The 60948-nt window shown below is 42.0% G+C and overlaps 1 protein-coding gene across 3 annotated transcripts; it reads left to right on the plus strand.

The window, feature by feature from the left end:
* Positions 1-6519: 6519 nt before the first annotated feature.
* znf438 (zinc finger protein 438) lies at positions 6520-50975 on the plus strand. Of its 3 annotated transcripts, XM_053412988.1 has the most exons (5): positions 6520-6639; positions 33973-34069; positions 36778-36879; positions 46096-47886; positions 48043-50975. In XM_053412988.1, the coding sequence occupies exons 4-5, from the start codon at positions 46124-46126 to the stop codon at positions 48629-48631; spliced, it is 2352 nt and encodes a 783-aa protein (XP_053268963.1). In that variant the 5' UTR covers positions 6520-6639; positions 33973-34069; positions 36778-36879; positions 46096-46123; the 3' UTR covers positions 48632-50975. The 3 variants fall into 3 exon arrangements, with proteins under 3 accessions (XP_053268963.1, XP_053268962.1, XP_053268964.1); XM_053412987.1 differs by lacking the exon at positions 36778-36879; XM_053412989.1 differs by lacking the exon at positions 36778-36879 and having other exon boundaries at positions 33973-34065.
* The last annotated feature ends 9973 nt before the right edge of the window (positions 50976-60948 follow it).

Here is a 60948-nt window from a genome sequence, read left to right on the forward strand (position 1 = left end):
GTGTGGTTACATAGGCCCAATGGTGAGGCTTTGTGAGTGAATGGCATGTGGGTGGTATATGTTTGTGTGTGTGCTTGTGTTTCACTCTGTGATTGGCCACTGCTGTTTTCACTGGATGAATATGAATACCACACACCTACTCTTTTCCCACACACACATACACTTTCAGAACATCATAAAATCTTTCTCCGCACATGAATAGCAGCGGAGCACTAGAAATGAACATCGAAAATGCCAGCCAATTACGACGGTGCCCCTTTGCTCAACCTCTCCATATTGAGCCCCGGTTGTCAAACAGATTGTCTCCGGTGCTCCGAGCAGCCAGTGCTGTGAAACAGTTTTCATTAAGGAAGGATTGCCATGGGCCTTAGGCTGGCGGCTTAATGTAATTTCACAGCTCAGTGTCCATGTGGCCACTGCGGGGTCCAACCACGGCCACCCACACCTTTACAAGAGCCAATGAGAGGTGTTGAAAGGGTGACGGGCCACTAGTAAGTTTTAGGAGTGGAAAGGGAGCCCCAAAATGAAATTCCAGCATGGGAAATGACTGCAATAATAACATAACAGCCAGTAAGGCTTTGGAAATAAACATGTGTAGAGATGGTGCTTATTTAGTGTTTGTAATGAAGTGTTCAGGAAGAGGAGGACTCACTCTGTAGTGGGCACATTCAGTTAAAAATGAAGTGGGATTGCCGTATTTATATTATGGAAATTATCAGTGATGCATCTAAAGATTTGGTTAAACAATGAATTCTTCTAAAGCCTTTCCTGGCAGTGTTTAAAACGTCTGTATTATGTAAATGATTCGGCATAAATCTCACACCCTGTATCTAAGAACTCTGAGAGAACGTCTTTGTTGAGTAAAATTATACGTGATTAGAGGATTGGAAAGATGTTTATCTAGCACAAAACTAAGTTTACATGACCAAATCACTTGGTAGGATCTAACTCGGCCAACCAATGTATGCTTATGTGTGGGCACATACGTTTTGTACACGTGTATCGTAGCCTAACTGTTTGACCCTGACCATCTCTTGAGTATTCGCCCCCAAAATTAGGAGCTAAGTGTGCACTAGAAGCCCCTATTAGAAACATGTGGCGAGCATCGCACATCAAAACCCAATGTGACATCTGGTCAAAAGTGAAAGTGAGATAGCTTAGTGTTTCATTTTCATGTTTTACAACTTGTAGAGTGCGAGAGGTCCTTGACCTCATGGCTCGGACAGGAGAGGAGGTCCAAAGAGCAACACAGCCAGCTTGAGTTTAGGCTGTTACAAACCATACCAATGCTGGGACACACACTTACTTAACACAGCCTGAAAATCCAGCCAGAAGTAAAAAAAAAAAATGTATGTGTAATTTATACCATCTTAGAGTCAACACAATCTTTTACAAATATTCCTCATACCCTGGTATCAGTCACTTAAAGGAATCTTTGATCTAAAATGAGTTAGATAAGAAGGTTGTTACCACTCTCATGTTTGTATTGTAAATATGAGGCAAGTGTCAGGATATCATTAGGGGGCTTATGTTCTGGATTAGGGTGGGAGCACTGGATACCTGGAGTTATGTTGTCACTGTGAAGATGCCCGACAAACAGCAGAGACTATAGAACTTTAAAAAGTTACGTGTCCATATGTAATCCTTAACAAAATCTCTTTTCAAAAAACTTGCTGTTTCACCCTGTTCACAGTCCTTATGCTAAGGTAAGAGAGGTCAGTCCTCTGCAAATAAATTGTATATATTTCCCCAAATATCAAAGTATTCTAATGGAAAATGTGTTTTTTTGTTATTTTGCCATGGGTTGAATAAAAATATCACATCTGCCACTTGAGGGTGGTAAACTTAGCTAAAATTAGCGCAAAAAACAAATGACAAAAACAGAACAGAACCGCAAAACTATTTCCCTCATCTCCATTCTTTATGCTAATCTGATAGACGAAGGCTCATGTTTTCTTCACAGACATTTTTAATCTCACTTTCATTTTGAGTGTTTTCCAAAATGGTGAACTATTCCTTTTGAAAATCCCCCCCTGAGTTTGACCTGATGATTAATAATGTGAGCACAAGGCCACACACACGGTGACATATGACTTTCATGATGTCAGGCAAATTACACCTGAGGCACCTCTACCATCTGCTCTTAAACCAAAGCACTAACTCATTATAATCACGGTTTGAACAAGGTCAGTTTAAATAAAAGAGCACACAGTACAGGTAGGCCTATACGCTGTTAATCTACATTTAAAAAAAAGTCTGGGCTTAAACAATGGATGACGCAGTAAATGAGTCAAAAACGAGAATCAGCCCAACCTTCACATTATGAATCACCCACATAACGCTCATGCTTATTCAGTGTGTCCACTGAGGTGTGCAGCCTCTTCATTTAATATTTCCATAAGGTTGCATATGAGTGTATTGCAGGCAATCCCCGTAATAAGGAGGTAATGTATTCTGCGCCAGTGGCAAAAAGGTACGCTTGAAACATCCCTCACAGGAGCAGCAGTTTTCAACTTGACAGTGGACACATACATAATTAAGCCAACTAAAAAAATGAATATTTCATCTCGAAGCATTTTCATATCCAAACATCAAAACACCTCAACGTCTCACACAATGAGAGCAAGGTAAATGACTTTAATTCACAGAGGGAATACGCAAGAAGGAATGCTCACTCAAAGTACCTTGCTTAAAAAATGTATCGGCACCAGGAAGGGACTGGAGGGCTGCATCTTATACCACTTATTCAGGATTTTGCAACCGTTTTTTTGTTTCTTAAGATGAACTGTTGTTTAAACCGGCAAAAAGAGCTGACTCCTTGGTATTATTGTTTTACCTAACCCTTTTTTCTGAACTGTAATTGTGCCATTATGTTATATTACAGTGTCAGATGTAATGCTTTGTAGCCTTATCTTGCTATAACTCATATCGACGTGTAATTCATGACATGTCATCCAAGAGTCGCCTGAGGACTTTTGGGGTTTCAGATATGTGGGCACATGCCAATGGAGAGGATAAATTATTCTATAACCTTGCAGTAGTTGAATTTTACTACTGTGGTCTATGCAAGTGCAGCTTTTGCCAACCTTTCTCCATTTCTGCGATGGCAAAGAGACTCTCAAATGTCTTACTTTCCAAAGAATAGGTCATAAATTTTATTGCAGTTGCTTAAGATGCCTGTGTGGTGGTGGTGGTGGGGGGGGGGGGGGGGGGAGGGGGGAGTAGCTGCGTGCTGGAGAGAATTACTTTGACCGTCAAAGCTGACTCCAACTGGCTCCCTTTACACCTTCATAGATGGGAATTAACCTGCCACAGCCTGAAACACTTTACTGAGCGCTGGTCGATACTGTCATTATCCTAAAGCAATTCTTAATTCTATTTGGCCCTGAGCTAAAGATCCTTGTATTGATCACAGAGTAGGGATGGCACAACTACTTTTTCTATAGCTAAGACCTACTTGTGCTGTTTATGCGGTCCCGAGCTCAATGCAACGCCACGCATATGCTACTGTTCTTTGTAAACATATGTCTCAGAGTGATACCTGAAGATCTTATCAAGTGTTACAGGCAAGAGAGATCACAAATGCTAGTGAGTGGTACCTCAGTGGTTCACCAAGGGTTACAGAAAGAAAGAAAAAAGCAGCTCTCTTTCATTTCCTGTTTTTGGGAGATTAGAAATATTGATATATTACTCGCTGAGCACTATCAGCATGAAACAGAGCCTCTCCGAGCAGCTGCAGTGACAAACACCTGTACTGAAGTTCCTGATTACACGTCTTTGTTCTCGAGGCGTGTGTCAGAGCTGCCGCTACTCAGTCTCCGCGTGAGTGTGTGTACGTGTGTGTTTGTGTGTGTAAAACAGAGCGACAGAAAAAGACGGAGAAATCCTGAGTAGCATGTATGTGAATGCGTCCCTTTCCGTCTCTGTATGTTTGTCCGTCTGTCTTTCACTCAAACACACACAAACAAACACAGGGGCTGAGAGCATTGCCACGTGCCACAAACTATACGCCGTGGCCTGTGACAGTGGTTAACAGAACAGGACATGTGTAGCCCCAGGTGACTCAAATTGCAAAACTAACAACACCATGCTTCATTGCACCAGGAGCGTGGTGTGAAACACCAGCAGAAACGCTGTGTGTATGTGTGTGTCAGTTCACATGCATGTCTAAATGTGTGTGTTTATTGGTGTGCATTTGACTCAACTTTGCAATACATAATGCATTGCAATAATTAATGTGAACGTCATTATGATTCCCAAGGTTTCCTGAAGCATAAACAAGAACAAAACAATGAGAGAAAAAATTATGTTTTGAGGGATAATCTGCACAATGGGGTTTTGCTTAAAATCTTTAAATACCTTGATATATGAGGATGAGGTTAACACATGATTCATACATGTGTAGCACCTCCTGATCATGAACACTGTGACCAGGGTTTAGCTTAATCTATTGAACTTCTGATGAGAAGCAAATAGGTACCATACTTATTATTTTTCTGTATATGTCAGCCTTGCAATAGATGGATAGACGGACAGAGGCGGCCTGTTGAAGGTATCCTGCATCTTGCCTAATGTCAGGGATTGGCTCAATGCTCAAAGGATTAGCAGTAGAGCAAATGGAAGGATGCATTTCAATTTAATGCTATTTATGCTTTAACTACATTTCTATGAAAAATATGTATACTTTTTACCTCACTACATAAATTGTAATGTATATGTCCCCGTTTGCCCCTAAGTTCAGTGTATGGCAACAGCACTCCTGTGCTAAATTACCTTGTGTTTCACTAAACTGTATTTGGGAACATTCACTGTGGGCATTAATACAATTATAAAGCTCTTGAAGTTAGATTTTGACAAAAATCACATTGTATGGAGGAGGGTCCGCATTGGCAGGAGTTTTGATCCTAAAAATAATCAACCCTATTGTATACTATGTATACAGTAGACATGTATGCAGGACATGTGTACAAACTCCATATATGTAAGAAAGTTTATAGACACAATCAATCATGTATATATGTGTATATAATGTACTGTACATATTTGAATAATGGAACTTTATATCTTGCAACAATAAAGACCACCTTTAAGTTAGACATAATTCAAATCAATATAAAACAATGCTTGAAATTCTAGATGCATAGATCTGGTACCATCAGTGCCAATAACCATCTATTAAAGGATCAGGTGTCAGTCATGTTTTAACGTAATAAGTTGAGGTATATCAAGAGAGGAAATATTTTGATGGTGCAGTTCAAATTTGCTCTACCTCAATTATTATACAAGAAATAAACTTGCTAAGTGGTAATGTTCTGAAATAATAATAATCAAATTTGTAATGTGTAATAACAGAGGCCATTTCTCCCTCAGTGATTAAAGATGCTCAAAATCTGTGCAGCAGAAGCAAAAAGACTGTATCCATTTGATCTTTTCTAAATTCTTTATTACTCACAACAGTGATTACAACATTAATGTAGAATACAACATACATTAAAAAAAGGAATTAAAGAATACATTCTAATACTAGGGGGTAACTCAAAATAAAATTGTAAATATGTATATCCGAAAAATCCCATTTGTTATGAACTGTTATAGTTTAGTAGAACATCCCTGACTTTTGATCCAATTTATAAATCAAGCTGGATCCTACAATTCCCATAATGCAACATTTATTAGACCCTCTTTTCCATTTAGATGTCATCCTCAAAACAACGGGTTCCCTGGTGTATAATTCAGTCGTCAATATTTATAACTTGTGAGCCTGACTGTAAAGTGTCAAACTGCCATGCATGTGTAAAGTTAGTGAAGTGTGCCTTTAATTGGAAATTTAAATTCAAGATGTAATAAGATAAGAGAAGATAATAAAAGATCGACTTTATTTATCAACACACCAGGGAAATGCAGTTGTTACAGCGGCAGACAAGTCAGAATGAGGTAGACAAGAGAATACAAAATATTTAAAAAAATAAGCAATAGAATAAAAAAAATCATAAAATACATATGAAAATGTACATTGCATACACCTTTCTGCAGTGGTTATAAAGTAAAGTGCAGTGGCACAGGATGATTGAACCATCAAGTAAAAAACTGTTTGAATACAAGACTAAACTGAATTCTGGTCATTTGGATGTTGATGCTTCTTTAAGGTGAATTCTCTCTCTATTGTCGGTTGTTTGTATTTCTCTGACAACGTTACAGTAAAGCGTTACAGAGCTTCTCTGACTCTGACAGCGCTGCTACAGGTTCCCACTCAGCGGCTCTTCTGATTGGCTGATCTGACCGAGAACAGTAGTCCCCGGGACCTGACGAGCCGTACCATTTCTGACAACAGGGGTGTAACGATATACTAACCACCGTTGGATGTTACTTCCTCGCCCGTTTAAAACACACGTTGTTCACTAAAACGAAAAATTGAAGCATACCACACACAATTGAATCCCGTTGGTTCTCATACCTCGAGCAATGTAATTTAAAAATAAGTCGGTCATGTCCGTGTGCCCCTCGCTGCATGAAGTCTACGGTTTGGTTCAAAATGGCTGAAGAGTAACAGATATGAGGATCGACGGCTTTGCCAGGTATTTGGGGCAAATGAGCCTGTGTGTAGTCTGAAGGCGTCCCTCCACATAACTGGGGATCCAGGTGAGACATGTTTAAAGTTAATCCCACATTTCAACCCAGCCCGCCGCTTTTACACCGAGGAAATGAGGCCAAACATGGCTGGTTTGCAGTGTTGTTACGGTAGCCTCTCCATGCAGCATGAAGCATCTGTGGCTTTAACTCTTTACTCACAGAAAAACAACAGCTTCAAACTCGAATAGCAGTCACCTCGAAGCGTAGGGGTCGAGGCAGGATGCACACGCAACACGCAGCAGGTACATGCATGTGGCTAACGTGTCACTCAGTGTGTGTGGAGCTAATGCAGAGCAGGCCTGTGGCTAACCCTACAGCTGTGCAGCGAGCAAAACGTCATTACTGTAAGATTCCCCGCGGTCAGTGCACAAACACACTCGAGCTGAAATACGTGCAAACACACGCACTGAACTGTCTTCAGCAACTTCCGCCATCAACTCATCTCCAAGACGTGCACCTGAGCATATTTATGTTGTGGAGGTGTGCAACTCAGTGGAGGAGGAGTTTCGGAAGGTGTGTGGAAGTTAGTGACTCTCACTGAGTAATGTAGACTTGGATTGAGCACATGTCTCTACCTTAAACATAGTTTGAATCAGTATTCAACGTTTTTGGTTGCTGTTGTTTTCGTAGCATGAGCTAAAAGCAGCGAGGAAGCTGTTCCCCATGTTGGAGCACAGGTGTAAACACAAGGGTGTCACACCTGGTTCAATTCAGGTTTGTGCAGATCGGCAGAAGGTTTTGTCAAGCGTGAGAGATGATGCCTGGATATGTTCATTCCATGGTGTGTTTACTACTTCTGGTCATTGTAGGACTTTGCAAGCAAGGTCTGTTTCCCGGGACTGTACTTACAGGTTTTCATCTAGTTTTATTTAGCTTTCTCTACAACAGGTTATTCATTATCTATCTATCTATCTATCTATCTATCTATCTATCTATCTATCTAGCAAGCTATCTAGCTATGAGGATATAGATTTTATCCATCTCAGTTTCTCTAACAGACCCTTGTTTGAATAATTTGCCTGAGGGTTGGGTTCTCTGAACCTTTCATCATCATCATTTTGTAAGTGATGTTGCACAGCACTTAATTCTTTGGTAAATCACAAAAGATCGGATGTGCTACTTGCAAGTGTGCAACATTAACTATCAATTGTAATGCAGGGGAGGCCAAGTGCATATTGTAAGCATAATAATAGCATAATATGTTTATATCCCTTTAACACCATTACAGAAAGCATTCTCAGCACCAGTCTGATGTACTTCATTGTCATCAGTTGACAATTCAATTGACTCATTATCAGCCACACTAAATAGTAGTGACTAAAGCCGTGTTCAGACAAGGACCGCAGTTTGTTTTTCACACAGGCACAACGCAAGCGGAGGTTCTCTGCACAGACGCTTTTACAACAGCATCAAATCCTCTGTAATAATCATGCAAGAGGTGGAGCAGCCGGGTAGAGGGGGGAAGTGACTGTTGTGTTAGAAACATCATGTGAGAGCAACTGTCCGAGTGAGAGGCTCTGACTTTCTCTGCCTGACCTCCTAGTATAAAGTCCATAAGCAGTCAGTAGAATTCAATGTGTGAACACAGTGAGGGATCCCCCGCTGGATTCACTGCAAGTGATTTGGGGGGGGGGGGGGGTGATGAAGATGTGGTGATAAGAGCTGAAGTCACTTCCTGCCACTGTTCGGCTGCTCTACCTCCCACATGAATAATAAGGAGGATTTGTTGCTGTTGTGAACCTCCCGCTGCATTGTGCATTTGTGTTGGTAAACTTCAAATCCAATTCTCCGGACCTTACCTGCAGGTCATGTCTGAAAACGGCCATAGTGTCAGCAAATATTTCAGGGATCAGAATCGGTGTTAGGTCGGTTTTACTCATGCCTCTCAACAGAAAGTAAACATTAGGGTTGAATGTTGTAGAAAGAGCACAAGGAGCTTGGTGCATTTGTCTGGACAGCTGGAAAGCTTGCATGATATCACTTGGTCCGCGCTGACACTACGATTAAATATGACTTGTAGAATTTGGGGTACTCCTCTACTCCTCAGTTTTAAGTATCAATGCCAGACTGAGAAACGTCAGTGGCCCTGCTGCATTTCGTAAGAGAGTGAGACAGTTACGATTGAACACCTACGATTTTAAAGGTTCAGTGTGTAAGATTTAGTGTCATCTAGTGGTGAAGTTTCATGTTGCAGCTGAATACCATTCACATTACCCTTCCCTTCCAAACATGAAAGAGAACTTGTGGAATCCTTTGAGTGACCATTAAAAACTCAAAAGGTATTTAGATTGTCCGGGTTTGGGCTACTGTAAAAAACATGGCAGCCTCCGTAGAGACGTCCTGCTGCTAATGTAAATATAAAGTATTTCAATATAAAGGGCCCATTCTAGGGTAAAGAAAACAACAATTTGTACAATTTAAATGAAACACACTAGTTAAAACTTATACAATTATTTTATATACAATTTATGTCGATAGATCCCTTTCACCTAAATCGTACACACTGGACCTTTAAGTTATCTAGAATCTGATCAGCTGCGGTGAATTAAGATGGATTTTGGGGAGAGGTGAAAGAGAACAGTTCTCTCTAGTCAGAGCCATCTCATAGGAACTGGAAATCTCTCTCTCTCTGTGGTAAAGGGTCTGTTCCAGAGAGTGTTCCTGGTTTTCCTTTCCAGATGCAACAATTTAGTATTTTCACTATCTGCAGCAGCCCAGTTTTTGTCACAGGAAAGGAACGTTAAAGGTCAGGAAACCTCATGTATCTTAGGTCCTAATGTGGGGAAAGTTGATGAAAGCAGTATTTTGTTTTCATGAAAAGCTTCACTTTCACAGTTAACACTAGTTTACAATGGCCTGTTCAGACTACAAAGACAGTTTCCATTGGTTTTCCGCTGTTGAGTCTTCAGTGTCTTATACTGAGGGTAATTCTATTTGCTGTGTGTCAGATCAGTTAAACAAAGGTCTGACTTGTATTAAGGAAACATTATTAAGACGTACGGAGAGAAACGGCTTTCACAGTATACAACGTTTTTCCTCTGTAGAAAAGTGCTGTCTCAGCAAAATTTTGTGCTGATGATGTAAAGGGATTCACACCACACATATCAGCAAACACTTTTTAGAATTTGGTACAATGTTCACACTCAGAAACTGCCACAACAGAGACAATAGCTAGTCTATGATGCTTCTTGATTTTCAAAGTTAGATATTCAGAAATGTGCTGGCTCACAGCACATTCATAAGATCCTTTTCATCCTGCTGTAATAGAGTACTATATAGATTACTATGACTAATGTGGATACTTACTCAAGAAGGCCCCTAATTTACAGATAACTGTAAGTATGAATGTAAAGTCAATTTAATTATATATGGATGGATGTTTTGCCAAGTACTTTTTGGTGCATACATTCTTCCAGTTAAACACCATGTGCTACTTGTCTACCAGAAATATGTCTTTGCAAAGGGTGCTGACACCTTGGGGAGTCTTGCTAACCCTGGAGTAGGTATGTTTTTGTACAATCAGTGTTTCATAATTTAAACTCCTTTCTTTATTCCTGACAGGGTGGATAGGTCATTAAAACTGCACATGTACTATCAAATATGGGAAATAAAATAAACATACATTATAACTAAAACGTTAACTGTATAAATAAATATGACATGTCCAAACTATGTGGAGAGCCCCTTTTTAGTAGATATAGCCCAATAATTCAGCCAGGCTGATTTAAAGTGGTTGCAGATACACTATTATAGGTGTCAGGCCTATATCTTGTCTGTTATGCTGTGTCATAATTTCACTAATTCGTCAATTGTCACTAATTTGAGAATCTAATTTGATAATTAATTGCTAAATGGAATTTTCTTGGCAATATTGTAAAAATGGGATAGTGTCAGATTCTCAAATGTAATCATTTGTTGCTTAAACTGCTCAAATATCATGATAGATATTTTTCACAGTTTTACTACGTTTTGCAGATGTAGCAGTTAATTGATTAGTTGAGAAAATAACCGCCAGATTAAATTCATAATGACAATAATTGTAAATTGTCCTAAGGAAAACTGTATTGTCCGGATTACCAGAAGAGGTAAGGTATGCTGTAGGTGGATTTCTCATTACAATCTGGGAAAATATAACCTGAAACATGCCACATGCCATGAGAGTGAAGTGGAAAAATATGGGTTCAGTTTTTTTTGGGGTGATCTAACCCTTAAATGCTTTCAATGTTATAAAATGCCCCTCTACCTGTTGTGGGCGCTCTCTGTTAGAGTGAAGGCCATTTCAGGTAACCGGATGTTGTATGGTTCATTTAGGGATCAGCCTAATATGAAGTAGTCGTCAGTTATGAAGCGTATAAAGCTTTGATACTGGCTCGGTTTCATCCGCTAACTTATGTTGCTGTTACCTTTTTGTTATTCCCTTCCAACATGCTTTTCACTTTCGTAAGTAGACACATTTTGTCAAGATTTTCTGCCGAGTCAGAACAGCTCCTTGCCTATAGATGAGTCAGAAAGAGGAACAGCCTTCATACACACACACAGACACACAAACACACACACACACACACTTACTACCCAGTGAAGCCGTGGGTAAACACCTCACACTTTTAAGGTTCATAGCATATGATTTTAAAAGAACAATTACACTGCGTGATGATATTTATCAGCAGAATATGAGTTAGGGGCTGGCATGTAAACCTGGCATCCAGCGTAAACACACGCTATGCCGAATGACTGGAGCGTTTACTCTGGCTGCAGCAGCTCCAGTGTGGTTTCACATGTGGCGAGACATAGAGGGTGGAAGCAGGCAGAGGAAACTTAGATGCTTGTCTAACATTTCCGCTCAATCATAACCAAGATCATGTTACCATAACACACACACTCTCTCACAGACACACACATAAGGCGCCACTCATTGCCAGGCTTTGAAGTACCGATCTAAAGTCTGAAGCTAACTAAAAGCGTTCCCAAATCTTGTTGACATTTTACACTCGGGGTATGATGATGCAGCCAAACATCCAGTCACTCCGCATCAACTGTCTTGGACACTGTAGCTGCCACTGATTGTTTTTCTGGCTTAATTCTTGCTTAAAGGCATGGCCTACTTTTTCAATTATGGCTTCATTACTTCACGGGTGCAATATCGGCACTACACAGCTGAATTAAAATACAGTGCTCCCCTAAAACATTAGCACCCTGACTAATTCAGATCCTCTTTTGTGAGTTCTGGTGAAAACATCAAGCTCCAGTCAATCAACCCATTTAGCCTAATTGATTAAAACCATTCTAATTTAAAGATCTTTTTTTTGTTATGCCTAAATTCAAGCAGCTGATTCATATCCCGTCTGTTAAGTGCTGCCCAAAAATGTCAAGAGTGGAGAGTTGAAGAACAAGGAAAGTGCATCTCTAGTCTGAATAATGAATGGCGACCATATTGTGGATGGAAAAGGGAGGATGTGGCTCAGTAATAGTCTGGTGAATATTACTTTCTCTGCTAAATTGTTGGTCTTGCTAGACTCTTGTTTCCAAGAAAAGATAATGAAAATTACATGTGAAGCCTAATGACTGACTTTTACAGGATTTGTAGGCTGCAGGCAGCGAAGGCATGTTATTATATTAGGGTACTCCTTGGAGAATTAGCATAGTTCCTGGCTGTGTTCCACTTCTAGCAAACCATTTTCTTTGCCGTGTTCTGGGTAATTTTTTTTCCTAGTGTGGTAACATCTTAAGAGGTTTATGTAGCATGGATATAACATTGCACAACGTATAGGCATTGTTACTGGCTGGTAGTGGTGAGATCTGTTATTTTGCTTACTGTACTGTGTATTTATGATACATGTTACAGCAAGTCTCTTCTAAAAATGTTGTAAATTTTTTAGATGGAGTTCAGCAAAGGCCAACATTTACAAATCAGTTTGTGGTGGTAGCACTTGCCCCTCCCTTGTTATCCCTGTCAAGCTGCCCATGAGTAAGCCCTTACCTCCAAACTGCTCCGTTAGCCAACAACAGATAGGACGATGGTTCCACTCGACCTTGTGCTCTGTGAATAAATGCTAAATAATATCCAGGGTTTCCACTACGTTTATTTTGAAGTGGTGGCCTGCCGCTTCACAATTATAGCCGCCACTGTTTCAAGATTGGGGCAGACACACATTATAGCCCCGGAATGCTTTTATTGTGTCGCAGTCTCGTGTCTGAGTGTTGTCCCTCCCACTCCCCTGTGCTCACTTCACATTTTTAAACACAAATACTAATTAGACATTTTTAGGACCTGTACAGCTTTAATTTGTGCTCATTTGATCCGCTATAGAATTTATCAGAAGTATTTAAACACATTAAAAAAGTCCAACATTTCGTGCGCACACTTCACCTGCCCACACGCAAGATGAGACGTGAAGCACACAGCCAGGACATCGGGGGGGGGGGGGTGGACGGACGGACGGACGGACGGACGGACGGACGGACGGACGGAACCTTATGCAGTAACGGCTATATTCAGTTTTTTTCTTTTTAAGGCTTAGGTGTAGCACACATGCTTTATGTGGAGAGCGTCAGAATAATCAAAAATAACCAAATCACTATTGACTTTATTTGTCTATTCATTTATAGATCTATTTATGAGGGGGTGTTGCTAAAACATTCACTGATATAAAAAGTTCTGCCACTGTCATGAAAAATTAGACTAGTGGCTAAGCCCCGCTATGAGAGGTATTGCTGTCATGGCTTAGATATAATTTTCTATTCAAGTGCAACAGAGAGTTGATGATGTAATTGTTGGCAGCAGGAAAACATGCTGAGTGAAACCTATCAGTTAGCGTTTAGAGATGTGGCAGCACGCTGTTGGTAGGTTATCAGTGTATCCACTGGTAAAATTTATCAGAATCAATCCAATCAACATGTAATCCAATGCATTAGTATTAAGGCTACATCGATACTACCAGTTTTCGTTTTAAAACTAAAACAATCTATTTCCACATCGTTTTAGTTCTGCATTAGTAATAATCTCCATCGCCTCTAACACACCTGAACCATATATCCTGTGACCATTGACCAATTATATACACTTGTGCTCGCTGGTGTAAACAGGAAGTAGATTGTCTACTTAGCATTCGGTTGCTAAGTTATGGAAAATACTTTTTAAGAGAAATAACAATTGGGACATTTTTTGGGGGCAAGGATTTCTTTTTTGAACTGACAATGAGTTGGTTACCAGGGATTATGAGCAATGGTTTACATTCACTGCTGGTAATCAGGTTGTGAACGTAAAAAACAATCACAAACCGAAAGCAGCTGACTCCGTCATTATTCACGAATGTATTTTTTTTTTTTGCCCATCCATAGTACGACGCAGCCTTCGAACTAAAACAGGGCCGGCAGTGTTTCCGAACTTCTGTATAAGGTCTTTAAAACTCCAGAGTAGTATACGTAGCACCAGTGACTGAAAAAAAAGAGAAGAAAACTTAGTAGCACGGATGTGACCTTATTTGGTTGGAGGTTGATGAGGCCGGTCTCTCCTCACTCTCACTCTCTTGGGTGTAAACTGGGTTTGGTTCAGCTCTAATCCCAGTTTTTCCCTTTCAGCATCTACTATACTGCAACCTGAGCTTATCTACACACTTTATGGCTAACTGAAGTAACTTGACTACTGCTAATGGCGCATGCTTTTATGTGGCTGCTGCAACACGCTGGGACTTCTCTTATACACCAGGAGAAACTCACTTCCCACAACTAACACACTATGTGAGAGTCATATTTACGGTTAGACTGTTGATACGTATCGACAAAAAATAGAGTAGCCTATATTTATTCATATAATTATTAAGTGTTTGTCTACCTTCATAGATAAGGGAGCATGCAAAAGGGATACAAGTAGGGATAGAGTAGTTATGAAGAGATAACAGGAGGCAAGCAGAGAAGAAGAGGACAATTTCAACTGTTTAATTTCAAAAACAAAAATAAAATTCTAAATATATTATTATACAACCCCTCCCATAGAAATCTCTTGGTCTATAGGAAACACAGACTACAGTTCTATGGCTGGTTGAAACATATTTTGGCATCCATTGGCAGACAGGCCAAAGAGTTAATTTTGGACTCTGGCTGTAGGACAGGTTCATTTCTGGTGGAATGATTTGGCCCATGTGAAGAATGATACATCTATTTATGTCTGCCAGCCTAAATTTTTCAATTAGGTCCAGACATTTGGGAAAATCTAAGTCATTTTGGGCCTACGTGGGTTTATTCCGTCTGAGATAGGCTAAGTGAATTTGAAACCAAACCCACGCCTTGTCACTCCTCTGAGGTCCGTCCCACCCCTGCGGTGGGCGCGGCACGTGCGTGAAAGGCAGCAGCGAGGCATTCACTTTCATCCCCTTGTCATTTGGCTGTTTCCCAAATGTACTGTCTCAGCCTCCCCCTGCTGCTAATTTCTCAGCTTGTCCCACCCACTGTCTCCTCAGCCTCTCATCTCCATGCCCAGCTTTCCTCCAAACACATTTGTGTGTCTCCCTCTCTTCATCCCACAGCTATGATTTAGGCGTCAGGGTTGCTCGCGCTCCCTCCCAGCCCTGGATCAAGTTACCCTACCATTACTCAGTCCTTCCCCCTGTTGAGGGTGCTCCATGTCAGGCATAGCGGAGCCTGCCTGCCTGCTCGCCGCCTGCCTCTCTGGACCTGCGGACTAGTGCAGTGCAACCACAGACGCCCCTGGTCAGTGGAGTTATTCCAGTTATGGCAAAGACTCTCTGGAAAATGATGCAGAGAAGTGAGTGGCGGGCAGCAGGCTTAGCTGCATTTTCAATTTCATGTGCGGTGAAGAAAACTCCAGCAGATGGGCTGCTTTCAGATGTTACATCAGAAATCTTTTGTGTTGTTTTAATTTCACAAACACAAATCACAGCACTCTTTGTTGGCAGGGTTGTGAGCAACACAACAAATGGAACCCTTCCCCGTTATCACAAGTCGACTGGTGATTTGTGGAACTCATCGTTTTATGGTTATGTAATGTCAGTTCACTTGACGAGTAAAATGTCTTGTTAAAGCCTTCACCGCCCCACTCTCATAAAAGTGAGTGATGCGGACGGTGGTTTGAGGGCCTTGCTATCCCTCTTACAGTACATGTCATGGGAGGGGATAGGAGTTGTCTAGTTGGCTTAGCCAAAGAATGACACTGTAGAAATTTCACTTGCTAGCTTGGCTTTATCACTTGATTAATGCTTGCTGAGTGACCTCTAAATCTACTGAGGAATTGTTGGATCCTATAGGTCTAATTTATTAGAGTCAGCGAAGGACAGTGTATACTGTACCTGTTTCTCTGCCCAAGTCCTTTTATTGGGTATAAAGTTTTATAGAAGCTGCAGCATTGTCCTCCTATTAAGCCTGTTGTCGACTCATTGTGTAGCCATAACTCCCACCCTGCCATCAGCAAGCTTAAAGCTCCTTTTTAATTTATTTAAGTCTGACATATGTCCTTTGCAATGCAAGTTAAAATATACAGGACGGAGCGCTCAGGCTAGGCTAATCCTTTCTAATTGAAAAGGAGGCAGCGTTGTGGGGCAGTGGCTTGTATGTCGCTCATCTCACTGCTTGTTTTACAGTAATGAGACATCTGGGGCCTGAGAATAGAGCTGTTTGTAGAGGAGAAACGGCTCCTGAGCCTGAGGGCCTGAAGGGCTGTCACAGACAAAACAACGAAGCTGACTGCTTGTTTTCTCCTGTCTGTATGTGGGCATTTAATTTTGCCCTAAGTCTGTCTTGGCAGACTTTGCCATACACATTACTTTAGATTTGTATCATTGAAAAGAATAATACATTTGGGATTTTTAGGACAAGGGTAAGAGAAGAGAGAGTTTGCTAATATTAGGCCCACATTCCCTACATTTCCTTTCTTGGTCTGTGGTGTTTTTCAATTTTTAATCATGCCGTTGGTTTGCAAAACTGTAGGCTATATATTATTATGATTAATATTACTATATTCTGAAGTGTAGCTCCAGTTCCTTTAAGTACAAGGTTTGGTTAGATTTTTGGGGGGATTTAGTCGTAATTGGTGTGTATCTGTGGACTGTGCTGGGTGCAGTCTGAACCAATGTATTTCGGGTTTATTTGACACACATATTCGATTCTGCTTTTCAGAGGTACGTGGTTTTAAGGTGCTCAAAACAACTGTGATAATCCTTAAACTTGTTAGGAACATTTGTTTTGGGATCTATTTCTACCAAGGCACACCTGGATGTCAGTTGACTGTAGACTTTGGAAACTCTACACATCTACTGCATTTCCCACTGTATCCATTCAATCTATGGCGGTAGGTCTCTCATGCAACAGATTCCAATTGACAGGTACATACACGATTGAAAGATTTTAATCAATTTTTCTAGAGAGAGGTGCTGCCAAGTTTTTATGATCAATCAATTATACTGGGATGAGCTACAACTCAAAATACTGTATCTGGACAGAAAAGACCTGAGCCTCTCCCTCATATATCGATATCAAATTAACTAACTCAATTTTGCAGGACCTTTTTGAATCAGTTTCACAATTACTTAAGAAGATAGTTATCTTGAAATGACCATCAATCCTTCATGCTCAACTTTATTACATTTAAAAAAAATTTACTAAACCAATTATTTGATTCTCAAAGTAGTTGTTCCTTCATTTTGTTGATCAGTCTACTAGTTGATACATTATTGTAGCTCTAATTCCTACTTTGTTTCATAACTGTCACAGTGTGGTTCCAACTTATATTTCAGCCTGTTAGCCTGGCCCCTGTGCAGCAGGTAGAAAGTATGTTGGTCACAAAAACCTTGGCAGGAATGGATAGTGTCAGACCAAGGGATGACCTCACTAATAGCGATTATGTTATCCTTAAACTGTGCCAGAAACTATTGTTCAATGTGTTTTAAATGCTAATTCTTTCCCAAAGTTTATCGCAATGTAGCAACATTATTTGGTATATTATTACTCCGATCTACGTCTGGTTGCTCTGGACACAGAGCGGTAGCAGCAATCAGGGCAGTGTATATTGAGGAGTTTCTTAGCTTTCCACTCATATTGCTGCATTGTTTTGTGCCTGAAGCTACAAGAAGCCATACTGGCCTCATATTGCCATTTTCACACAGTATTGGTGACCTGGCAGTGCATTAAGCCAGGTCTGGAGCTACACTCTTGATCCAGTTGGACACGCTAAGCCCTCTACAGCTCACCAGAGACCTCTAAATTACTGCTTTTCACAACCAGAAAGGCACCTCAATGTTTGAGGAGGGATTTTTTCTTTGTTTGCTGCCATGTTTTTCTGTCTCAGCAGCAACTACACACAAACAGAAATTGTTTGTACACCTGATATGTTTGCTTGTGCAAGCTGATCCTCTCTTTCGCTGTCAAAAGTAGAAGTAAAATCTCTCTCACACATGCTTGCGTGTCCATGGTACTCCAGTGTTACTTAATGTTGTATCCTCGTCAGGAAAATATACACTCACTCTGAAAGGTATGAAACTGACTAACCTTGGCAAAGACACTTGAGAGGCCAAAGGTTAATTCTAAACTGCTGTAATCCATTATTTGGTCGGTTTGAGAGCAGAGATAGCAGTGGTTCAGCATGTACCTGTCAGTACTAAATGATGCTTATTTCCTGCTAGAGGGAAGGTTGAGGTGGTGTAATAGCAAGCAGCTGTCTCAGCTGGACCTTACTTTTGCTTTTTGTCAGCGTGCTGTTCTCTCATGCTATCCAATGCATGCCAGTACGCCTACTTTTGCCCAAGTTCTGTGCTGCCTCTTCAAGATACCAGCGGTTGTAGGTGGTATGTAGTCATCACAAGAAAAGGCTCTATGCACTTTGATGAGCGATAACTACCTGTGTTGGAGTAAGCAAATGAGAAGCATCATTGTTTGGCCAGCGAGTTCTCTCAACGCCTACCGCTTATGACAATCCTGTTTATTCTTCCTACTCTCTACTTCCTTCTGTGATTAGCTAAATTCTCCATTGATTGGCCAAGTCGAGGCACTGGGAGCTAGCGAGCCATATTTATCACACAGCAAGAGGAGCATGCAGGATGTTGCAGCGGCTGTCCCTCTTTCATTGGAAAACGATAAACATAAATCTGTGGAATGCGTCCATGTGATATAAGTCTACGATGGAGCGGGGCGGCAGGGGAGGATAGAAAAGTCCGATCTGCTCTGCTGTCCTCGGGCAGTAGAATTGGAGAGCCGGAGCTCTATGGGGTTTGCTGACATTTGAGGAAAAAAGCCCACCTTCAGCAAAGGCCGACCTGCAAATCAGTGTCAGGACTGGTGCTTTAAAATGGCGGTGAGGATGTGAGTGCTTCTGAGGAGCCCCCTCAGCAATGAAAAGGGACTTTGGATAGGGCAAGGTTTCTCCCTGTGAATCACAGCTAATTAACTAAGTAATTAAGATCAAAATCTCTGCTCAGAGTAGGACTGTAAATTGTCCATACATTCAAATAGTCCTTGAAAGGAAATCCCTCCCATTTCATGCAAGGGCTAAATTAAAGCGTTCAGACCCGTTCCTCTCTATTATCCCCGCCGTGTGTCACACAAGGGACATCTGTTGAAAAGAGCGAGCCAATGTTACGCTGCGTTAAAGCCCTCTCTGCTCCATCAGAAGCACTGTTCATAATGCATTTGCTATACATATTTCAGGTTGAGTGAATTTATTTCAATAAATAATGTCACTCCAAGGACACGCTTCGATCTTTTCACAGTGGCCACGCTGGTGTAAGCCACACCATATTGTTATCGCATTCCTCTTGTGATAGATTAACAAACAGTTTATAAACAGGGCGCTGAGCATGTCTAAACTTTTATCATCACTGTGCCAAAGTAACTTCTCTTCACGATGGATGTGTTTCCCAGTTTATTCTCCTGCTATGAGCTGCAAGGATATCTATGGGTATGGCTGTAACGTTAAGGCTCACAGGGAATTTCATATAGTGGGCACACATTTGATATGATTCATTGCTTGGCTTAAGTACAGTTGGCTTTTTCTGGTTGGCCCAATTTAGGTGGTGCTGTCTTCTAATGTGTTGACTTTTTAAATGCCCCATCTTTTTCCCGAACTGCATATTGAAGTGCAATACTTCGTGGGACTTAAGAAGTACTTCATTGCTCTTTTTCTACTCGTCATAAACAGCGAGTGCCTCAGTCGGTGGTTGGTTTACACAAAGTAGACACTAAAGTTTCTCTTTAGTAACTGTTGAAGTCCTTTTTACTCGTCTTTTCTTTGACCAATGGTGTGGCTCTAGGATACCACTGCAGAACCTTCTCTTGTTGACCATCTTTGGATGGATTACAGTGAAATTCTTCCAAAATTCCATGGTCTCTTGAGAGTGAACACTTGGACAAACTGAAAACATAAATTACTTGGGATTTCTGCTTGAAAATATCTAAAGCTATGATTTGGTTTATTAACTGATATTAAATGCTTAACGTTGAGCGACTCATTGTGGCCACAGTGAGACTTTGGGTGGAATTATTTAGAACATGTAATGTTCCTTACCTGTAATGATCTTCATCCACTTTACAGACACTGTTACTATGCCTTTAATAAGCCATTTAGAAATGTGGTTACTCTTCTGCATGGCAGAGAAATCTTTGTTTTCCAGGAGGAATCTATTGTGGAACAGAGGTTTCTCTAATGCCCAACCCAAGTTTCTCATTTTCATAACATTTTATGAAATCGGCATCCTGGAGGAAGCCAACTGTAATCTGATTACTTAAGTGTATGTAAATACACTGAAATTGACTGTTGTGCTTCCATTATCCTAATAAAAAAAGCTCACAACATGCAAAATACCTACATTTAATTTACTACAACCATCAAATCAAACTCTTGACCCGAGTTCTCATCTGACTTGTTTTAATCTATTAGAGTTTACCACATATAGCAATGTTTTAGTCATGTGCAATGCTTCTTCTTCTTATGTTAGTATGAGTACTCTCTTTTTGCCGAGCTTGGTCACAGGACAGTGCATGAGCAGGCTTATAACAGTAGATTCTACTGGCTGATAAGTGTTCTCTTTTCTCAGGGTACAAAGCAAACCTGTGTTTCCTGAGCTGTCTTGTGCAATTTGTGCTCAAGCCAGTGTAGTGCCAGAACATTTCCACTATGTTTCACCTCAGCCTACATACTGTGCAGAAAGACATGTGGGGTCAAGTCAGTGATGGGGAAACGGCAGCAGAGTCTATGTTGAGTTTGAGGCCACTACCTTTTTTCAGTGCTTTTGTTGTATCTCATCTGAACCCTGAGTCTTAAAGGGATAGTTCACTGAAAAATTAACCTAGATCAGTATCTTCTCACCACTGTGCTGATGGAGGGATGGGTGAAGTGTTTGAGTCCACAAGACACTTCTGGAGTTTCAGGGGTAAACTGTACTCGAATATGAATGTCATGACTTGCGGTCACTTGGATGACACCACAGGAGCAGTATGGAGACATGTTTTTCTGTTGTTTTAATACAACTGAAGAAGGACTCACCATTGACTTCAATTGTATTGGATTCTGCTCTAACAAAGTTTACCCCCGAGACTCTAGAAGTGTTTTGTGGACTAGAGAAGTGAAACTGGTTATTTTCAGCGTCTTTAAAAAAAGTCTTGATTTGAATTTGCTAAATGTAGCACTTGTAAAAATCAAGTTCACTTATAAATGCTCACAGGTTTCCTTTCAGGTTACAGTAAAAAATACACCCCATAATCCAAATCACTTCCTCCTCTCTTTCCTCTCCGGCAGGAAGGGGTTACTCTCCGTGTTTCCTGTCCAATTCCCAGAGCTCTGGCTATGTTCTGATTGCTTTCTTGATGTTAAACATTCCCAGGCTCCTATAACCTTCTAGCTTGCCTCCACCGTCCAAGAGCCGTCCCAGGTGAATGAGTGGGCGAACCTCCTGTTTTTTAAGGATAAAATCTGCACAATCTTTTTTTCTCACAGGGGGTGGGAGATACGGGGACTGGAGGGGCAGGCAGCTGTGTGATGGGAAAGCATTCTTTCTTTGCATTCCGTCTAGTTGTTGTAAGGCTGTGGGAAAGCATGTTTTCCCAACCATGGTTCATTTCAAACAGTATTTCTTGTGCAATAAGGCTGAATTCAAGCTGAAGGTTTGATGTAATAAAAAAAAAGGCCACAGTGTGTAGACACATTTAAAGTGTGACGGAATAAATAAATATGAGTTAACTTGAGGAACATGCCTCTCCGACTCATATTTGTTGGTTATCGAGGTTAAGATGTGCTTCCCTGTCAAACACCATCCCTCTATTTTTCCTTCCATGACTCCTTCCCACTCACTTCCTTTCCTCCCGAGACACCTGATCGACGGCTGAGTTATGTTATCACATCTGAGTCAGCACAGCCTTCGCATCAGTCATCAAACAAACGGGATCCAGATTGAGCTAGCATGCCTGTGTGGAGGCTGTGCAGTGGATATGACCCAGGAGCAGAGCTGGGCCAAGCTGGACTATATTTAGCCCAGCGATGCACAGGCTAATTGCCCTCCCAGGCCTAATCATTTCCAGGCTCTGCAGCTCACAAACGACGAGAGGGGAGGCCAAACACCCACTAACCTCATGTTAAAGAGATGTCTGCATCAATGGGGCTGTCAGAGTGCTCAACAGACAAGACAAATTAGCACAATGTGCTTCCTCCTCATATGCTATTAGATGTTCTGTAAGCGGATTGGCTTGGAGAGTCCAGTATTGCTGTCTGCTTTAGTGTATTAATTGAATATGTTCTCCTGTTACTGTATCAGCAATGTGACGAATCTTGACAGCATCTTCTACAGGCGGCACTGCAAGGTTGTCTTCGGAGTCTCCTTGCAATAGTATAGAGGCTTGCTTGAGCAATCAATTGTCAATGGTGAATCCCTCCACTAGTCCCTCCTTCAGCTAGCATAGCAATGCACCAGTGCCTCCACTGCTCTAGGCTTATCTTTGCTGTGCAGTGGCATTGGTAGAAAAGTTCAGTTTGTGGTACTTTTTTTTCGCCATTTCCTGTGTGGTTCCTCTCCTGGAGTCTTTCCCCCGGGTATACAGGGGTCACACGACGGCCTGGGTCGGCAGGGGGTTGTGGAGAGGAGATGGTAGGAAGAACAGGTTGGGTTGCCTCTGCCTTTTAATCATCCCCAATCTTCTGTTTCTTGGTCTAGTTTGCCAAGGCATGCTGCAAGAGTTTTTGTTCTAGGCATTTTTTCATCATGCATACCTAGAGAGAGGTCAGGTGGACTGACAATTATGAGAATGATAGGATAGAACAATTGAATAGGCTATTACTGAAAGCGAACACATTTGCAGCAGAATGGTGTTATACACTTGATCAGAATGTAACAGGATGCTGACACCATCATCCACATCTGGCACAGACATGGGCATACTGCTTTTCTTTAGCCTTTGTGGACATAATCTAACCATGTTGACTAAATTGTGGGTATTTAGTAGGCAGGGTGGGTGTAATGAGATATTTATTCATAATATGAATCACAGCTGCACTGAGGTGTAATCCTGATGCCGCCCTAGCCCATTTAGAACAGAATACTGGCACAGGAATTGTGTTGTTGTCCATACCTTTTTTGTCTGGTTTTAAAAAACATTATGTAGAAGCTAAATCTGGAAACAATGTGCATCATGTCACAGATTTTGTGATCATAATGATGATGGGCTTGCTAGGATTAATTGGCTGTTTGATTGTTAGGTTCTTCAGGTTACTTTGATGGGGAGAATCAAGTATTGAATAGTGCATACGGAGGCAGTTCAGACAATCTGATCTGAAGAATAACAGGACATCGGGACTGTTCATTACTCACAGTTTCTTTTATCAGAAATTTTCCATAGGATTTTTTCAAGAGCTATTATCAGCCTTAACTGTTGTGAGGATATGTCTTGATCATTCAAACTGTTGTGTTTGAATGGATCCTAATTAGTCAAGACATAAAAGAGTTATCCTGAAGGTGGAAATCCGAGCTTGGCTTCTCAAAAATCTAACCTCAATTTCTTGTAGGTTGCAGACTGGTTAATCAAAAGGTGAGCTCAGAGCCAACGGCAGGGAGGGAGGGAGAGAGAGAATAAGTGAACTGTGCCTGTCAGCTTTTTAAACCCTGAAATTGATTCTTCTTCTGCGCTCTTTATTCTAATGACAAGCTAATCCCTCTTTTCCTGTTTCCCTCTGTTATAAGTAGAGCCTCTTATTTCCCCTGCCTTGCTGTGCAATGCTTCTGAAAATTAGTACTCATGATGACTCTGCGCTCATAGCAATCAATTTGACACACCAAGTCCCTCCAAAAAGGTTACCTGTGGCAACTGAGGCCCGATCACGTAACTTTGAATTTGCCTCCCCTGCCAATTTTTATTCAGCTAATTAAAGAAATGGCTCTGTCTGGGGAGTCAGCTGAATGAAATGTCAAAAATATTGATGTTGAATAGTTATGTGTTTTCAGGATATTTGGCATTGGATGAGGAGGTCAGTTGATGGAGGTAGTGCAGGGGGACAAGGGGGCCTGTCAGTCCCAGGGCTAGGTTAATGATATTAGTAGAGATCTGCTTATTTATGAGGCTTTAAGTTATTCATGCTCAGCACACTATCCACAAAAGCTATAGGTTGGTTTACTGTAATCTGTAAGTAGGGCTGCTAACAGAGGATGTCATCAAATATGTTGTTCATCCACTACTTTTAATATCCAGTCATTTGGATCATAAATCTGCTGTTTTTAATGCAGCTGCTCCCTCTGACTTCACCTCATACCTACCTCATCCTCTTATCCAGCCCCAAAAGTGTTACTTCCCCATGTCCTATCTAAAAGGCTTGTGTAGCCTCCTGCTGGCTGAATCCAACTGCTTCCTCAATCTCACTCTAAACGCTATGGGTCTTAGTAATCTTGATGTAATACATCTTTTCATAATACGTCAGAATACCCTGACAGAAGCGCTTGTTGGATGGTTGGATGGCTCAGCAGCGTCAGCCGCTCTTCTTGAGATTCGAGGTCTTGCCTACCGTGCATGACTCGCAGCAAAATACACAATAAAAATGATCTTTCACCAAAGTTTCAATGTTTATCTGTTGAATATGTCACAAACATAAGTATTTCAAACTCTTGTGTTTCTGTTGACTGAATTCCTTTATTTGTTGTAACAAGGTTTTTATTGTTACTGCAGGACTGGAGGATATGCGGCTTCATACCATAATGTCCCCACTTGCATTTTTTCGTATAGCCGTACTTTTATTCGAGGAAATGCAATGATCTTACCAGAAACCTCATGAAGCAGCTCCACTGCAGGCACACAGCAGGCACTCTCCCTGTGTGAATACAGCGACACACAACTGATCCACCGAGCAGCCGTCATGCAGCCAGTGTGGCCCGGCTGTAAAAGTCTTCTGAAATCGACAGAGATGATGATGGTGGTGGTAGTAAGCTGTATAGAGGAGAGAGAGAGAGACAGAAACTGAACTTCTCTTTTCAGCTTTAACTTTTGTTGTTTGCAACTGAAACACTATTAAATACCTTGCAGGGGAGAAAACGCATGTAGCTCTCCCTATATTTAAACCTTTTTATGCCAGTTATTTCGCAGTAAGGGCCTGCATTGACTACCTGGTAAAGACCGCCATGACCTTTGACTTTCTAATCTCTTCCTTTGAAAAAGTGTTAATGCTGGATGCCAGAAAACCATGGCCTCTCTTTTATAATTGAATTCGTGAAATATGTCATATCAAGTCTTCTCCAGTCAGAAAAAATAGTCAGACTTTCCAGAATGCTTATTTTATAGAGGTCCTTTCGCTTAAATGCGAGAATGTTTGCAGGACATTTTCTGCACACAAAATAATTTGCATGTATTTCAGCAATGTTGCCTTTATTTGGTTGTCACAGGTCAACTGAAACCAAGAAGTGTATTATTCTGACAAGAAAATCATCAACAAAATATTTTTTTACAAATGTTTTGGTCTTGATACTAGTTTTGGGAAAGTTGTAGAGTTTCTAATGTTAATGCCCCTATAGTAAATGTGAAATGAATGTATTTATTGGATGCCACTTATTGAATATTTTTTCATGAGGCTTTAGTCATGATGTTTGACCGTATAGAAGTGAATGTGTTGTTGGATTTTTCTGCCTTGGTGATTGTGAAATCCTAGTGATAATGACTTTATATTGTACCGTAAAATACATCCATGGTTTTGGAAAGGACGCCCACTCACACACCATCTTATAGTGTGTGTGTGTGCTTGTGTTTGTGTTTGTGTTCCGGTTGGCGACTGGGCAGGTCTGCGGTGTACCTGGCAGGCTATAAGGTCTCTGGGTTGCTCTGATAGTGCTTGTTCCTTTGAGGCCCTAACATGCTGTGGATAAAGACACTGGCCACGTCCATCGTCTAATCTCAGGCCAGCATGAAATGATCCAACGTTTCAGCTGCCAGGACCTGGGTAGGATAAAGATACACCCATAGCTTATTGGTTGAGCTCCTCACCAGACGTGTATCGCGGGTTTGATAGCTGATAGCACCAGTCGTCCCCGCTATGGCTCTTTGCTGGCACACAAAGATGCCTGGATTCACCCTCGGAGAACAAGCCCACCCTTCCTCTCTCCCTTGTCTCCCCTTGATCTGCCTCAACTGGCTGCTCTCCCCCCAGCTTCTCTCTGTTCTTTCTGTGTCTCTCCCTCCGAAACCGTCTTTCTTCTTTGCCTTCTCCCCTCCCAGTTCCTTGTCAGATCCACAGGGCGAGATTTTCATCGCTTTTCTGGGAGTCCTGCGAGGGGAACCTTGAGGGTCTCAGTGGGATCAATTTAAAAGGGAAGCGCTTGTCTCTCCTCCTCTCCTTGGCCCTCTCGGCTGATTGGGTCCGCTCGCCAGGAACTTGCAGGCTTTTGATCTCAACCACCCTTCTCACCGCCCCCACCCCCACTCAAAGTTTTTGTCAGAGCTTGGCTCTAAAAATCTGTTCCACTTTCTCAAAAATGTGGGCCCCATCCTCTTTTCATTGCACCTGTGAGAAACCAAGTGAAAGTTTTTTTTTTAAACCCACTGGGTGGTACTCACAATCTATGGCGTGATTGACTTCCCTTTGAAGATGGGTGAGCGGACGTCTCTTCAGGTGGAGGTAAACCGAAAAGGACTTGTGTTCCTCCGGCAGCTTGCTCTAACAACTGATGAGAAGCTGCTCTGAGCTGCGATGCATAATTCACACGTTGTGGGGAATGGCTCTTTCTGTTACAATGAGGAGAAAAGGTACAAGGTGGTGCCCGCAAGCGTTCCCATGCTGAGCTGTGTTGAAGTTGCTCGTTCCTTTGTACGACATAAAGGAGGCATCATCCTGCAGAAAGGAGGACTGGTTTGAACTACAATAACAAGGGAGGGTTGAGTTCAAGGTTGTTTTTGTTGGAAACAGAGCACTGTTAATGGATAATTCCAATTTATTACAATCATGGGTCTTGTTTAAATACTTTCAGCTATTATTGGGGTAAGAAACCTGAGCAGTCATAGGAAGAGAGAGGTTTGAAACAAGCCAAGAGTTAACTTGGATTTCAGTTATATTTTATTACTTTATACCTCTATAAAAATAGCCAGTAATGTTACAAATTTTATCAATTCTCTTTTATAACTGTGAAAGGCAAAAAACAAGAAATTATTAACATCGATGTGACAGGATATACTGCTCAGCTGTTACCATTGATAAAAAGAGGGAGGGGCTGGTTGCAGGGTCCAAAATTCACTTTTGGATTCATCAGTCAAAAAAAATCCACTGGCTAATCATATTATGTACTAGCAAACCTCAAGACACCAGAGCAAAGGTTTCAAGCATGCAAGCCGCTGACTACATTTTATTAGTAGAGCAGTCGCTGGCACCATGTTGTTTCATGACCTCCATGCAGTGTGATTTACACATTTGAAATTTAGGAAGAAGTGGAACACTGATATCAGAGGGGTGTAAGTGAAGATGAGACTGAGAGTTGACTGCAGGTTAAACAGTCAAAGACATCACAAATTGTAACTCCTTCCTGTTCAGCAGATTAATTGATACCCTGCTCACACCATTGTTTGCTCATGCTGCCTCATTGGACTCTTTCACTCTGTTGGCAACAAGCTTAATCACTGACTATTGTGTCTCATCTGCCGAACCTCCTACCCTACACTTCTCCCTTGGTTTTCTCTCTACTCTCAGATGAAAATTGGTTGTGGGTTGAACATTACGTCCCTAAGCCTTGAATGACTACTATTTGATACTTGGCAGTACTGTGGTCTGTACCATGATGATATCAAACCTTGATGCACAGCTGTTACCCCTAATAGAATGGATGCCCTAATTTAGCATGTCCTTAAAATGGTCAGACCTAAATTTCTTAGCATATGGGTATTAGAGTTTGTTGTGTAATGTAAGCAGTTTGCTGAGGAATGGACAATAGAAACACTATCAGTGTTTGGACAGGAGCCAGGTCTTGTCACCATCCTCCTCCTCTCCCTTCTCCTCTGTCTCCTGCCAGGTCACTGGAGGTCACACAGGAGTTTTTCTAGTCCCACCTCACTGACCTCTTTACTCTCGGGAAAACTCAAGTCACGACTAAGGATTAAAATTCCTGGTAAATTCAGCCAAACCGACCTACAGGTTTTTGTGCTTTTGTATGTCCAGACAATATCAAAAGAGCACCACCTATATTTCTTGCCAGTCCGACTTAGCCAACAACTATCCCCAGCTGCGGAGTTGCTCAAGGAGGACCTGAAAGGTTTGAGGAGGCTCAGTTGTGAGGGTCTGTCCCCGAAAAGCAAAGTACTCCTCATTTCCAGGGCTTTTGGGTCCTTCTGTGATGACATCATTGGTGTAGTTCTGCACTAATTGAGGTTTAATGCTAGAGTAGAGAGAGCAGGTCTGTAATTTTCCCGCCCCGGCCTGGAATAGAGACGACAGCTTTTCATGTGGTCCGGGCTAATTTAGGTTCCAGTGCTGCAGCTGTGGGACACCTCACACTTTTGTCCATCTCTTTCTGCTTTAAAAATATAGAAAAAACTGCGTGTTTATGAAGTAGAGAAGTTTAGCTGTGCCCAGTTTTAAATATACCGATATACAGTAGAAACGTCAGAATGTAGCATGAGTAAAAAAACATAAAAATCCTGACATAGAAGTATGACTTAAAGAAAGTTTTGGTGATGTGTTTTTCCAGTGCCTGTGCAAAACCACTGAAGCCAGTTCTGAAATAATCCTTAAGGAAATAAATGTATTCTCCCTTCCACCTCTGCCTATGAGCTATAATCATTTCAAATGTAAAACAACATATGTCAGCGCAACACAGTGTGGTTTATATAGGCATATGTAGGTGGAGGAGGAGTAAGATTGTGAGGGGGAAGCAGCTGTAATATGCAAAACAACATTCAGTGTGGCAATATGATTGTATGTCCACAGAGCCGGGGCGTAATGACATTCATGCCTCTATCCAGGCAAACACATGCACACCGACACAAACAGAGCTCTACCTGCTCTTTATCCCATGCCCCATATCAGGGCCTGTGTAAACATGGGGCTCATTTGAAGTGCAAAACCTTAATCACCAGTGTAATCGCTGACATTGGCAGGCATGTTACTGGCCTGAGAGAAACTAGAGACGGCTTGGTGTAACTTTTTTTTTTTTTTTTGTAAAAACACTTCTGAAAGCAACTTTACAGTGTCAAGTTACAGCTCAGCCATGGCCAGTCTCTTATGAACTGTCAAATATGTAGAGGAATTTGACAGTTCATAGACGCATATGTGCTTCCCTTTTTCATATGAAATAGACAACTGAGTAACGTTGGGGTTCGGACTGTTAATCAAAGTTGTTAATGCTTACTACATAGAATCGATGCAAAGTAGTTTGTGGCTCGGGGACAGCCATTATCTATCCTTAATTCCCTACACTGGTAGTCTATGGTGTTGGGAGCATTTGTGTTCTGGTGTGTCTGTTGCACTGCAGTCCAACATGCTAGTTGGCCGTGAGGTTACTATGCCACTGTACGTAAAACAATGGCAACTGAAAAGGAGCAGCTTATGTTGGGGTCGGTGCTAATTAACGTTCAACAAAAGTTACCTTCCTGCAAATCAATGCAACAAAGAAAAGAGAGAAGCTGTGTGAGAAGATAATGTGTGCCTCTGAGTGGCTTGACAAGGACACAAAACTCCTTAATCAATTCATTACATCACCTCCAACAGCTTCTGTTCTTTCTGCATATCTACACCATATGACAAAACAAAAGCAATTCTCTTTTTTCCCCTTTATTTTGACAATTCATAGACCAATCGTAAAAATAGTCTCAAGATTATTTTTAGATACAGGCCTATAAATGTCTCAATGTTCATAACTTTTAGACCTTTGTTGTAGACTATTCCATCAGACCAGGCCCCCAGATTGATTAACTACCTGGTTAGTCAGACAGAACTGTGGTGAACAAGAAGATTACAAATGTTGTATTCTTCATGTGTACATCTCTGACATCAGTTAACGCAGTGAAGACAGTTTTGTAACAACCTGCTGACATGGCTGTGTTTCTGAGCCCAGCCACGTCACAAGGTCGGAGGTGGGATAAATTGAACCTCACTTTGCGGGAAGAAGAAACTGTTAAACAGCCGTAAGCTACGTCAGTAGCTTCAATATTAGATAGTAGTAGACAGCATTAAAATACCGCCTTTAGTTATTATCTGATAAACCACTAACACAATTGCTGCTATTGCTTTCCTTTCCTATAGGTGGGAGAGGTTAGTGACACGACTTCAGTTTTCTGCGGACTGCATCCAGCTGCCAGTCTTTACTTGTCACGGCTCAATGACTCCAGGTCGCTTTAACGGTTTCAGAAAGAAAGCTGCAACCAGCATTACCACAGGCCAAGTAAACAGACTCTTCCAAACAGGCAGGTTTAGAACAGGCACTGAAATAGTGTGTAGAACTGGTACGATAATAACCACAAGTCCCCCTTACAGTGAATCTGCAACCTGTAAATATTAACATGTTTGAGCCTGTTCCTTGAGATGCCCCCATTGTAAAAACAACTAATTGTGTCTATACTTATACTGTGTGTGGTTGCGTATGCTCACATGCAAAAATCATATAACGATATGAGAGTAATGCTGCTTACACTGATGTTATTGCTTAATTTAATGTTCTGTTCTAATTACAGTTAAGTGTCTGCGTCTTTATCATTTAGGTCACAGTGACGTCTAATGTGCTGACACATGTGTTCCGTGATATAATTCTACTGAGAAATGCTTAATTAGAAGAATAATTAGAGGATTGATCAGGCCTCCTATCAGGGAGTTTGTGAGTTCAAATGAAAAGAAGCAGCACATGTCATTGTACATTGTGTAGCAGTGCTTCTCTAATGTACAGTGGCCTTGAAGTGTGACTTAGCAATGAAAGAGTGTTTTGTGATTAACTCTCAGCACATGTGCGTGCGTGCATGCGCGCGCGCGCACACACACACACACACACACGTACACTGATCCTATTGTATCAGTCGTGTCTAGCTGGGCTCTGCCTGGGCCAAAGCCTGTTAAGTCCAATTCCAAGTGTAGAGGCCGGTAATGAGCACTGTCAGAGTTGACATAACAACCTCCCGCTCTGTGGCTGAACAGTGGACTAAGACAGGGAGAAGAGGCGAGTTCCTTCTGTGCCTGGTCGATCCTGGGACTATGTTTAAATTCACTGTTGAAATTTCGAGTCAGGTTCGCTGGTGTGTTGGCTACTTGACTTGTATTTGGAAATTTTAGGGTAAACTTGCAGTCAGAGCGAAATTGAAGTAGCCCTGAGCTCTCAAGTGTGGTTATGGAGACAAAGGAACCAAATTGTAATGTACTTTTGTTTCTGACTTAAAACTTGAAACAGTTGAAAATTAAAGGTCTCTACCTCTATGGGTTTTTCAATATTTAAACAAAGTTCTTATGTATATGCACATCTCCCAAATAATTTAGTTATCGTGCACCCTGTTTCACTTTCAGAAAATTAGATCCATTCACCAATTGGACGTATTGTTTTGAAACAGTGTTTCCTTTAATTAGCTAGACTGAGGCAACCCACTATAATCTTTTTGTCTTACCCCAGTTTCATGATCAACCAAAAAATAAATGTACCTCACATAATAACATAAAATATCTCTAAGTTAGTGTTTTGAACCGTTGATTCCTAGGGGACCTGTCTGCAGTGTTTCTTGCTTCGTGTCCACTCTGTCTCTCTCGCACTGTCACTCTATTGTCCAGTAAGTTTTTACCGTCCACACATACATCCCAAATTTCACAGTTTCAACTGCAACTGTTCTCTCAACTGCGAGAACTTCTTCCACTCTCTTGTCTGCAGTCTTGCGTGTGGAACCGAAATCTCAATAGTCCTTAGAGACAGATGTTCTGTCAGGTTTAACTATGGGCTGTGGCTGGGCCATACAACGGCAGTCGAAGACTTGTTCTGAAGCCACGCCAGTGTTGTCTTGGCTGCATGCATGGGTCGCGTGCACTCGAGCAGGTTTTCTCCAAGGATCTTTATGTCGCCAGAAAGCACCTCATAGCCTCATGCTCCACTGTGGGGATCATACCAGGTGATGCGCAGTGCCTGATATTGACGTATTTCTTTTGAGTTTTGCCCATGAAGTTAAAACTTGTGTCACACTTGGAGCTTTAAATAATGGTGTGCACCTTTGCCCTGATCTTTGCCTCCACAAAGTTCTTATTAAGAGATGTACAGAGGATCCATGGATTTTGTGTGCCTTGACTTGCAGTGTTAATTTCGGGACATTTTTAGACACGGAAGTATGTGTCTGCGTGTGTGTCTTTCTAAACTATGTCCAATCAAATTAATTGGCCAAAGGTGTCACTGTCCAATCAGGTACTAGACACATCTCAAGGATAAGTAAACCAAACACGAAGCACCCGACCACAATTTGATGTCTTGACACTTTTGTAAATGAGAGATTTTAGTTTGAGATTTTAGTTTCACCAAAAATTGCAATTAATTACAAGTTTCAGAAAACATGTTTTTAATTGCAATTTTTGGTTATTGTGTAGATTGAAATGTTCAAACAAAATATACCACAAAATGACGTTCAGTAAGCAAGGGGCCTGAATATCTTTTTTCAGTTGTGTCATAGAGTAGGCTGTATTAATGTTAGTTGCTATGTTCATTTGTCCTCAAGGTTAACATCCTGAACAGTGGTTTTGTTTACAGTAAGCGTTTTCTCTATCTGTCCCCATCCTGGCTCATTACAGTCAGCTTGTTTAGAGAGCTGTGTTGTCTGATTTTAGTTCAGGCAGCACAAACAGCTCCTGCATTCCAGCATTGCGTGTCCTGCTCCCCCATTTTTCAATAATTTATCCAGAAAACCAGAGTGATTATTCTATGAATATGCACTAAAAATTCCTTTCTTGTGCTCTTTCTCTCGAAGTTTGTGCGTGTCAGTGTGTGCTCAAGTTTGTGTGTGCGGGCACATGTGAGCAAATGCGTCGCTGTGTGTATGCAGCTCTTTTCCGCCTGAAACAAAGGAGGTGTCAGGGCGAATTAGCCCCCTTACGACTGAACGCCAGAGAGCTTAGAGATGCACCACAGGTTCTGCTGAGTCGCACATGAGCCACGGTGTCTGCCTCTTTCCCTCTCCTTTCCCTCCCTTGCCCCCCACGCTCGGCCCCTCTCCACTCCTGAGCTGCTCTAACAAGGTTGTTGGAAGAGGATAAGGCATGTTAAATGAATAATTTACACAGAGGAGCGCTCCTCATTTATTTAATATGGCTGGATCTGACTGAGTGGGCAGCCCGCGTCCCCAACTGCCGAGACACTGTTGGCTAAACGAGCGCTCGCTTGGCTTAATGGAGGGCCAAAGCGACAGGCATTTAGAGAGAGCATGGGGGGGGGACACGAGAGTCAGAGTTTATAGATGGTCTGTGTGTGTGCTTGTGAAACAGACCGTGCTAGTGTACAAATAATGTTGCTACTCAATGTACTTTGCTGTTGCACGATTAGACTCTTTATAACTTGAATCAGACAGATCACATGATAGACCCCCACTGCCTCAACTGTCTCTAAATGCTTCCTGGAATTTATGGAATGAATGATTGGTTATCCCCCTTTGAATAAACAGGAAAAAAATACACTATTTTTTACACAGAGTGGGATAAGAATCATAGTTATACATAAAGTTTAATTTATTAAAAGAAATATGGTTTAAAAATCATAAATTTCTAAGGAAACATGAACTAGAAAATATTATTTTATATTTTTTATGTTTTTATAATGGCATTTTTCACCATGACCATGACAAAATGTAACTTTACTTGACAGCTTGAGTCACAAGTACCCACCTCCTTTGTTTGTCTGTGATTGTTGGTGCTTGTCTTAATTTTTCCCCACAATTTATTCTCTACAGGGGGAGTGTGGAGAGGGGGGGGCAGGACCACAACCCGGGCACCACCCAGGAAGAGGAGGAGCGAGGGAGCAGCTGAGGAGGAACAATCATCAAGTTGGTAAAGACTTTGTAGTTTTGTCATCAGTAGTCTTAAGATATAAAAGTAAACTTTATTGAGCCAATGCAGCAGCAGAAGAACATTTACAGATAATAAAATAAAAAATAAATGTTTTACGTGGATGTTTTACACAATAAAAACATGTTTTTTATCAATTGAAGCCAGAAAATCACTAAAAGATGCAAGATTTAACATATAGTAATATGATGAAAAATAGTAACTTTCAAGTGCATTGTAAGAGCAAGAAAGAAGACAAGATTTACAGAATAAAAACAAAAGGTGTAACCTGAGGGAAGTTGATAAAACATCTTGTGTCTGCAAAAAAACAGCAACAGTGTTTTCTGTGGTTGCAAATTTCACAGTGTTAGGGTCAGTGGGAGTCATGGGACTGTTCTGTGGCTCCTTTTTCTATAAAGGTCTTCGTTAATAATTAAGAGTCAGTCCCTTTGTTTTTACAGACCCAGAAAATAAGGGTCAGACCAATCGGGTTATATCACATAAATCCCTTAAAATCCACTCCCTGACATCATTGCATGAATGACCCCACTTTGTCTTCCTCTCTCTCCTCCTCCTCATCATCCTGTGGACAGAGGTAGTACCACCCAGCAGGAGCAATACATCGCCACAGTTTCTCTCTGTGTGTGTGTATGTGTGTGTGCGTGTCCCAGGAGAATAAAATCCCAGAGCTCACACTGACCTCATTATAAAAATAGCTCATCTATCCAGCCATCACATTTCCCTCCATTTCCCCTTTCCTCCGCAATCTCTTAGATATATCGTGATGCTCTCTACCTTCCACTCTCCCCCTTCTGTCTCTCCATCAGTGTTTGTGCTGGACTTAACATGAGATTAAAAGCTTATGTATGCCAGTCCTTATAATGGCAAGGTTCCCCCAGCACCTGTCATTACCAATCTGGCCGTAATCTGGGATCATAAGATGTCTTTTAATCACGAAACATCTCTGAGTAAACACTAAAGGCAGTGTTTACATGATCTGTTAGCATTGTGTCCTGGTTAGTGAGTTGCAACAATCCATAAAACCATTTTTTGGGGCTTCCTCTGTTTTACCTGATCCATTGCCTCTCCTCACCCTCTCTCCCAGTGGAGCCAGATCCCCCCATTAGAGTGAACAGCGCTCACGTCTGTTTAATTTAAGAGCAGCATCAGTGATCTTTACAGTCCAACACTAGCTTTGATCCTGCTAGACAGCGTGTCCCATGCTTTTAATAACTCAACAAAGAAACCTTAGCTGATGCTCGATTTATGGAATCTCGACAGAATTAGAGACTGAATGACAGGAAGAATTCACCTCTTTCCAAATCTTTAGGAATGAGACGTGCATTAAATGAAACAATTCCTCTTTTGGAGACTTAATTTAGCAGGAAAAGGGTGATTGAGCTTTCACATTTTCATTCAGTAAGGCCATGTTTTGCACTCTGATTGACCTCTGGAGTCACCTGTGGGAGCTGTTTGACACATTGTTGCCCATTGAGCCACTTCACTGGAGTGGTGCTGAAGCTCTTTAGGAATATACATATATAATTATAGATAAACATAACCATATAGAGGTCAAAAACTGGATTTTCAAAAAAAGTCTATAGGAGGACTTTTTTCAGAATGTTTTGAATCAATTGTAAGCCACATTTTCATAAGCAAAGTAGAAGCACTTGCAGGTTCAGATATCTTAATGCTGACCATTCAAATGACACAGAACTCCAAAGGCTCTATCTGGCGCTATCAGGTGAGCGAACATGCATGTGGCATACAGAGCCTCAAGTTCTCCTGGAGAGCCCTATTCTTTCTCCCCAGTTCACACTTGTACTGTCCTATTAATAAAGAAAAAATTGCTCAAAATTATTTTCAAAAAGACTGGATTTAATATTGTGGTAAATCCTTGAAAAAATTTCTTTACATCGGGCACAAACGTGCACTTGAACAAACTCATAAGAATTTTCTGGCCAAAGGTCAAGGACGCTGGGACTGAAACATATTTTTGGTTTTAACTGAAGCATTCATACACATTATGAAAACATATGCTTGGGAACTTTTAATAAATTCACAACATAAATCATTAATCCGGACAGACGTGAATGTAAGCTGCAATTTGTCGGATTTACGGAGGCGTACGACCTTGAGGCAGACATTTTAGTTTTCTTAGCTGAGATCCAGCTTGTAAGATTAGGAGATACAACCCTGTAGCTCAGAAATGTTGCAAAGCCGCCCTTGAAATACACCAGGGTAAACTTGGTTTTTGCTTTCAAACGGAAGTCAAGTCTTTCGTATGACAGGTGTCAGAAAAACCCTGTGTTCAGTGCGGGAACTAAACATAATTTGCTCCACAGGGGATTCTAAAATTCAGTTCCAGGTGTTTTACAGAAGAAGTAGGTTGTAATGCAGATTGTGATTGGTGGTTGTGGGTTGTACCAGCCTAAGCAGTATCCTGTATGTGATGTTCAAGGTAGTCTGACTCACTGGATATGGATTGTGGGTATAAGCCTGCCGACCACTGGGTGTCTTTTTTAGATATCATTCTCCTCCACTTCCACTTCTGGCTTGTTGCTGTTTTCAAATTTCCTTTGCTGTGACAAACAACAACCCTACACTATTTTTGCAGGCACACTGACGCTGTGTCTTGGGCTTAGCCCTGGCTACGGCGATTGTGATTGGTTGAAGAGATGCAAACAAGCCTGTGTTTTTTTTTCACCTAGAACAGAAGGTTAATGGGTGTAACCAGACCAATCATTCCCCAGCACTGAGGAGATAGGACTGTGTAAGACATGTACAGACTAACATGCAAGACTATGTTCAAGGTAAGCCTGAAAGGAAATTTGTTAGATGATGCACAAACTGCTGTCACCTTGAATACATCTGAAACTAGGGCTGACTCAAATACATTGAAGCTTTGACCAATGCTATGGTAATCAATGTCCAAATAAGGATTCAAAATCTCTTTTTTTTTTTTATTTGCATTTTCAGGTGCATTAGAAAAAAAATATCCCAATAACTAAGACATTGAAATCCTACATAATTTATGATATATTAATGCTCATTATTTATTCTCAGTCAAGGACATTTAATCTTTGTGTTAGTTTTGTGCATGATGGGCCAATGTTAGCTGAGTTTGGCACCTAGTGTCCCTCAAAGGATAAGCAATATACCTAATGGTTGGAGGGACGGAATAATGGATGGATGGATGGATATATGAAGATGATCACTGGAGCAGTAGTCTTGTGATATTGTACTTCCAATTTCAACAATGCTAGCAAGACATTGAAAAAGTCCAGTATTTGTAATAACTTTCAAATTTGTGAAGATGACGCCAAATGAGTTGTGCCATATACAACACAGATCTAGAAGTAAGGAAAGAGGATTGTTTCAAAGTTTTGTAGCATTATTAAACAGTCCTGGGTTACAGATCAAGTTGTTGCTGAATGGAAGCACATCTGTAAATCTGTTGCCGTATCACCCACAGTATAATGTCGCTAATGCAGAGGTTTATTTCCGCTTGACTGTGTAGACCTAAATAAGTTAAAGCAAGTGCAAGCATACTTGTTTGTGTTCATCTCTCCTTTGTAACATTACCTTCTCACCTGCATACCTAGCAGCTTATTCCCCCCAGAAGGGCCATCTTATGTTAAATAAGAAAAAGCTGCCTTGCATTGACCTGCTTTTAGAAGCCCAGGCTCACCTCAACAGGAGAACTGATGGGTTAATCTGCATATTCTTTTGATCTCACACTGGGTCTCTAGGAGCAGCTATCATTAAGGAAGTTTGCATGACGTTCTCTCTACCCTTATCTTGGCTGAAGCTCTACCACGTGCCCCTTGCTCGGCTAATGCCTTTCACTTCATCGCAGCCCTTTCAAATCCTGCTACCTTTCTACCGCCCTTCGATTCAAAGCCGCCCTCAGTTGGGTAGAAAGCCAAAAACACTCTTGTCTGTCCTTCACTGCTAAGCTGATGTGTTTGTGTCTGTGTTGTGTTGCCCTTGGGGTGGGTTTCCTCCACCCCCACCCCTACCCCCTCCGTATCATTTCTTCTCCTCCCCACCTTGCTGTTTATCTGTCTCTGGGCTCATCACGTCCCTGAACCTGCTCTAATTAGCATCCCACACAACACTTTATTTACTCAGGTACCGACAGAAGGGGAGGGAGGTGGGAATGAAAGAGAGAGTCGGGGAAAAAGGGAGAAAGAGACAGAGAAAGCCGGGGAATAGGAGGAGAGGGGGAAATGATTGAGAGAATCAAAGAACTATGAGACTCTCTCATAGCAGATGCAGAGGTAATGATAGTTAGACAGACATGATGCAGAAAGTTGAGAAAGTGAGAGACGGAGAGCTTTCCCGCCTCTCTACACCTCTTCTCTGCCTTTTCCAGCGTTTCATCTGAGATGAAGAGTGCCTAAAATTAGCAAACTGGCAGCTTCCTCCCTTCCTTCCTTCCAGGGCCCCTATTAGAGTTCTCCCAATGCGTTGAGTGATCATTATGGTGGGACCAGGAATGCAGGTGCTTTCTTAGTGTCCCAGTTGAGGTTGCACTGGAATCACTTGAACTCGATGGGACCAATAGCCCAAATCTGTGTGAGCGTTCCAAACAGGTTTTTTAACTTAGGAGTGGGTCTATCACTCTAATGTATTACAACAGTCACTGCATGTACATCAGTAGGGATGGAGGAGACAATAAATACATGACAGACAAATAGAGAGGATGGGAGAATGGAGCTTGATATAAATTTAAATGGCTTATTTACCTCTCCTGTTAATTCAGGTTGGAACATCTTTATTCAGAGATTACCTGATTAAATAAAGGTTATAGAGCACATATATTTCTTTTACAGTTGCTTAACCTTTTGTTCTCTGGTCCTGCTACCTGATGTGGCTGTGTCTTTAATCTTGCATCATTGTCCTACTTTCCGAGTCCTACCTCACATGTCAAGCATCTGTGGGCAAACATCTGAGATTTATGCTTCAAACAAACTATCCTACAAAGCGTTGTCTGTCCACATCTGAAGGCAAAGGTTTGTCCTTGTTTCCGAAAAGATACCACCACAACCCCCCTCCCCCCTTGCTTATGTAATTGCGACTTGCCACACACCAAGTGTGTGCCTCAAGAGAATTGAAATGTTTATCTTCAGTCGGACCAAGCTGCCTCTTATTGTTTCATCTCTTAGAATGCTGTTTTGTCAGGTCTAACTCATGCTCAGTTGTATATAATTATTTTGCAGAAATTATTTGTCTTCTAAAAAAAAGTTGAGGCATTCCTATGTGATGAGGGATGAGACACCAACCATAAACCATATTACTGGTTTCAAACTAGACAGTTACAAGAAGTGATGGTGTTGTTGCATTTTTTTTCACTTGGGTGGAGGCAGAAAAACAATTGCATGAAAGAGTTTGGCCAACGATGTGCAAATTCCATAATTATTGATTTTCTTGAGTAAATATACACTGGAAAAAATAGCTTTTTCCAAGAACATGTTTTCTCTAAATGAATCCAAGAAAAGCACACAAAAGCAGAAGTAAAACCTAGTTAGTTACACTAAGTATTTCTGATTAAACTCAATGTTGGTATTGACAGTGTACCCCCTGTAGCAAACAGACTTGAAAAATAGCTTTTTGATTTCTTTGAGGTGACAACACTTACTTAAAGGTATTAAACCAATGTGACCCAGTTGACAGGGATAAATTGTTTGTTTCCTGGTCCGTCCCACATCCTCAGTCATTATTTTAAGCATTTTTATCAACTTCCGCTTTGGCCCAAAGACACAACTTTGTATGTCCGGCATTTTGTGTCATACATCCACCTGTATCTTTGTTTTTGTGTCTCTTATCTGCTTTTGTAGTATATTGCCAACATGTCATAATTTCCTGCTTTGTTCCTGTTGGTCACTCAGAAAAAACTGATTGCAACAACTTCCTTACATCAGTGACACCGCACATTTTTTAAGCCAAATATCTGCCTGGACATTTTCACATTCAGCAGCATGGCATTTTAAATCTGCCAGGAGCTGTTGCACTGAATGATGGCCTACGGCTTTTCACAACCAAAGATCTTACTTTGCCAAATGCAAGAACTCAATCTTAACTAAATGGGTAAAAACCTGCTTAATAATTGAATGACTGGAATTTTAGCACTATTTGGATTTTCTTTCACTACTTCAAATGTGTACTTATAGGTTCCCAAACATACCTCCTGTCACATCCTTCTGCTGACTTTTGACGGCCATCATCTCTCTCCTCTTTTTCTCCTCCAACCCCCTTCCATTTCCCCCCCCCCCACTCTTTAGTGCTGTTTGACCTATTCAGAAGGGTCCAAATGTCACAGCAGAGGAAAAGGTCAGGTAAAGGTTTAGTGTTGAGCAAAGTCTGGTTGGCTAACACAGTGCTGGCTGCCTGAGGGGGGAGCGCACGTTAACACTTGAGACCTTGAACACACACCTCTACACACTCACACACACCGCTGTCGCCTCTGCTTCACGTCGACGTCACTCAGCTGCGAGCCAACAGCCATGTCATCTGTTTGCATGTGTCTCTCCGTGTGCACGCTCATATGCTCATTTGGTTTATCTATGAGAACGGATGATTGAAGGCGTTACAACTTCCCAGGGATGACGCATGGCCTTGTTGGACATCAGGTCAGAGGTCATTGGTTGTCAGGGGTTTACAGCATCCTGCCTTCAAAGGCATTCGTTTTTTTTACTGAGTGTCCAGATTCTCACCAGTGACCACTCTTTGAAATCCTTAAGCCAGTGAATGTTGTCTGCTTGATTAGAAAATATTTATTTCTAGAAAAAAGTGTAAGTACAAATGAACTTGATTGGATCGTTTATTTGATTATTTGTAAGACGCAAGTCAATGAAGTCAAACATCCAGAGTCTCATTTCACCTTATTCTATGAGAGGAATGGCAGGTTAGTTGTGGGATTTCTATATCGATGAATCTACATCCACATGCAGGGCAGAGCAGCAGGATCCTAATTGGAATGGATTTCTTCCCTGCATTGATTCTGCTCAGGTGACAGTGGATGACATACGTTTGTATGTGCGTCTGTGCGCATGCCATGAATACCATATGTTGCCATAATGGTCTCTCTGGCATCACCTTTCACTGTTTGTTGTTTGGTGACTAACAGGCCGCCCATCACCGTGTGTTTGTATGTGTGTTATTCAGCAGAGCTCTGGGACAAAACAAGGACCTCTGCAAACACTGATTTCATTTTCCCCATGATCGCCCTCGCTTCAGACCCCATCTCCTCGGAGCGTGCACACACTCATACACGCACACAGCCATACACCTTAGGCTGAAGAGCAAAGATGAGCAGTTAGCATGCATGCAGGAAGAAGCAATCGCCCACAGATAACTCTTAAGTTCACTCAGGAGGAAAGAAAATAGTATGATCTCATTTCCTCTTGGACTGCAGGATCCATGAGATGCTGCTTTTGTTTTATTTGTAATTTTTTTTATCACCTTTCTCACTCTGTCACATTCATTAATCCCACATGCTGTGTATGTGTGTTTGTGTGTCTGAGAGAAAGAAGGAGAGAGGGAGGAGATAGGTGAAAGATGGCCGCTGGACATGGCTTCTCACAGCCTGCTGGCCCCGACCCCCTGTGAATTGCCCTCTTATCTAGCCCAGATCCTGGCCTTTCATCTGGGCTAAAACCTGGGGGAGCTTGGCCTCTGCTGGGTTTTTAGCCCTCCCTCCCACATATATATGTACACACAGAGAGACACACACTTCATTCCAGACCCCCTCTATCTCTAGGCTCTTTCTTTGAGTCCCACAAGGGAGAAACCAAACCTCACACCACTCTGCTCGGCTTTTTTCAAAACACTTTACACTAGATTTTCTTTATCATCACAACAGAAAATAATATACCTTTTCTTTTCTTATTGTCCACTGTAAACAAATGCTGTCCAGATGCTGACATTTTCAAGTGAAAACATTTTTAGTAGTGTTTTTTTCTTCTTCTTCTATCAAGCAACACACTTAATACAATGTTGGAGCAAAATGTTGGACTCTGCACTTCCAATGTTAGTTGGCAAAAAGCGAGAAAAAGTGGAATCAGAAAATGCATCAGGGATGCTACCAAACACACCACGCTCTGTGCTTTTGACATTTAACAGAGCAACGCATTCACCCTTCACAACACTGCATTACTGGCGAACAATAGGCAGGTTGTTTTGGCAGGTCAGCCCTATGATCTTGGCTGGACCACCTCTTCATGTGACCCAGGTCCTGGTTTTGGGGCGTAAGCTGAAGTTTTTGTGTGTGTGAGTGAGTGTGTGTGTGTGTGTGTGTGTGTGTACATAGCTTTGTGCAGTTCATTTCATACCATTCCATTCCAGGTGGATGCCTGGCCCGTCGCCACACTGCCCTCCTGCTCAACCCTGACCCGTTTCCAGCGTAAACAGCAGTTCCTCACCTCTCACCCCTCTGGCTTTACCTGATAATCTGTCTCTGTGGATCACCCCCAACCTTTTTTTCTACTTTTTCTCCCTCAGCCTCTCCAATTCGCTCTAGAAACCAGGTTTTAGCATCACCCCAGTCCTGACCTCTGACCCCATTCAGATTAGAGTGGCTGGCGTTTCAAATCCAGCGGCAGATTGAGTAGCATCTGTGACCTCCCCTTACATTTCTCCCCTAGCCCACTGTGTTATTCCAACTCTGAACTGAGACAAGGTCAGTCAGATCCCTCTAACATCAAAAGTAAGACATGGGTTTTCAGTAGAAAGCGTTTTGATATCAATGAATCAGCAGCGCATCTTCTCAGCCATGTAGGCATATTAGTGAAGGCAAACCACCAGGGTCAACACTTAAGAGCTGTTAATCCTGCCAAACTCAGCAATTAGGTGAGAAGAGATGATCAGAGGTGTTTTTTTTAATTGTTCTATTTATAACTATGTACCTTAAGGATGGCTGTTGAATTTCGTTGCACACTGCAATGACAATAAAAGTATTCTATTATATGTCTTTATCAGGAAAAGTCTCTCGAAAAAAGTATCTACTGTGGCTTTCAGTAAACATTAAATAAGTGGACCTTGTGTTGAATTATTTTTATTTTCTTCAAACCACCATTTCGTATATGTTTAAAAAAGGAAATTTAATCAGCTACGTCCGGTGAAATCCAGGTACCAGCTATACCTGACATTTTTCCAATCAAGTTTCTTCCTTTGCTTGAATACAATAAGAATCGCCATAGGATAAACGAGAATGATGCTGACAGGGCAAGCTGCCCGTCACTGGTACATCAACAAGTAAACAAACCCTTCCCAACTCATCCTTTTCCCTTGTCCTCCCACTTTTCTTTTCCTGCTCCCATGTTGCTTTACTTGGGAAAGAGGTTGTTCTTAGCATGCTTATTATGCAGAAGGGGGCATTCACTTAGAAGAGCATCCCATAAAGCAAAGTATAAAAAAGTGGACACACAAATGGTAATAATGTAAATTGAAGCTGTAAGGAGAATAGAAAAGGGTAGCCTATAGAGCTTTTTCAAATATTAATATTGTCTGGCCTACACTGGAAGAGGAGACATTGTCATATCCGCATTCTGTTGATGTACTTGACGTTATGTCAACATCACTGACACTCACCTGTTGTATCAGTGTACTTCCTGTAGTTGAGTTCAAAGAGTGTGAGTGTGTTAAATCTGTTGCTTAAGTACCTCTAGAGATCTGTGCTGGTCTGTTGTACCAAAATACCAGATGTTCTAGGATCAGTTAATAACTTTCAAATTGTTTCCCCATCCCATGAAATAATTTTCTGTACTACAGTTTTTTATGTCATAATGTCTGAAAAGGTTTGCATGCTTCACATAAAGGCGTTCGAGGACTATTCTGGACTGTTCTGTCATATCTTTTCTTACCCAAGTCACATGGTTGGTCCACCGCTTTGTTCTGAAATATATCAGAGACTTATGAATGGATTCCCTTGAAAATGCTATCAATCCCCTGACTTTTCCTCCAGTGCCACCACTAGATAGAATTTTCATTTATCCAGCGAAATATCTCAACAAAACGGTTTGACTGATACATGGTCCAAAGACACAAAGTCTTTATGTCGGAGGTGAGTAGGGTAACCAGAGGTAAAGACGTTTTTAAACACAGGGACAAAATAGCGACATCAGAGAACAGGTTTAAATATTGGATCACTTTGCTTAATAAATGTGCTTATTAATAAGAAAAAGTGTTGAGATCGTTGGTATTTTATATGCGTTTCTTTTTTTGTCTCCCGCTGTTGTTGAATGACAAAGAATTCCTTGTCGTTTTAATACCAATATCAAATGGATAGAAATTCCTTAAATGTTAGATGTGTCTAAGTAATACACTTCAAACAGTACTCCGCCAGTACGACTACTACCTCTCCTGGTGGAATGAGACAAACACATTGTAAAGCTAAAACTTGTATTTGTGTGGTGCGAAGTGGTGTCAGGTAACGTCTGCAGAATCATGTGTGACAAATGGATTACAGGCCTACTAGCTGCTTCTCCAGCTGTTGATACACACCTTTCTGTTCCCCTTAATGTCACACTATTACTTTCAAATGGTAGAATTCATCTCCATGGGTTGCTCTACCCCATTCTCCCACTTTCTACAGCCATATAAAATGCCCATAGGAACATACATCCCACAGTTTTATTCCACTATGTTTCGAGCCAAAGTCACAGTCAAACTGGAATCAGCTATCCACACAGAGGAGGAATATCTCCAGTTTTATGGAGTCGTAATGTGGTAGGGGTACAGTATAAATAATCTCTCCCCACAGAAACACTTCCAGCTGTTAAACAATATGCCCTTTGCAGTTTTTCTTTTCATTCTTTTTCAGTGTATAAAGCTTCTTGCACAGACTGCTTTGAAAATGAATACATGTTTTTTTGTAATGAAAAATTATGTTTTTGAATATTTGCCTTTTGTGACACCTCCAGATTGTTTGACTCTATGCTGATTAATATTAGAGGGGAGTTGGAACTCTGCCTGTATCAAACCATGCTTTTGAAACTCTGGTCATAATGTGAAATTCAAAGCGCTGAATGTGTTTACAATTAGACCATTTAAAGCATTCCAGTGTAATCTCTCCCTCCTTTTGATATCAAGATACGGTATTGATATAACTAAAGGGAATTTTGCCTTTGTTTTTAAAGCCATACCTGTGGCTTTTGATTGATCGATGGAAACTGCTCGGTAGATTGAGGTAATAAAGACTTGCTTAAAACCTCACTCTGAGGTTATAGTTTCTCTGTAGAGTTCAGCCGTATTTTGTATCAACACAGGGAGTATGGTGAGACTCAGTGTGGAAAGCCTTATCCCCTCTGGGTAACCATGAAGTATTATTTGTGAACAAGGGATGATCCAGGGCTTTTTGGGGGGGCATCATCATTGCCCATCGGCCAGACTGCAATGCTGGTCAGTGGAGGGGGAGATGATAAGGGACCCCCTCTTCATCTGGTAAAGATTCTGCCGTTGGGCAGCTTTCATGCTCCACTGGCTGATCCTTGCAGGAAGTGAGGGGAGGTACAAGAAGCCCCCCACAGAGTCACAGCATGTACCATGGCTGCATGCTGAGCCTAAATCAAAGGGGGCAGTCTGCCCATAGCCTGGGGGAGAGGGAGCTTCTGCTCAATGTGACCAGAGACATTGGTATTAGGACAGCTTGTCACACTTGTGCAGATGCCTGTATTTTTGACAGCGCGGTTGCTTCTCTCCAGCTTAGGTTGCACATAAATGACACTGAAAAATACCTTTCTTTCGCCGTGAGGTCACATTTTTTGTAATGACCTTGGTAGCTTAGATTAAAACAGGAAGTCATGTTGCTATCTCTGTTTGTCCTATAAGGTTTCTTTGATCAAATGGATCCAAGAGGTCAATTATGCACGCCTTTGCATTGTTGGACTTTCTGTTCAAGTGGACACACAGTTTTAGGTTTTGAGGTAGAAGGGTTATTTATGTCTTGAAGGGTAAGCTATGTCTTGAAGGGTTAGCTAGTCTCAGTGTTATTCCTTATACTTCTGTTTTTTGTCTTTGTGTTTTAGTTGGTAGCAAGTGAGACCAGACCTTCAGATGAAGAGCCTTCAGTTCCGGAGCATTGCCCCTAAGGCTCCGGCCGTGGTGCCCTCCCCCTCCCCTGCGGTCCTGTCCTGCCAGCCTCCCTCTGCCCTCCCCGAAGCTACCACCGGCTCCAGCCCTAAGTCCATAATTGTACCCACCCAAAACTATGCACTGATGCAAATAGCAGGTCAGGATGGCACATTCTCCCTGGTGGCACTGCCCCCTTCTGTCTCCTCTCAGACACCACAGCAACAACAGCAACAAACCCAATCAGTTCAAAAGAACCTCAAACTGCCCATTCCCAGGTACCAGCCAGTGAGGAGCAAGGGGACCACAGATAAGATAAAATCACCACCGACAGCTGCTAAAATGAAAACGGCCGCCATGGCTACTGTTACATTGCAGACTAAGGTGGCGGTGGGTGGGGTATCATCAGTTATGAATATAAAACAGGAGTCCAAGCACACAAAGGAAACCCTAGTGCCCAAAGAGGAACCTTCAGAGCAGGTCATTCTGATTGACCCAAGCTCCTCTGATATCTCCGTCACAGCACTGCTCCCAGATAATGCTGTCCTGTATCCCAGCTCTCAATTGGAGCGAGCACCAGATGGTCCTGAACGACCTGCGACAACTGGTCTTATTCAGAACCTTCAGTATCCTCCTATTGCTGTCAAAAGCTCCCTGGGCAAATCCTTAGAGGAAAGTAAGACCACATTGAGGCTGTGCCAATCTAAACCCACTGCACCCCAGCCCCAGAGCAGCATCACTGTTCTGTCTCCAGCCATCTTCAGCAAAGCAGTCCAGATTATCCCGTCTCCACCTAAGGGTAAACTTCCTATTCTGCCATACGCTAAAATGAAAGGTGCCCTCATCCCAGCTGCCAAGCTCAGCAATTTGTCCCCTGAAAAGAAGGGTTTCTCTTTACAGACAGGGCACACCAGCCCCATAGATCCTACACCCAAGACCCTAGAGCCAGCTGAAGCCTTGAGTCACAACCAAGGGTCAGACTGTGCTCTACAGACCCAGGCAAAAAACTCTTTCATCCCTGTGTTGGGGATCCTCCAGAAACCACCTGGCAAGAAGCGAGGGAGGAAGAGAAAGACAATTGAAGACATCTTGGCATTTGAGGCCCGAAAGAAAAGGTCCTTGTCGTTCTTCCGTAGAAGGGTCCCAGAGAAACCTCCAGCAGGTGTTCAAGGCTCCAAACAAAAAGAGGTCGATATTTCAAAGAAGTACCGGAGCATCCGACCCAAGCCACTGTTGGTTATGGAAACAGTTCCCCAGCTTGTTAGTTTGCCTGCAATTGCCTCAGATGGCCAGGAACAGGAGCTAATACTTGGTCACCAGTTTCCCACCACTACCACAACCAAGGCCCTTGACTATCCTCCCCAACCAGCCCCAGTAGCCCTCCATCTAAGAGCTGCTTCCCATGCTAGAGTGTTCATAGGCAGCCGACCACTCCACCGTTGTCCTACTTGCAGCCGCTGTTTCCAGTTCAAGCACCACCTCCAGAGCCACATCAACAGTCACACCAACAGTCGACCCTATGTCTGTCCAGTATGTCGCAAAGCCTACGCTCACTCTGGCAGCTTGAGTACTCATATGAAGCTTCATCACACTGAGGTGCGTCCTCGTCGGTCTCTGAGTTGTGAATTCTGCGAGAAGGCCTTTGGATATGTGGGGGTGTACTTCAGTCATCTCAAAGAGGTCCACAAGGTGGTACTGACTGTGGAGCCATCCATCAGCCACCATGAAGATGACGTGTCTGTTGAGGGGTAAGATTATTATCTGTTGCATTCTACCAAGTTTTTTTTCTAACGTTCCGTAGATTAAACAGGTAGACAAACTGATGGCTTGCCCAGCATGGCAACATTTAACAGTGATAACAAAGTGATCAGAAATTACCATTAGCCACTTCTTTTTCTCACCAGGGCTCACTCCCCAGTTCGATCTGATGGGCAGGACCGTGAAGATCCTGTTGAGTTGCAGATCAAATGTGGTCGCTGTCAGGCGATCACTCCTACCTTTGCTGACATGAAGATGCACTTGCTTTATGTGCACAGAGAAGAGGTCAAGGTCCGACTCAATGATGGCCAATCTGTGCGGGGTTGCCGTGAGGCTGAGAATGAACTGGTAAAGCATGCTGCCCACTACTGGCGGCAGCTCAACGAGAAACGCAACCTGGTTAAGTGCGGCAGCTGTGACGAAGAGTTTATCTCTTTCTCCAAACTTAAGAGGCACATCATGTCCCACCACCGTGAAAGAGAGGGCGATGATAGTGGGGGTATCTCATCACCAGACAGAGGTGGAGGACTTGGTGTCCTTGCAGCAGGTGCAGCCTTCAACTGTGTGCTTTGCAGCAAAGTGTTGGACAGTAAAGATGAGGTGATGGAGCACTGGAGGAGTTGCCACCACTGTGAGCAACCTAGCCTGCTTTGGGGTGCCCTGAGCTCCTACTCTGGCCAGGGAGAATGTGAGGCGGATGGGGATTTGAACACTCCTGCTCCAAGCCCACACTAGCCAGCCGAGCCCTGGGATGGGCATGGAGCCCTCCACCATGGCTCCTCCTCACACACACTCGGTCCTAACAATCAACAGCACAGGGATAGAGAGTCTCTCTTATGATTTTCAGCACCAGATTCATCTTTCACCAGCTGAGGCATCTGATTTAGTCCAAAGGAAGAAAAAAAAAATCAGGCCTGTGGTGAAAACTGATCTTGTGTTACATTTCATAAGAGATGTTCTCTTTAAGCCAGAGAATTCAATTTTATAAACAATATTCTTTTTCATGTTGTTTTTGATTGCACCGTTTTTGTTTGGAGATATGTATTTAATATCCTGTTCAAAATTAGATGATTATTTTTTTCTACTGCTTATTTAAAGGTTACTAAAAGGGTAATTTATAACCTAGCTGACACAGTAAAACTGTTCAATGTTCATTTCACCCAAACACTTCCTGAGGTTTTAGGCCATGCTTTAGATTTGGTTTCATGTGCTCAGTATTTCTCATATCTTTGCTGAGATTTCTGGCTCCAAACGAATGAAAAACTACATAGTTCCTACAAGTTCCAAAATAATATTTCTTTTGACATTTTATGTTTTTTTTTAAAGATGGTGATAGTAGAGAGGCGATAAGAAAATGAAGGAGACAGAGTTACGGCTAAGGTCCTTGGTTAGATTTAAACCAGAGATGCAATTCATGACCCCTAAACAAGTTATTTTCTTGGAGGAAATAAGCTGTTCTCTTGTCGTTTTAAATGCTGTGATTTCCACAAACCAGATTCCAATAGAATCCACTGTGTCGGAATATATGGCAGGAATCTACGAGATGGCATCTTTCTCCCTAACTGAAACTATCACACTGATGTGCAAGGTTGAATACCACTCTAGAAAAGTGTGGCAATACATGTATATCTTAATTGGATTGACTGATCCATTAAAATACTGAGACACGTAAATCTTATTATAAGGGCACACTGTCTACTGTCACTCTGACCGACAAGTTATCTATTAGCCTTGGATTATTACAGCGCAAAACAAATCAGTATCTGCACAATCCTGTGTGTAATATTCCTCCTGCAACAGAAAACCAACATTTTGAGTCAAGACTTGAAGTTTCACAGTCTGACGAAGAGCAGTATTAGGGTCCTCTGTCAACTCTGGCCCACGAAGGAACACTTTCCTAACCAGCACCCGAGAGACATCCTTGTGGCCTTCTGAAAAAAATAGTTCATATGTATTGTGGCTTATCATCAGTATGGTCCTCTGTAGGCCCAGTTTTATCTGTTTGATTTGTTGATTAATGCCTATATGTGTATTCTATGATATGCCAAGGGTCTATTCACACTAGTGATTGTAGAAGTGAAGCTTGTTAACCACTGACGGATTACTGTTAATTTAGTAAGTACGCAAAGGAAACCATCAAATTGCCTACCTGTCGTTGCCAGCTCATGTACGCACCTGTGGAACTGTGCGCACCCAGGCTCAATTATTATAGTTAATATAAACCGTTGTCAAGTCCAGAAAAATATGCTATTTTATATTATAGATAAAGTCAGATCTTTTAGTATATTTATGCTTGTGGTTGGTCCTTAAAGAACCGGCACTGAGACATTTGATTTCTTTGCTTCTTCTTATTCGGGGTTGCTTAATGTCTTGTTTCTCAGTTGGGAGGTAGGAAGTAGCTTGTGTGTGTTTATCTTTCGTATAAAGAAAAAAATATCACAGGGTCAAGTGAATGTACCTGAATGTTTTAAAAACCCTACCAAAAGTATATGCTATATAGACTTATTCTATAGATAGAATAAAAAGATATATTGAGAAAAAAACCATATATATATTTACATAGAGTAACTAGTGAATCAGCTGCTTTGTTCTGTCACAGTGGAGGAGGGAAGCAAGAGAGGAATATATATAATTGCCAAACCAGGCAACAAAAGCCATGCAGAGCTGTCCTTATGTGTCTGACACAAAGCGTGGGACTGTGAATGAAGGGCAAAGCACTGATGTGTACGTGTCGCACTGAGTGGGGAAACTCCAGTTTACTGTACTACTGTTCATTGAATACCATGGTAGAGTGTTCATCAGTGACCTGTCCTTTGTTTTCATGACCTCAACCCAAACCAGGAAGTGACAGAATTAAGGTTCAGACTCTTCTTTCCTCAGTTAGTTGAGAGACTTACATGACTGTCAGCACAAGTCCGAAAGTGAGAAAAAAAAAAATCCTACGTTTAGGTGATAAATGTTTTTGGCTCAATTGTTGACTGTGTCAAAAAAAGAAAAAGACTGAAAGTGTTTGTGTTTGTGAGTGTTTGTGTTCCTGAAGAACCTGATGTTTATCAGAATAAAGATATGCTTTGTTGAAGACAGTGTGATGGTTTCATTAGACCTTCTTTACTCTGATTCAAGAACACTTACCAGAGTTTTAATGTCAGATGTCAAATATTTAGAGGATTGATATCTCTGAGTGTGTGCTGTTTGGTGTGCTTGATGAATTTAAGTGAATTGTTTTGCCTTTTGAACTTATAAGATAAGATAATACTTTATTGATCCCACAGCAGGGAAATTCCCTCGGTACAGAAGCAGACAAGTCAGAATGTGGTAGACGCTCTACGAGTGCCAGGCTATATAAAGTGTGCTTTTATTAGACGCCTGAAATAAGGTCTGTGGTTAAGACAAGTTGAACATTCGACTCTGCGACAAAAAAATCCCACTCGTGAGTTGAGTATGAGTTTTATGGCATTCATTACAGTGAAAATGAAAATGGATCCTTTACCATAGTCTGCATTTATACCCTTGATGTGTTTAGTCACTGTCCCTCAAACTATAGCCAACTGTCTATCTTGCAGAAGTAGTATCCATCAGGAAAGCTAATTAGATGTTGGAAGCTTATTGTGAAGCTTAGTTGAAGTTGTGAGTGGTATAGCTCGTTTATAACTTAAAAAATGTTTTCCCTTCTGCTGATTATATTTATGGTTCAGAAATCACAAAAGTGATGTTATTTACTGTAGATTGTCTTCCTGAACAAATACTGGTCTCATAGTTTAATCTGCAATGTTCCAAAAGCAAATAGAGAAAAACCCACTGGTGTTTTGTCGAGGGAACCAGAGTAATGCAAACTACTGGATTGCCCTACAAAACGTCATCCCTGCACCACTCTGTTTGCACTGAATACAAAGCAAAGCTGCAGCTGACGGGAATGTCATTACTTATGCAGGTTTCTGGTCATAAACCTAAGTACTGGACAAATAAAAAAAATAAAAAGTAACCTCAATACAAAGATTGGATCATAAATCGAATAAATCAAAACTGCCATTTTCTCCTTAGCAATTAAGTATTTACAGCTGTAGTAAAAGCTGAAATATATAATGAAACCCCTCGCATATACACACAAAATACCCTGCAGGCATGAACACCTCATCTACTGGAGCAAAAGTCACAGATTGAGTGAAGGGGTGAGGCAGTTAAGGAGATATAATCAAAACAAATCTTTATCTTAATAGCAATTAAAAGGCAACAATACAGCAATACAATGAGCATTAAAATACTTCAATAAATTAAACTAAAATGAAGAGTAAGATTAAGAACAGTAAATTAAAGCAGGTAGACTTATAAAAAGAATTAGGAAAATGTTAGTCTATGAAGGTAGCTCCTCTAGCAGGCTGTTCCAGAGGTGAGCACCATAGATGCTAACAACTGTCACCCCAGATCACTGTACCGATCAGAGGAGATGAAGAGAATAGGATCTATTGATATTTCTCTGTGGAAAGGTGCATAATGTGTGCAGTGTAAGGGTCAGAGCAAAGTGGGTTAGCCACAGGGCTTTTAAGAGCCTACATATGCCTCACCTCTGTGCTCCTCCCCTCCCGACAGACCTTCCATCTGTCCACTAAAGCATCATAACATCCTCATCCCCACAGATACGGACGCATAAATGTTTGCTTTTGGTTTTTAATGCAGATTCCTTTTTCATTAGATAGACCACACCGGAGCCACAATGCAAAACACTGCTTAAAAATGCAGCAGGGTTGTAAAACACATGGGTTGAAGACAATTTCTTGGAGTCTGCTGAGGTTCGTAGAGAGGTTAGGTGGCCATATCTCTGAGAGGAGCTTTAAAACAATAGCTGTAACCCTACTGATGGCTTCATGTTTAATAAATGGAGATGGTATTAATAATGATCTGCTCTTTTTTCATCTCTGCCAGCTCATTTTCTTTTCTTCAACGGAATATGCAGTTAGAATCCACTCTCTTCAAATTCCAGATCACAGAAATAACAAATTCTCTTGTTTCTGTACTTAAAAACCTTCTTTAGGTATCTGTACTTTACCTATTAGACTTTTTACTTTTACATGCTACATTTTAAACAAATATCGGTACTTTCTACTCCTCACATTTTCAAACAAGGCTCATTTCTTTCTCATTTAATGGATTTAAGGGGAATTATCTGGTTTCTTTATATTTAGCATTAGTGAGCCCTTTTCTCTAACACAGATAAGACAATTCCTTGTTGTGTATCAGTGCATATCATACACAACATTGTTTTTTATTTTATTTGTGTAGCCCATATACAAATCACAATTTGTCTCATAGGGCTTAACAAGTTGTGACATCCTCTGCCCTTAACCCTCAGCAAGAGTAATGAAAAACTACCAAGATCCCTTTTTAACTGGGGAAACAGTGTAGGAGCCTCAGAGAGAGCCACATGTGAGGGAGTTGTGTGCAGAGCATTTTATAAACAGACTTTGGTCCAAACGAGGTTAGATGGTTTATCTGCAGTGAAGATTTCATAGTCTAAGTTTTTCCTAAAATGAAACTGTTCACTTGGGACATATATATAGACGTTTGAATGATTAATTAACTGTTGTTATTATTTTCATACTAGTCTATTTCAGAGGTCTGCAATTGACTCAATCTTTAGACCCAATTTCACAACTTTTCAAAATAAAAGCTCTGTAAATCAGCTCAATATAAAGTGTTGCAGTTCCACTTACAGAGAGAAAGACAGATAGAGAGACATTTGTAGAATTATTGAGTAGAATGTTTTTTTAATTAATTTGAATTTGATTAATTTGAAGTCACTTGAGTCAGTTTGCTTTTGACAGATACAGGCAGTAAAGATGTCCCTAAGAGGGGTGCTGTTTTTATTTTTATACGTTACATGTTCATTTCAGAGCCTGTACATTTATACTTTTGCTCTAGGAAAAAGGTTGAATCAGTACTTATATTTTTACTTGAGTCGTTATTAAGGCAGATATGAATGTGTTCTTTTATCTCCTCTGTAAAATTCTCAGACAACAGAGAGACATATAATAACAGTTTCTATGCCATCAGAACCAAAGTCTCTCTGACTAGGTTTGAAGGCCCAGCTCTGGCAGTCATTGTCACCCCAGTGTGGAATGCAGGTCCACAGCTCTAATAGATTTGGAGGCACATGACCCTGCATCAAAGGTCAAAGGACACATCTCGAGTGATTTCCGCTGTTAGTTAAACAAGCAACAGGCCCATCTCCCCGACACAAAACAAGATTAGCTAGATTTGCGTCAACTCCTCAACTTCTCCAAACGACTTTACAGGGGTTTTAAATGAGAGTGACTCAACTTCAGGTGGCTTTCAGCTCCGGCAGAACACAGAGCGAGCTGCGACATCAGTACATATCAGGACCAATCTAGCGTCACCATCGTACCACATCGAAGCCAGAGATAAAAAGGAAAGCCCTATACAGTGATGCATATTTCCCTTTAATCAGAGCTAACGTGTAGCACAACCGTCACGCTGCACTCCCACCTCACCGTGGCTCTCAGGGGGACAGGGGAGATCAAAGCCACCCCCCTGCTTGTACATGATCAGTGGGAAAGAAGGAGAACTGGGGGCTGCTCTCTTTCTTTCTCCCGTTCTTGCTCTTTCTTTCGATCTTTGAGTTGCATCTCCTTCCACACTGGCATGGTCCTGGAAGTATTTATACTGAACGAGAAAGATGAGAGACTCATTGACTGAATAGCTATTTACCAGCCTGTTAATTTAATTTAACAGGCTGTTTAAACAAGTCATGTTTAAACTTTTTAAAACATGACTTGCTTTGGTGGCTCCTTTGGCAGCGGCGCTCGTCTTAAAGCTTTGAGTAGGAAAAGAATGTCCTTTTCCTACTCAAAGAGACATTCTGGACATGTTGGGGGACTGATACCAGGAGAGGTGTACTTACTTGCAGTGTAGTTAACATCTTCCTCAGTCAACCTTGAACGACAACGAGATTTAAGAATTTTTAGTAATATGGGCCGACGCTGGTTGTGCTCTTAACAAAAACACATGATCTCCGCAGTAGTTATTTATACGTTATGTCCTCCTTTCTGTATGCCAGCCCTTGCCTGAGCGCTTCAGATATTTTTCTTTTCTCATCTCAACAAAGAATCTCCTGCTGCGTTGCTCATATGTGAAAGGGAAGTGCCAGAGAAAGTCCGGACCCCATTGTGCAGACATTCTCTACATGTTTCTCTTTCATTTAACCCTGCCGAGCAGACAGAAGTTGCACTGAACTCCGCAGATCATCCGTCTTTTCCCTGGAGGAGGTGCATGTGTGAACCCAAATGTGAGGCTACGGATTATCTGCAGGCTATGTCCGCCTTGCCTTCTAGAATAGATTCCGTAGAAACTCAGGTTCTCTGTCAGCTTCTAACGTGCGACAGATGCAAAGATGAAAAAAACTGGAAGACCCCGAAAATGATGTCAAGAGAGTTTGTGGTGATAAGAGCTGACGCCGGTGTCTTTGTCTTGTCAGGTAAATCATGTGTCAGAGAACCGCCTGCTGCATTGTGTGAAAGGCAAAATCTGGGTAAACTCCGGAACGAAGTCTCCCCAACCTTACCCGAAGAGACAAAAAGAGTAGGGTGAAAAGCTAGACGACAAAACAACACGCAGGGAGACTTGAAATAACAGAACTGGCGTCACTAGGAGAAAGCAGAGTGAGATTTATAAGACAGTAAAAACGTGACCCACACTGACCAAAGATGTTCTTGAGACCAACTGAGCCAGGGTGTAACGAGAGAGCAACATGCCCCCCCCTTCTTACTTCTCACTGTTGATGCGTGCTCTATTGCCCGTCTGTCTTAATACCATAACATCTGTGACGCCTCTGTTGGCACATGCACTACGTCAGTGATACGTGAGCACATTCATCAAAGTGATTCTACGGTTTCATCAAGGATTTATAAACCCTCCTAGAAGTCAGGACTTGGATGTACAAATCGCTAATCCCACATCTATGAACTCACCTTCCATCTCTCTCTGGATCTGGAGATGTGATCTCCCTTCCCTGCTGCCTCTCGGTCTCAGATTTCAAAGCGCCCCGACTCTCCTCACCCTCCCAGATTAGTCATCTAATGAGCAGACGGGCTGATCAGGTTAATAATTGATGATGGCCGGGTGGAGAAAGGCATCGATCCGAGCCGGTCTGTGGCTCTAAATGGAACGAAAAAAGGAGACACCTCAGGAGGATAAGCTGGTGCAGGTACATTACTGCAACACTGAGGCCCGCATGGTGTGATTCAGATTGAACATTTCAAATCCAAAGCTTTTATCGGTTTAATGAAGAGGACAAAGAGCCAGTGCTGAAGGACGTGGAACTTCTATAAAAAATGTTTATAAATATAGAAAAGGATATTAGTGTGACATTATTTTGAATGTCCATACATAGATATTAGTGTGGTGAAACATTTAATAATAGTAGTAATATAGATAGTAATAGTCCATAACCTCCCAGTCTATTCCTCTCTCTCCTCCTCCTGACCTAACAACATGGCAGTAGGAGAAGTGGGTGGAGGTCATCAGTCGCCCCCAGCTCCACATCTCTCTCCATCTTACACATTTAAATATAGAATCTATTCTGACACATTGACTGTGATTTTGAAAGGTGTATCCACCAAATGACGAAATGATGAGGCCGAATCCTCAATGACATGACATAAAAAGCAATATTTTCTGTCTAAAGCTTACACCATTTATTTTGTGCCCAAACTGACTTGGATATAAAGTTTACATTTCTCACATGAACATTTCTATGAATCTATTCAAAAATCATGTGAGTGACAGAAGCTGGCAGAGGAGTCGATTAGCATAGCTCTAAAAAAGCTCAGTGCATTGCACAAGCTGATTGGTTGAATTGCCTTTCATGTAGGAGGTGGGTTCATATGGGAAGATGTGATAATTATATCTGAATAACAAAAAAACCAACATTTGTCCGGCTGTGCATGTTCCTGCCAATATCCATCATGAACATGTGGACACAAAAGCAAACACGTGATGATCCTCAGACAATGGACAGTATAGATGAAACAGATGTATCCTGATGTTTCCTTGACAGTCGTAGGAATTAAACTCAACCTGGATAATATGAATGGATGGATGGTGAAATAACTCTTACGTCTACACCCCTCAGATGAAGATCAGATTGTTTGTTGAGAGCTCAGCAACTGGTTCACATCCCTCACATAGACCTCTCCTCTGTTCCGTTTCCAGTCTGATTCCAACAGTCACATGCTCTTCAGCATTGAGAGGAAGACTTCGCGGCTGATCGAGCCAAATCAAGAATATGCTTTTGATTTGTAGGGGGAGACATTATTTTTTCCAGAGCAGCAAGTGTAACCAACCACTCCGACTTCTCACATTCCAACAAATGCGTGTATGGAACGATGGTTGGCTCAGAGAGTATACAGGAGATCTCAACCCTTCCTGCATCTTTGAAAGGGGAACTATTCTGTACAGCTGCTTTCAGACACGCACTGAACTCCCGATAAACTAGGGAAATTATCCAGAGGGGCTGTATGTGAGAACGCAAATTTCCAAATTGGAGGTTCCAGATTTTTTACTGACAGGCCCCCAGTAAAGAAATGATGTACTAATGAGTCCACGTGAGAAAACAGCAGGAGAGCCTCTGAAGGATTCACCGCGAGTGTTTCTAAAATACAACGGATGTAAAACTAATGAAAAAAAAATTGAATACAAATATCTCTGAGTGAAAATGATGTGCCATACAAATAAAACAGAGTTGTCAAGGGCTGAGGGCTGTTGGTGATAAGGGCCGACAAAAACATGTGATGTCCACGGTGTATTTGATATATTCCCTCCTGCCTGCTGCTCCCCCCCTCACCTGAACGCAGAGATATCTGTGTTGTTGTGAATGCACCTGACTCGGGGAATCTCCTGCTGCTTTCATCAAATGTGAAAGGCTAACTTTCACAGAATGTCCGGACCCCACCACTGCGGCCATTCTCCAAAGTTCATGTCTGAAAACCCTATTTGAAATGTCAGACTCAGCTGATGGGTGGAAGGTCTCGACGAATGCATTCTGTTTTCCAGCCTCCAAACCAGCGTTTACTTCAGTGCAGAGCATGAGCAACAGATCTGATCAGCAGACCCTGCGGTGTGTATGTGGGACACCTCAGATTGAAGCAAAGCATGTGGGTGACTTTGCTTCGATTGCGTCTCCTTTTCTATGTCTTTTCAGAGGGGAATCCGCTGAGGGGAGGCTGCTCATTGCTTTTGGTCCAGATGGTCAAGAGCTCCCAGTGTTCAGTGGGGTATGCGTCGTTCGCCCAGGGGGACTCCTGCCATCTGTTCTGATCCTCTCCTCTCCTCTCGTATAAGTCAGAGCCTCGATACGCTCAGTGTAAAGGCTTTGCATACAGGTCTGATTCTGTCTGATCCCCTGTTTCTCCTTGACCGATGAGTAAATAAAATCAAGTGCAGCTCGAAACATCTGCACAGGACTTCCAGGAGCAGTTAAAAAGCACAGAATTAAAATCTTTATTCTGTCAGGTTGGACCTATTTTACCACTGTCCTGTCCTCATTCCTTTACTCTCACATCAGCTTCTATTTCTGCTACCTGTGTGTGTGTGTGTGTGTGGTGGAGTGTGAGTGTTTATGGGTGTCCTGCAGAATTCAAACAAGATAGAGAGCGTCTTTCTAGAGTCATGTTAGCTCCAGGGAATGTGACGAGATAACGGGATGCTAATGCCGTCCTTGGCCTTTGGGGAATTACGTCTGCCTGAGCGGTAACCTACATTTACTGAGCCGTCTTACATATACGGTTAATGAATCAGGCCTCCCGGAGAACACACGGACCCCTCATATAATACACACAGATACAGCAATCATGAATACAATCATTCCAGACACGGTAACACACAAACAAGGGGGGGGCTCTGTTTGCTGTGGCGCAAAAGCTAACAAGGTTAGCAAGAAAGCCTCCATCTGAATCGGTAATTTATTTATTTTGTCTGGCTCCAAGGAGCCGTGGGCGTGGACTAATAAGAGGAGGGGACTACGTCTGCACTGAACTGTGTGAGAAGCTGAGGCCCGTCTTAATCCATCTTGCTCCTCTCTCCCACCTTCAATTAAGACAAAGAGAAAGCTCTGGAAAACTGATTTGATAGCTTAATTAGCTCATGCATATGTAATGTATCATACAGTTAACTACAGGTTGAATAGCTAAAGAAGGGCTGCTGTGGACTCACTGTGCTTTGCCCAAAGCATGCTGGGAAGAGGTGTTGAATGACATGGAGGATGAGGTGTGTTTGTATGTGTGCGTGCGTTTGTGCATGTGTGTGTGTGTGCGCTCCAGGGATTATTTATACAGTGGGGATTTAAATCTGTTTACACATTTATAATATGAGGATTTGTCTTTCCAATGGGGACAAAATGCAAGTCCCCATAACGTACATTTTAAGGTGAAGACGTTTAGTTAAAGTTAGGTCCAGGTTTAGACATCAACTCAGCTATAGATACGCCCGGTGTCCACACTGATCTGGAGCGTAAGATTAGGGTTATGGTTCGGCAAGTAGTAACTATGGTTCAGATAATGTCAGTCAATGTAATGTCCTCACGGAGACACAACTGTGCGTGTGTGTGTGTGAGAGAGAGATATATTCTCCACACCTCCACCTCTGTCTCGTCCCCCTGTTCCTTCCCCCCACACCGGTGACTCTGGCTGGGATCCGCTCACTGTCTCCCCCCCTGGGGAAGACTGCCATCCAACTCGGGTCGTCAGAATCAATTATACTCTACCCCCCTCCTTTTTCTCCTCGGCAGCATTTACATGAGTCACATTTTTCAGGCCTCTGTCTCAAGCATCTACTCTCCTTCCTTCCTCCTATCCCTCCTTTCATCGCAACACCCCACCACCCCGAGGGCCCCCCCCCCTGTCAGGACCCAGGAATAATTCCCCTCCTTTTCCCGACGCTTTTGGGAGAAAACGGCGTGAGGTGATAAATCTGAGGTGATGTACTGTAGAAAAAAATTAAATGAAGGTGAAGGGAAGCCGGGAGGCTCGGCAGCACTGCCTGCCTGCTCAGCACAGCAGAAAAAAAGAGAACAGTCCGCCCAAGAAAGATGGAGATGGAGGGATTGAGAAGAGGAGTAGCAGAGGGAAACGGGACAGTGGAAGAGGCTAACTCACCTTGGACCCTGAACACATGATCCTGAAGGCAGCCGAGATTGCTCACAGGGTTTCATGCGGCTGGAAGCCTTCAGCGCTCCTCCTGAGCCAGAGCTGCGGAAACATCTTTCACCATAAATGCAAAACAGAACAACCTTAGACCTGTGATTCTCATCTGTTGAAGTAAATGCTCAGGTATCACAGATATTGCTGAGGAGAAAACAATAGATCTGTGACCTAGGGCTGATACGTGGGAGGGTTTGTGTCCATCAAGATAATCAATACCATGTTATTCACTGCAGCTGAGCCAAGTGCTGGTGCTCCCAACATTTCTCATATTTAACGCCTGAATGATTTTAACAGCTCGCACACCTCATGGGTAAGAGGCGAGGAGGGGTCCCGTTCCAGCTCTGAATGCACCGCGAATCTTCTTCCGAAGCAAACCTGGGGAGTTTACCTGCCCCGGTGAGCAATAGAAAATTCAAACAATGCAGGGCGTAATTGGCATTGATGCACTTTAAACACCCTCCTCCTCCCATGCAAACACCTGCAGCCCACGAAGCTATGGGCGGCCCCCTGGGAAATCACACATTAGCATTTAGCCGTTTCATCTGCTGCACTAATCAGAGCCAAACGTTTCAATAATACAACACAAGAGCGGTTACGCAACCCAAGGTAAAGGGTGAGTGAGAGAGAACGAGAGCTCAGTTAGAAGGTATTTCCAGGGGTTGCGAAGCATTTGGCGCCTGTGCTAAACAGTTGGATGGATCCGGGTGGGGTAGAGAGCGTGAGGCAGTGACCCCGACTGATCTCCCCCTTGTATTTCGTGTAACCACAGTGTTTGGAAATCAGTGAGATTGAGCGACTTGCTCAGCCGCGGCAAAAAATGATTGCAGTTGTTTAACGGCC

Source organism: Pleuronectes platessa, chromosome 20 (genome assembly GCF_947347685.1).
Source record: "Pleuronectes platessa chromosome 20, fPlePla1.1, whole genome shotgun sequence".
NCBI classification, from domain to species: Eukaryota; Metazoa; Chordata; class Actinopteri; order Pleuronectiformes; family Pleuronectidae; genus Pleuronectes; species Pleuronectes platessa.

Coding starts and splice junctions, on each gene's coding strand:
- znf438 (XM_053412988.1), top strand. CDS start 46,124: ATGAAGAGCCTTCAGTTCCGGAGCATTGCCCCTAAGGCTCCGGCCGTG. Junction 47,887..48,042: donor GATGACGTGTCTGTTGAGGG/GTAAGATTATTA, acceptor TTTTCTCACCAG/GGCTCACTCCCCAGTTCGAT.